Here is a 72,089-nt window from a genome sequence, read left to right as displayed (position 1 = left end):
ATATAAGTACGTGGTCTGATTAAATTGCAGATGGCTGTTTATTCACAGTTTTTTGCCTTCTCATTGCGTAGGTTTTAATCAATTTCGTGCATATTTTGATTTTCGCGACTGATTTCATTTGTATTCTATACATTTTTTCAACTGATAATGGAGCTGCTACTTGAAGTTTTCCTTACCTCTAAATTTTTGGTGTAGTCGAAATTTTATGAAGGCTATGTCAGGATTTGCGTTGCATTTCAAATTATACTTTGTTTAAGGAAGATAATTTTCGTTATGATTCAGCAAAGACCATTTATTGGTTCTCTTTATAATGATAATAAAATAATAGGTTTTGATTCTGATGGTAGAAATTTAAAACATATTTTGGCAACTTTAATTTCAGGTAATTGTAAAAATACTTAAAAATATATTCAATTTTATCGGTTCTTAAAATCATTCGTGAATGTTAGGTAAAACAAGCCATTTCTAAATGACTAGGCAACAAAGAACGAATTTTATAAATAACAAAAGTCAGTTTATTTAATTAATTTTTTATATGAAATGGATTCTTGCATTGAGGGTGTTATGTTTTTTACAATAACTCAAATTATGCGATTCAAAAGTTGTTATCCAATGTTTGCCACTGACTCATCCGCAAAATTATTCCTGAAATTAAGCTAACTGCATTCATTTAATAGTTGAGTCGAAGCCTATGCACTGATTCATAAAAAAAATCTGTAAATGTCCATACTCAACGACCATAATAAATTTTTTGTGGTGAACAGATGCTGATGCAGCATAAAAATCTGAGACAGTGTACCTTGCAAAAACATGCATTTTTCACATTGACGACCGCTGACATTTAAAAATAAAAACTAAATGGAATCAAACTGTCGCTCGCAACAATGATGCTTATAGCAGCAATCGAAGCATTTCACTTGATACAAAAGGCTGAAGAGGTCGCCGCGATGTATTGGAAGCTGTTTGGCGGTTTAGAATGAAAATGTTAATTTCAGCAATACATTTTTTTCGTAAATGAAGAAAATGATTAATTCGTAGTCCTTGCTGTCTCCTAATATCATCATCATGCAATTACATGCGGCCTTTTAAAAAAGTACCGGCTCACTAAATTTTAATCCGTGTGAGAATAATCGAGATTCGCAGAGTGGAAAATCAAAGCCAGCCAGCGACGCCAATCGCAGTCGCTAAACGTAGTTTGGTTGAGAGATAGATCGGTAGAAAGGAATTTTTGGCCTCTTGACATAATTGTCTCTGTAGTAAAATTGAGCCACGAAAACCTGGTAATAACTGCGGTAGTCGTGCTTTTACTGAGAGGTATTCGACCTCAAACTTAAACTTTCCAAGCCCTTAGCGTTAGTATTCACTAATGTTGAGCGAGGGGAGTGTGGCGGTTTCCATAAGCCCACGTTACTGTCTTCACAATAGAAAGACTTAAGAACGTAAATTGTGACGCATTACCTTGTGACACGTTACCTGCCTAGTTAGTCATGTCCAGAAACTTAGCCTTGTATGTCACCTTCAAGTCTTCAAAAACCATGTAAGTCTGAATCTGGAAGGTCATCCTGTTGATAGAATTGTCTAACTATGAAATTTTAATATAAAATATGTTTACATGTATATATAAAAATTATTTTTTTGCGTTGTACGCTCACGCTTGCGTTTTCATTGTTCCAGTTTACAAGTTGAAGTAAAGGGAAGAACTTCAGATGTTCATTTATCAAACTTCGTTAACTGCCCAAAAGAGCGTGAGCAATGATCGGCTCGCACAGAAAAAGATGAATAATATTTTTTTTAGTTTCATAAGGTTTACTGCTGTTATACACAAAGGTATATAAATACATAATAAAAATAGAAAGTAAAAATATCATAATTGAATCATTACCATTGTTCAAAATGCTAATTGTTGTGAGGAAAGAAACCATTTGTAATAATACACAAGTAAAAAATAAATATATAAAGCCAATATAAACATACGGATACCAATAGGCAATATGTGATTATGACAATTACATAGAATACAAGAAACAAATTTTATAATTTATGGTCCCTAAAATGTCTCTGTGCCAAATTTCACGACATCTTTCCTGCTGGCAGGTCCACGAATAGGAGTTTTCATGTATTTGCAACTACCGGCGCATGCCGAGGCGTACTGCCGGGATGAACGGATACTATCTGATTATTATTATCAGATATATAACAGATCAGATAAATTGGATCTGATTATTATTATCAGATCCAATACGGATATTATCCAATCCGATTTTTCTTTGGAAAATGACATTTTCATATATATGGGCACGGCAGGAATAAAACAGCAATGGTGAATGTGAATCAAAATAAATAAATTTGTTCCTACATATCTATTATGCAAGTAACGCGGCAGCTGCAGCTCAGGATCAACTGCTAGTCAGCATCATCGTCAGCCTCATCGCCAGCTTCATCGTCAGTATCAGGAGCAGTTACAGCCCAGAGACCATCATGATCATCATCATCATCATCAGCAGCAGCAGCAGCGGTTTGAAAAGAATACGGAGGCGCAGCTGGAGCTGCTATTGGCACACATGTTCACGCAGGTGTTGTGGGGTCAGTTGCAGGTCAGACGTCCGTGTGACCGGGTCGGGTGACGTACTTTGTGTTCACCACGTCTCCGTGTGCGATTACTTTGTTGCCAGCGTCTACAGTGGAGATCATGCAGTGATTTAATAGAACTTTGCACTGTGGGTGTCAGTGATCTCAGCACTAGGAAAAATAAAGTGCAACAACTTTTCATTTGCATGTTAGCAATATACGATAATTCAATTAAACATTAAATTATTTTTCAATCTTTCTGAAAATCCAATGAAAGACTAAATGATTGTTTTACAGAAGAGGCCAAAAAATGATCTAGTATTGGCAAGAATGAATTAAAATAATGATTGGAATTTCTAGTACGGATAAAGTTGTGCAATTTCCCTGCATCTATTTGCATGACATAAAAATCAAACTCATATTTATACACGATTTTTTATAGGTGGAGAATTCGCTGTCTTTGAGTTTTCCGGTTCCAAAACGCCACAATTGTTTTTGTGGGAAATGTTACAGGAAATTCCTGAAAATATCTTGTGTCTGAACATTCAAAATAATTTTATCCTAGAATTCTTAAATATTTTCCTCTCAACTACTTCAGATGAAAATGTACGGAAATGTAATTTTAATTTATAAAAATTCAATTATCTAAAGAGTACGATGAACCAGATTGGAAACTCTACGGTACACGATACGAAAATTGCGATAACTGAAACAGTAATTTTTAAATTCAGTCTGATTCTGATTGATGTTACATTGAGTCAATATGTTCGACTGCTGTTTTAAATTGTGAGCATCGGGCCATCAATACGATATAGGGACAAATTTCTTCGAAATTTAAAGGAAAAGTATTAATGATTTGGATAAACAAATTTTCATTGCATATGCAACAAAATTTTCTGTCTTAATGAGCTTTGTTGATATTGTATCGCTCACAAAATTATTTATGATGGTTAAGATCTTGAATACTGAACAAAAAACTCTATAAATACGCGGCAACTATAGAATTCAACTAAATTTTTTTGATACTGTGCCAAATCCCCCCAAAAAATGTAGTGGAAGGTGAGCAACGTTGCTTATGTAATTAATTAATTTACGAAGTTTACATTTAATTCGTGTCTTTGGTATTGGATTTGAATGCTTATTTATAACACTTTATTCACTAGCGATTCCAAACAAAAACGTCAGTGCCAGCTGCAAACGCAGTGACCTCACGATGCTGAGCAATATATCTTTTCTAGCAGATCCAGGAGCTGGCGCTGTATAGCACAGCAGCTTATATTGCTATATTTTTATTACGTGTCCACCATATATGGCTTTTTATTTACCTTCGTGGCACAGTTAGCCAGAGCAATTTGTTGGTCATCTGTGTTTGAGCGGTTCCGTATCCACGTAGAGTTCGATAATATGGATCCAAATTCCAGCAATTTCTATTTCTTCTAAGGCGATTGTAAGGGATCACAATAGTATACATGTAATTACTTGTTAGGATTTTAATTCATCTATAACATGACTTCGTTGAGACATGCTCTGTATTTATTCATTGTTTCACGATTAACCGCTGTTTATTTCGAGATACTTAGGTTCAGATTCAGTGGCGGGCTTTATAGATGGTCGTGAAAATTACTATTTGTATTAGTATATTATTTATTCGTGTTATGTTTCGCGAAGAATATGTTTATGTATATTCATCTTTTTTAGTGTTAGATCAATATATGTCTGTGAGTTGTCTGCATTTATGTATTTTGAGAAAGGTTCATAAGTTAGAGCACGCAATTCAGAATGCAAAGTTACCGGTCGAATTAAGCACGGTTACGCAGATACACGGTTAATATTTTTTAATTATTCTATTTGAAGTTTCTTTATTATGATAGTTTTTATTCGTCATTCTTATTCATTATTTCTTCACGATAGTCTAGTATGTGGAGTCATTGGAGGCTTTGTTTTCTTATTTATTTATTTATTGGGCCCCAGTTCTAGCATACTAATTTTGTTTATCGATCATTTTTCCCGATGAAAATATCGGTCACATGCAGTACAATTGTGTACAATCGACGAGAACTGCTGAGTATTGATCGTTGCTATGAGCTGTACCGCCTTCACCCACTTTCTCTGAGCGGTCGATACCTGCACAGTGCGCCACGTGTACAGCTTTTATTTCAATATAAATCTTTGTGTTGGGACACAAATGTTAATCCATAGCACATTTGTGATTGTGATTCTATTTACAACACATGGACTGTCGTTGTCATGTGTTCTGCGAAAAAATCTATATTTTGAGTGAAAATAAAGTTTTTTCCCAAATAATTCATATCACAGGCATATAATTTCTCAACTTTTCTCCGAGAATACATAATTTATGTGCAGGTAGGTTTCTGACCTTTTATCAAAAGGGAATATTCATTCGAGATCATAGTCTTATTACATGTAAATTCAGTCAATCCAGTTTTGATCATATTAAATGTTTCTTTAAAATTTTTCAAATAATTCGTCTTCGGCGATGTTTAAGTCTACTTACGCATTCAATTATTCTCGAAAATAAATTTCAAAATTTTGAAATTCATTCACTAAAATGTATAGGCATGTTTTAACAATCCTGTTTAGCTAAATTAGCTGGAACAAAGAGAGCAAGAATGTTTCCCACACCAAATGTGTGACGAACTCTCTTCCTTGTTCGCCCGGCAGATGTGAGCTAGCAGAACAAGTGCACTCTTGGTGCTTATTATTATTCTTTAAAGCCTTGACCAACTTTAAGTGAAAGCTCTGAGCATTTATGAGTAAATTACAAATTTAGGTACTAGCTTCACTAATATTTGTTCCTGAGAAGCAAAAGTAGACCAACACTTCAAAACCGCACTCGTGACCATTAATTATGAAGAAAGGTTGATTTTCAACTGCTGAACTTTTGCTTCCTTCTTCATATAAAACGAAAAAAATAATTATACATTTCTTTTCTGACTAAAATGATTTTTCATTCAACACTCCATGTGCGTCTCTAGTCTTGGTGGTATTTGAATCAAATATTCATTTCTGATTAATTTTCAGCAATACGATAAGGATATTTGCAGAGATTAAATAGCTAAAGCACAAGAGTTTTTACAAACTTTATGATTGCAAAAAAAAATTATTTTTAAAGTATTTTCCGTTTCCACTATCCTCATATTTCTATTCACATGCCATCATGATGACAAACACTTCACTCGAAAGAGACTTATATGGAAGTTGGATACGTTTTTAGTTCTTATTCAGTTATGCGTGGAGAGTTGCACATACGCACTGCAAGTTGCCCTGAAGCTGATCACCGCCAAATGGTATCGATAGTTACCATCAAAAGTTTGGTAAATATATCGCCTTTCCGCAAGCCGGTCGTCACTTGGCATCATCGAGTGACAAGGCTTCCATCAGGCGTGCACTAAGGGCATCGCTTGGCAGTGCTCACTTCTGACGGTAGATCCCCAGAACTGTCATCATGTGGGGTGGTCGGAAGCGCAAAGAGGACCGTCGGAACAGCGCCAGTGTTGTCGAGCTTCAGCGAGCCGCCAAGCTAGCGCAGTCACGACTGGCCAACTGCGACAAGTCCCCTGGTCTGCGAAGAGCCAACTCCTACAAAGAGAATGAGATGGGCATGCACCGTTCACCATCATACCTTAAGCCTCCATATCCTAATTATTATGAACCGGATAGTCGGAATATTTCTGCAGGATCAAGTGAGACTTCGATAAAGCTGCACGGCAGCAGGGAACGATTCTCCCCATGTGCATCGCCAAAGATGAGCAGACTAGTGGCTAGAAGGTTATCGGGATCACCGCATTCCTCATTAAGTAATATCTCCCATAACGGCAGAGAGCACAGATCTGTCAAAGATCTGAGGCACTGCGAGGCCCTGGCTAGCAACGACGATGGTTATGAAGTTGACAAGAGAAGAAGAGGGAGCGGCAGTCCCCGACACATGAGTCTTACTGGCATACCCGAGGACATGAGGGTTGGTCGACTGAATGAAACTGATTCCCTCTTCAGTGACAACTCTTCGCTGGCGAGCTACCGTACTTGTGACTACTTCTTCAAGGTGAGTAGAATAATTAGAAATGAATGTTTTTATTATTGTTGTTGTATGTTGATTCATCCTTAACAAATTTACGTTATAAAACCTCAAGTTGGCCTGATCTAACCATAGCATTAATTGAGAAATGCAGTGCACTTCTAATACAGGTTTTTTTATTTAATTACTCCTTTAGTTTTAGATATATCTTTATCATGTGTCATCACTGGAAGATTCATAAAGTGGTTGCTGATTCGAAATCTTTTGATGAGTTCATTCCAGACATTATCGCATTATTGCATACTTCAATCAGTAGCTGCTTTCGGCTTACAAAAAAAATTATAGAATTCGGTCGAGAGCATCTTGTCGATTTATCACATTAAATCTACAGCAGTAAAATTAACTTAGAGGGACGTGCCCGATATAATGCATAATAAAGAAAAAATGTTCACTTGCGCCTCTAAATTACTGCATGAAAAACTAATATTCAATCCTTCTGTTTACGGAATGTTTTGCTCATTCGTTATGAATATTTGTGTGACTATGTCAAAACCAAACTGTCTCAGTTTGGGTGCATTTATATGTTATTCGTCAAAATGGCGAGACACGATCTTTTTTGTTCATCGAAACATGGTTCTTTGAAAGGGAATGATTAAATTTGTTATTCTGAATCGTACACACGGCACAAAAATATGTTCCTCAGAAAATTGATAATTATAAAACACAAACGATTTCATCACGACAGACCTCTCCGCACCGAATGTGAGCATAAACGCGTGAACCAAATCATGTAAGGTTCCCATAATAATATGAGTACACAAAATCAGGTACCTGCAGTAATGTTGGCTTAATATTTCATGTACAACTAATAAGAATATTGAAGTATGCTGGGCTCCTGCGTCATTATCATTTCCACGTATAAGGTGCGTACACTATTTAATTGAGGCGCTGTGTCATGCCACTCTCAGGCTGGTGGAATCGCAGGCTTAGATTGTTTTTTTTAATGAAAAGTAATGTTTTCATAAGACGTATACTTTTATAAATTGGAACGCATACTACCTTCTTGGAATGGGTGCATCAAAAAACGCTAATTTCAAATGCACTCTACGGATGAATGCATGAAGAAATTAAAGCTCCACATTTATATTACCAATGATAGAAATAAAACGATTAAAAGATTTTAGTTTTTACAAATAAAAGCCAACGAAGCATTGTTTATTGTTAAGAATGGTTTATAGTTAACAAGTGCATGATTCTTACTTGCTATTTTTTACTTGCTATTTTCTGAGAACACACGCGATAAAATAATATGTGTGAATACAAAAAATACGAGTTAATGTGGAGTAAGCAGGAGCCATAGAAAAAAATGATATCCAGATTTTTTGGAAGCTCTGAATCGTCACTAACATGCAGTATCAAACTTTCCCTCTCATGACGTCAATATGACGAGAGTGGGATTTTGTATTGGAAAAATAATAAAAAAAAGAATTGCAAGCAGCTTCTCCCCTGATTTACCCGCCTCTCCTGCATTGTTAATTTTTATTAAATATTCATCTGGAATTTAGAAGAAGACCTAGGTTATGCTGCAGAAATACACGCACTCATTTATCATTGTGGACAGAAGGTCATAGTCTCCGTCATAAAAGCACACGAGGTAATCTCGAACACCTGTGCAGCACCTGACAAGCCGAGCTGGAGTGAGTAACATGCACAGCTCTTTACTTATGGGAAACTATATTCCAATTATAATAGGAGCTCTCAAGTTGGTCTTTCTGCTTCATTTATTATTATAATTTAATTGCGACTCTTAAAAATTGAATGTAGGATTCATGTGCAGACATTCTTTCCTTAGAACGTTGTAGATGAATAATTTTTCGTTTTTCTTTACCTCGCAATACTGTATTTATTGTTCATTTTACACGAAATGAAATGCTTACATTTTCAATTTATTTGCGATACCTAAAAATATAGGTGTTTCTTCAAAGTAACTCTTACAAGTAAAATTTTTTGCATTATTGCCTCAAGTCTATTTACAGATACAGTATTTGAAATATCAATAATTCTACGCTACAACTCCATATCTGTGAATTTATGCTCCTCAAATCCAAAAAAAATGCAGCTCATGCAACTGCCAGCTTTATCATTATTAACGAAAGCAAAAACATTTGGCCGCCATGCAGGTGATGCTGATCGGCGACTCGGGCGTCGGCAAGACTTGCCTCGTCACCAAATTTCGCGACGGCGTCTTCCTCTCCGGCAGCTTCATCGCCACTGTCGGGCTGGACTACAAAGTGGGTAGCGTGGCAGAATAGGTTTATAAGTGCTGTTTATTTAAAGTATATCACGATTTAGACAGTTATGTTTCGATTAGATTAATGAAAAATAATCCTTGAAGTGAGGTGGACAATCATTTTTAACAACCTCTTTGCAATCTCTGAGCCGGACCAAAGACGGATTTGGTGTCATTTTTATATTGAGCTATGAAAGTTTCTTTCAGCGTACTTTTCAAAAAAATTACATGCTTCAGAATAAACTCTGTGGTTTCAATTGTCACAGCTGAGAAAAACTTGTCTGTTTCCTTGTCACAACCAACAATTGCCGAGTTGTTTCCGAAAATAATTAAACTGTGCCTATTCTCATGTCAGTAGTTGTTTAAGAACAAATCTTTGCCTCTTCAATTGTTAATTTGTCACACACAGCAGTTGTTTCAGAAGAAAACGTTGCCTGTTCAATTGTTCGCTGGTCACAAGCAGCAGTTGTTTCAAAACAAAACTTTGCCTGTTTGGCAGTGCTCACTTCTGACGGTATTGGTCACATTGGTCACAAGCAGCAGTTGTTTCAGAACAAAACATTGCCTGTTCAAATTATTGTTCATTGGTCACAAGCAGCAGTTGTTTCAGAACAAAACTTTGCCTGTTCAATTGTTGACTGGTCACAAGCAGCAGTTGTTTCAGAACAAAACTTTGCCTGTTCAGTTGTTGACTGGTCACAAGCAGCAGTTGTTTCAGAACAAAACTTTGCCTGTTCAGTTGTTGACTGGTCACAAGCAGCAGTTGTTTCAGAACAAAACTCTGAGGGTAGACGGCAGTCTGGTGCGGCTGCAGCTCTGGGACACGGCTGGCCAGGAAAGGTTCCGGAGCCTCACGCGCTCTCACTACAAGGACGTGCAGGGTGAGCGGTGGTCGTCTGTCCTGACGATGGGTAGTGACGCTTTCTCCTCATCTGTATCCTGAATGAAGCGCAGAACTTGAAGTTTTCATCATGAATTTTTTTCATTCATGTTTCCATCATGAAGTTTTCATCATTTCATGAAGTCACTTTATCATATATTCAGTAATACTAATTTAATTTAAGCAGAGTAATGATACAAGTAATTATTTCTTTAGTGATAAAAAGTGTCTGGTTTATAACAAAAGATTCCAATCAAGGACTTCAAAGTGAAATTTTATCGTCTAGTTTTTCTAACTGCGAATTTGCCATCCATAATTTTCACCCATCAGAAAATAATTAGTCTCTCGTGTCACATTGACGGAGGTCAGTCTTTTAACCGAGCGAAGAAGTTGTAGGTTTCTCGTCAATCACGAACTCTGAAAATTACTGTCACCTTGTCGGTTATTCTTGATTATGTGCTCTTTTTTTATTGCCATCGATAGAATGAGCTATATAAATAACAAATAAATCAAATAAATATTTGAGTTAGAGAATTTCACCAACAAAAATGATCAAATTATTGGTCTAATTTATCAGCGTTGATGTTGTTGTATGACGTACACAACCGCCGGAGCTTCAGTAGCGTGCGTAACTGGGTGGTGGAGGCGCGTCGACTTTCCAAGCGCGACGTCGTGATTCTTCTTGTCGGTAAAATAAATAATTCAAAGCTTTCATGTTATATAATACTTGTTGAGGTGTACCATCAATAATAATAATGAATGCTATAACTTTGCCACATTAATAAAAAAATTTGACCATGTAACCTTGTTCCGTAGGAAAAGCTAAAAATTGGTCAAAGCTGTGTACCAGTTGAACAAATTATAAATTTTGATGTTTTAATAATTTTTCAAGTTTAGTTTTAAACCGAGCTATAACACGGTGTTTTAGGCAACAAAAGCGATTACTCGGAGAGTGATCGAGCAGTTACCAAAGACGAAGGCTTGCTGCTTGCGAAGGAACTCGGCCTCAACTTCGTCGAGACTTCGGCGAAAAATGGCGACAACGTCGAGCTCGCCTTCCGAGCAGTCGCTGTGTGAGTGATTTTTCAGCCTTGCAGTTACAAATAGCAGATGAAATAAGGAATTTATTGTGTGATAAAAATTACAGGTCAAATGAGCATGAAAAAATATAGGTTGAGGGTGAAACTGGAATAATTTCCTTAAAAAAAAAAAACAAAGCCAAAAAACTGAGTACGGTGACAGGAGAAACAGAACCCTTAGATACGTATATAAATTTCATTTCGAAAATAATCCTTACAATACCCGAAAAACCGAGTAAAAGAAGATAAAATAAAAATTAGAAATCTCAAATACACTTCCAGGTAATTGTATAAGTGATTGAAAATTTCGCCCGTGAGCAGGAAGCTGAAGTGCCAACACAGCGCTGACCCCGAAGACAAGAGCTTCAGCCTGCAGGACTATCTACTTAGGAACGAGGCGTCCTGGTGGTCATCTTGCTGCTCCTTCTGCCCTTTCTACCGACGATGAGCATCCCTGTCCAGTGGCTGGATGATATCAGATGATACCGACGATATGCTTAACTGCTCAGCATTTTGACGATGTTCTTCACTGCTCGTGGGCTGGATAACATCAGGATATTCTTCCCTGTACGCAGGCTGGATCGTATCGATGATACGCTTCCCTAGTCCGGGTGTTGAATGGTACACATTACTGCTCAAGGGCTTGATGGTATCGAAGATAAGCTTCCCTGCCTGAAATGAATTCGAACTTTCGCAATTACGCAGTCAAGTTTCAGACGATATTGTTGGTTGTCATCATGCATATAAAAATTTTAATGGTATATTTTCAATTTTTTGTTATTGTTTAGTTTGGCAGAAATTGTTCCTTAACGTAGATTTCATTGAAGACCAGAAATTACCTGAGTAATTCTTAATAACAAATGTCCCTGGTAACCTCATATTCAAACTTCGAATCCTACGAAAAGATTTATTTGAAAATGTGAGATGAACAATAAAAAAATATCAGTGAAGAAACTCCTATGTATTCGAGAAATAAATTAGTAACTTAACATTTTTCACACACCCAAATATTACGAAACTTTTCCTGGCATATCACGCTTCTTTAAAAATTTTAATACTGTCGCTGCTCTGTATAAGCGCGGAATTATGAGTGAAGCTCATTGTGAGTAAATAATGGTGAGTAAAGCTCATCACCTATTCATTTGAACTCGTGATCGAGGACGTACAGAACTCATTATAAATTTAACAGAAGTGAATCTTCGTGTACATTTCTTACTTAATATTTATTTACGTCTTTGTATTTGCGCTGGGATGCAATTTATATTTCCAGGTGAAATGAGTTGAAATATTTAATCTTGCTTTTCCAAACAAATAATTGGACATTTTCATTTCTAGAATGCCTATCGTTATTTACAGTTGAATTATGCACAGTTTTCTCCTGTTGTGTTTCCCCATTACCTTTAGTTACGAATTAACAAACATATTACGTCTCACCCACCAGCGATTGTTCCTGGTATTTTACTCATTTTGAATCATATTTTTACACGATTTCAACAATGATTGGCCTATTTTATCTATAAATTGAAGTTAAATCTATGAGCCTCGATCTATCAAATCTGTCATCATCCTAGCAGGAAGGAACTATCGAAATCTGATTCTAGTTTAGGCGAAATAATAGGCTTCCAAAATTAAAACAATTCCTATGTGTTCCATTCTGTTGGAATAAAAAGTTTTTCACACTCAAATTTTTAGTTGATTTGACAACTTGATTTGAAACACGCTTTTGTTTATAATTATCACGTATGTATATTACCAATGATGCGTCATATTCGGGATAATAAATAGTTTTACAGCGATCGAAGTATTATTTGTAGCTCCCTCGCATCGCCTAACTATTCAAATCAAGTTGTAAATTTTCACCTCATATCCTTCCTCTTCGGTCCAAGTTTTTTAATGCAAATGAGATGTTAGATGCTTGTCGACTGTGGCGCCGTTAGGCCCATTATAGGGGCCTCTGGCCCCATAAATATCCCCACACGTCCCTAAATAATTTATGTTCCTTCGTCAAAGTTGTGATTCTTCACAAAATTAATATCGGCTTATTCAATATAATGAGGCACGAGTACAAATTTGAATGAATAGTCGTACAAAAAGTCATTATTGAAATAAATATGATCATAAATTTTACGGGGGGCTAACGAAGTTCTCAAAACCTAAGGGACTCTCTGTATCTGAAACCTACTGAGCCTCTGCTGGTTGGACTGCTATTTGCTCAGGTAATTATTTTCTGTTTATGCACGTGCGTATAATTTGAAATGTCTCCTCTACTGTTTACATGAGTTAATTATCATCTGAACGACTGGTGTTTAATTTGTGTAAGATATATTAAATTAAATGTTCTTCTTGAGATAGTTAATTAGTTTCGATTCATTACTTACCTATAATGGCATAACTGGAGCGATATTACGAGAAGGATGCTCGGTAATGACCGATTTGATATTTACTTTCTTACTAATCTGCTCAAATTGTCATGACGGTTGGAGTGGCAGTGCCTGAAATAACTGATGTTACAAGAACAGCAATAAACATTGCAATGGCTTTACATAACATAACATAGTGATGTCGGCGCTGAAGCGTAGGCCTGGGCCCTGGTGTGGCCTGTCGCCGATTCTTTTCCTTTTCGTGCCTTGTTCACAGAGCTTTGTCATTCCGTTATCTAATATCATTGTGTACTGAGGCAAAATCTTTTATCGTCGTTGAGGGCGTTGATCATATCTATATATATCATAAAAATTAAAAACCATGACCGTCTGGCGTCTAGACTCGTTACTCAGATCGCTGTGACAGCATCATTTATTATAGTATCCTCTCAAAACATTTTCTCGATTTCGTTTTCTGTGATGCCATCAGTTGCGCTTTCATGAGGGACTTATGTAGATAAGATGTCCTCATCAACACTAACAAGTCCAAGTGTCCAACTCATGCTGCTCATAAATATTGTACAAATATACTCTAAGAGAAACTGAATTATATTGAAATATTGATATATTAACACATCCGTTGGCATTCATCTCTTGAAAGCAAATATTGAAGGAGGCGGAGCAATCATGTGAGAAAAAATAGTGAACAGTTTGAGCGAATCACATAGAATATAACGACGAAAACTTGCATTAATTTTCCTTCAAATCACGAAATCTGTCAATAATCAGCATATTCTTATTTTGCCTGGATTCTTGACCTTGATCACGTTCATTTCATTCATGTAGAAATGGTTTTCTTTCACAAAAAAAAATGAAAAAATTCCGACCCATTAAATTCCTTGCAACTAATAATTTTGTGCATCTCTCATCAGGTTTTTAAATCTTTTATTCTATTCTTGCCAGGTAGTTTGATGCAGTTCATGAAAAACTTTCATACAAAGTGATTGAATATCAAATTTATTTCATGCCAATTACTAACTGTACTTCCGTCTGTGTGAATGTTAATTAGTCATTCTCGGCTCCTCAAATATGTCACATGTAGTGCCATTTGCTCCAGATAAAATTAACACATCAAATATGTTAATGCATTAATATTGAAACTCGTTATAAGATCATCACCTGCTCAATTCTTCTTCACAGCCAGCGCGCGCCTTGAAGAAGTAGTCGGTGGAGCGAGCGAGCGTCTCTACACTAAATATTCATGAGTTCTGCGATTACTTGTCAAAGCTCTTCTTCTCCGTGCGATCAGAGGGTTGGGACTACAAATCTTCTCAGGCCAGGACCTTCCTAAAATGAGCAACATTTAGCAGCGCAAAACATGAAGCAACTCGACTGGCAAAATCTCCGGTGAGAACGCGAACTTTTTAGATTTTTTCCCCGGCTTTTCTGCTCCAGGAATGACGTCATATTCTCCTGAACGAAGACTGAAAGAACCTAGAGAGCTTCTGGCGCACGTCTCGTAATAGGCACGAAGGTGTGAGCAATCTTGTCCAGCGAGCAGTTGCTTCAACCGTTCGGAAATTGTTGCCGTTCAATGGAGTCTTACCTCAGCCGATCGCAGTTTTAAATAACAGCCAGCCTGCTGGCTTCTGTTTAGAAATGTGCAGGTTGCGTTTGCAAAGCTGTGAATGTTAGTAAATTTCGATAAATCTTAGAGAAAAAATATAATTTACGCTCTCAAAATTCAAGAAGGAACTATAAAACTACAATTTAGTAGTGAAGCGAAGTTTGCATCAAATTTCTCATAGCTAAATAGAGTTGCAATAAAAATTAATGATAGAAGTAAGAACCAAATAATACTGCTTCACTAGATACGTCAGCATTGCATTCATTTTTCAGGTTACTTAGGCATCAGATAAACACCATAACATATCACGGCTCGGTCAAGGTACAAGGCTAGTGCAATAAACCTAATCTGTTTTTTCTAATCTTTACTTTTTCTGGCCGTGAATGTCACATCACAAAAAAATAGTTCAAGAAATGAATGATTGATCATCCTTCCACTGTCTTTAAATAAAATTGGACTTAGAAATTGTAGGAGTAATCATAGTTGGCCTTTAAAGGATACAAGGATTTTGCCTGGACTCGAACAATGGTCTTCAACATGGCATCGGTGTGCTGACGAGCTTACAATTTTATGATTCACAGCCATACAATAATATTAAGCTAAAAACAATTACGGACTAGTGCGGCACGTGGAATTGATATGGGATCACTTGGAAGTGATTAATAAGCGAACCGCGGATGGAGCATGGAACTTAGGATGAACCAACTTATGAACACGAGAGTATCAAAGGTGGAAGGACTCAAGAAGGAGAGGGAATGGCAGTTTGAGTGTGGAGCAGGTGTGGCGTGCGTGGACTTAATGGATTGCCTGAGAGACGAAGCTTCTTAAATGCAGTTAAATGCCTCCTCTTCCCTCCTTGGTAAGCGGGGCCACGAAGCAGAGCTGCGACCTCCTGCCACTCCCTCTTGATCACATCTTGGCTGCCGGGCGCTGAACTTTCTTCGTGCTTTACAAGGATTGATTCCATGCACACAAGCATGCGTCTCGTATCTGCCTTCTGTCCGTAATACTGGTAAACTTTGTCGGCTGCTCAATTAGTGATCGGTAAAGCAATGGAGCAATGGAGTGTACTTTGTCCAAATTAAAAAAAATCATTCATACGCGTGCCAACAAATGTTCTAAGTTTGAAGAAATAACATAGTCTACCAAATACTTAATTGCAGCTGCATTTTACCTACTCCCTGGAATTAAATAAATTTGAAATCAAGTTTTGTTAAACAAGTTCTTTTTACAGAAAAATTTCTTCATTTCTTTTGAAGCTGTAGGTGAATCCTTGATTCCTAAAATGATTTGTTCTCGTCATGATTTAGAGGAGGTTCTTTGGCTTTGTAATACCTAGATGCTAAAAATATGAGTCACAATTTGTAAAGTTTACCCACCTGGATTATAATTTCAGACACATAAACTATTATTGACCTAACGTTAATTTCTGGAGTGTGAATTATTAATAAGCCGATTGCAAAGATCAAGTTGTCATGAACGCCCAAGATGCGCGTTAATTGGTCATCCGTTCAGCGATCAAAACTTTAACGTCTACACAACCAATGACTGATAGGTAGGCTAAACTCTAACGAATGATAGGCTAAACTCTAATTAATGATAGGCTAAACTTATGATTATGAATGATTATTTATTCGTAATTTGTTGACGGTCAAAAATTTTTCTTCTAACAGGCTGGTACCTTTTAGTATTCTTTCCTTGAAATTAAAAAAAAGTGAATTCGCGTCTATAATACTGCCATTTATAAATAGGGCACAATACAAATTAAGTTAATGATTTTGAGCTCATGTATTCTAGAAATATTTATCTATTTATCGCTTGATCATGTGGATTTGACCGAGATGGAAAGGGCTTGCAACGCACTGATTCCTCAGATTAATTATCATTTATCTACTGCCGGAGCAAATTGAAACGCTGTTCAGGACTTTGATCTTCCATATTTGACTTAGAGATCAGGGTGGCACCCGCTCCAAGTCTTCTATATAGGAACATCAGCAAATGCCATGCATATTATTAATAATATGATCAATGCATAAACGAAGACTTAGAGATACATGTTGTCATTGTAAACTGGCGTTGAGTTGCCGTGGAGTAAGTCATGTTGTCGCGTGGATTAAGAGCGTTGGCCCAATATTATCACGGGGATCAGATCGTCAAGCTGTAAAAAGCCAACCTTGCTATAACTGCAGATGCACCGAATTATTTCATATTGTTCATAATACTCGGCAGAAGAGGGTTAATCACAAAAATAAATGTTACAGTCCACAGTTATCGAAATTTTAAAATTAGTCACAATTTTGCCATCTAACTTCCATGGAATAAGTATTGTTGTATATATTTTGTAGTGGTTCATATGATAAACAAGTTTAGATAAATAATGATTTGCTGCAATAATATAGCAATTCGTATAATGAGCTGATAAACATAAATCAATAAAAATAGTTTTTCATCTATTTGTGCATATTATATTTTTCTGAAGACTTCCTTCATTTTCGTCGAGTTGATTCTCCCAATATACACGAAGGGTGTGCCGGCTGGCTGACCAGAACTCCACGGGATAGCCCCTCCATGCCTCGCGATTGCATTAACTCCTGCCGTCCACTCTTCGTTTGCTCTATTGTATGAGATTATTGGTGCTAACTACACCTCAATGCAGCACCCCGAATAACATGTAAAAAGTCTTAACAAACATTCATGAATGCCACACGATTGACGGCGTACGTGCGTATCATCTCGAGGATTGTTCAATGCCAGCCAGTCTGTATTAAAATGATATTTGTGTGGGTTTTCAGTTGTAAAACTTCATTTTGTCCACTTTTGATTCACCAGAATGTCATGTCAAACAGTAATCATTTAATATTTTTGCAGGTGTAAGCGCTCAAGCGTTGTTTTTTGGATATCGTTTGGTACTTTATTCGAGTCGAAATTTGAGTAAACTAAGAAGTTTACAGAACAAAGCAAAATTGAAATTTCCAACCCATTAATGGCTTTCATACCATATTAGTAATTGCAAATAATCACATAATTTTAGGTGATTAATGAAAAAAATTATAGCTATAGTCTACGGCTAAAAGGAAACTCGCATTAAATTCATATTTGTCAAGGTAAAATACCAGAAAAGTGAATGCAGACTAATTAAAAATATTGCATAATTCTTTCGAAATTCACAAATATCTATCCAAATAATGTTTTTGCCTGTTGTTTCAAAAATATTGCGCTTTTTTATCCGAATGAAAAGCGAGATCATGTCCACTACACTCTTGATATTTACTTGATATGCATTATAAGACTGAATCCAGCGTGGTTACGGCAAGACGCCCGTTACGCCTTTGTATTTAGGTGCGATGTCCATTACACGCAGGGTTTCTTTAGCAGCGGGCGGCTGCAGGACAAAAGCAAACGAAAATTAAAGTTTCTGTAGGGCACAATGCTGAGTGATAACATGTCCTTGCCCCATGCTGCTGGTCCTACTGATGTTGAGGCATGCTGATGCTGGTGGTGTTACTGATGTTGGTGCATTGATGCTGATGCTGGTGGTGTTACTGATGTTGGTGCATTGATGCTGATGCTGGTGGTGTTACTGATGTTGATGCATGCTGATGCTGGTGGTGTTACTGATGTTGGTGCATTAATGTTGATGCATGCTGATGCTTGTGGTGTTACTGATGTTGGTGCACTGACGTTGAGGCATGCTGATGCTGGTGATGTTACTGATGTTGGTGCACTGATGTTGAGGCATGCTGCTGCAGGTGGTGTTACTGATGTTGGCGCACTGACGCTGAGGCATGCTGATGCTGGTGATGTTACTGATGTTGGTGCACTGATGTTGAGGCATGCTGATGCTGGTGGTGTTACTGATGTTAGTGCGCTGGCGTTTAGGCATGCTGCTGCTGGTGGTGTTACTGATGTTGGTGCACTGACGTTTAGGCATAATAGTGCTGCTGGTGTTTCCAAGGTTGCTGCTCTAATGCTGCGGAATGCTGCTGCTGCTGGCATTACTAATTTTGCTGCCGATGTTGAGGCAGGTTCATATATATATATTAAGCAACCGTAGGGGCCGCCTTCTGTTGAAATAAGGTCATTAATATCTTGCATAGTATTTTATACAACTTTATCATTGCAATTGTTTGTTATATGCATTTTATGTTTGAACTGCTGCTGATCAATGTCGACGTTTTTAAGGTTGATATGACCACTGCTGATGATGGTGATGTAGCCACTACTGGTCTGCAAGACAAGAGGTCGCGGCTGACAACGTCGCGTCGGCAACGCTGCGGCGCACTAATGCATCGCGCCAGGAGTTTTCTGAGGTAGAGTGCAAACAAATATTATTCATAACGAGGTGAACGTGGTGAACTTGAGGAGTTCTGAGCTGCTGTGCATCTTGGTCAGCATATGTTATGTTTTCAGGACTTGGAAAGAGTGGGAAAGTAAAATATTTCTAGAATGTTCTGCCGGCAAATGGAAATGATGGTCACTTTGAAAAGATTTACTCCGCATTCGATATCTCTGCTGTCACTCATGATCGTCGAAATAAAAAAGTTATAGGCGAGGTTAAGATTCATTGTTGTTCCATCGCCAAGTATGCTTCAGGTTTTACTAAATTGTCGAAATCAAAACACAATTTGTCCTTTAATTGTTCCTTGTATATACGAATGTATGTGTAAATTTTGGAACTAAGTCCTGAATTTATTTTTCATTCACTAATTCAACGCGAAATTTAACAAGAAAATTACGCGTCTGGTAGAATTTAATAAGTACTAGAAAAGTGGTACAGAACGTTTAACATTTAACTGAGAAACCAACGGAAATTCTCTTTTTTGTCGACACTCAAGTGCCACTAATTATAAAAAATCACTGTGAAAAATTTAAAAATTTAAACAGTTTTTCCTATTACAGCAATTGAAGAACTTTGCTCGAACTTCCAGGAACATTTCCGCAATTGGCAGCTCGCCGAAATAAAATAAAAGCCTTCAATGTCAAGTTTTTAAACGGCCTAGTGAAGGTTCCCTTTGTTTTCCACAGCTTCTTGAGAGGCTCGAGACCGTCAGTGTCGCACATGAAGTGCTGGGCGCGATGTTTCTGTTGCCCTCCCCTCAATCTTCGACAAAATTTGTAACACTGTTTTTCAACTCTCCCTCAACAATTACTGATGAGATATCAATTAATTCTAAATTTTTCAATGCACTACTAAGCAATCTGCACTTTTTCACGTTTCTCGTTATTTACCACTTGTCCTGCAGGCTCGAGCAGCTACTTAAAGAAATGTAGTTTATTGCACGTTCGAAATGAATAAAATAAACTCTCTTTATATTGAAGACTCTTTGATGTTATTCCGGTTTTGATCATACAATTGTTCATGAATCATATGGACTGAAATTGACCATAGATCAGCTGCGATAGCTCGAGTGATGTGTCGATCAATGGACAGACGAACTCATACCAAACGTCCCTTCGAGTGAAATGTGGGAGTGCGGCACGCGAGTTGCGACTTCCCGTTAATCTTTTGCTTGTTCAATTCCTTCACAACGTAACAATAAATATGGGACAAGGTATAAGTAGGGACCGGTTGTTCTGTGTAGAGACGTATTTCTTCTGCCACTTTTGGCTACGTGTATTTTAGAGTGTCATTAAACTTTGTCCTACTTTTGTTAAGCGGATGTTTTATCCCATAATCACTTGTAAATCGGCAAATTATGGTGAAGATTAACTTAATAATAATAGTGAAAGAAATTACAGAGTTGGTGACGGATCATTGAATTAGCCAACTAGCTTCGCTATTTCATGTACATATGTCGTTATTGATTGCACTAACTTCAAGCACTAAATAATGAGTTTTTTCTGCATAATTCAAGCACAAAAATTGCCTTCATTTAAGTTTAAAAAATATAACTCAGTACTCACTGCAGTGAGTGACACAGAGCGCATTTTCTCGTCGACAAAAACTTGAGGTCACGGACGGACGGACAGACGGACGGACAGACGGACGGACAGACGGACGGACAGACAGACGGACATGGCGAGCACAATAGTGCATTTTTTCCATAAATGAGAAAATGCGCTAAAAAATATATCCCTTGCTTCTGAGTAATTCAATCGATTGCAGAAATGGAATGTTCTGAAAGCGTTAAGAATTCCACAATTACTTTCAAATGAAATTTGGAAGCATATTAATTGTAACTACATTTTCTTCGTCTGATTATGAATTTGTAGAGTTCTCAAGGGCAGTGCAAAGTTTAAAAAATCTCCAATTAGTTGGAAGAGCTAGGACGCGGCGCAGGCTGAGACAAGCTCAGGCGGAAGATCATTTGCATGGAGCTGGAAGAGGTGATCTCAGGGTCTCGGCTCATTGTCAACTTCGTTAGATTGGGCGAGTTGACACAGTGCTCGGCTCCCTCTACTGGTAATGAGGTCCCTAATGAGCAAGACTCTTATTATTGCTGCTGCTTGCCGCTGCCTTCTATATCACAATTCACTCTGAAAAGTAGTTATACACATATCCAAATACCCGGCAATTTTGGCAAGTTTTTCTCTAACTGCTGTCTCCTGGATGGACATTGACTCACGTATACATACCACATGCAAACTATAGTTCGTATACTAGAAAACCTGTTGCGAATATCGCTCTGGACTTACAATCAGTGATAAAATCGGAATCTTGATGTTCATCCGTGAAAATTCGCCCGGCGAGAGCTTGGCCGGGCGAGAAATCCATGTCACTATTTGTTCGACCCTCGCCTGGCCTCCTCGATTGACAAAAAGATGGCCAGATTTTTATTGTAATCATAAATTTGTAATCTTATCGAATTAGTCTGATGAGGACCGAGAATTGTATTCAATTATTTCTCATGTAATGAAATTTATTCTTAATTGTCGTATGGGTATGCGCCTTCGAATTTTCAAATTTTTTTGGGTAAAATGTTCTCTAAATAAGGAGTTCATTTTTATCGTTAGTATGAAGGTATAATTCTAGAAACTCGATTCACTCGCATTGTTTATAATAATTTTCTATAGCGTAGAAAGCCTCAAATTTAGAAGCGTAGTAAGAATTCTTGGATGTGCTGGACAAATTTTTTTATTCTTCGGCTCGAGCCAATGAATTTTTTCCACTCATAAAACACATTTAGAAACAAGCTCAACACTCACGAGCTCCTCAATTTGTGATTACAAATTAAATCAATGCAGCCTTTCAACTGTTCAAAAATAGATTATTAAGTGTCACATAATTGAAGTTTATCCTAAAATTTATTTCATTCTTGAAAAATGAATTGTAATGAAACTGTAATTAAATAACGTTATACGTAAATCGTTGCTCAGTGCATATGGAATTTTCCTTGTTTTCATAAATCACTTATTGGTATTGCATTCTAACATTCCATTGTTCTACGGCATTAAGCAATTCAATATTGACTGATCCACTCCAATATCCTTCGGTAATTAAATTGATGTTCCGATCAGCATGCCTTTACGCCATCTCTATTACGGATGTATGAAAAAGTTACTATGTGATTCTCAGTGTTATAAATTCTGCAATTTCGCTTTGAATAGGAACAATGACCCTTGAATTGAAATAACATGGTATTAATCCCATTTGTATGCCTTGAAATGTTCGATACTCCATCATGCTAAATTTCTATTCTCATTTTTCCGGTAAACTATATCTATTTACCATCTGAAGTCCATATGTTAAACGATGGCTTTATATGGACCACGTACACTGTAATTACATCCTTTAAATCTTCCCCGCTCTCTAATACCTGTTGCCTATTTTCGTGACGAATCCCTTATCTCCGAGGCAACACAGTTTAGTTTCTCGTTTCGAAGCATCATCGCCAGTATTGTAGAAGTTGTGCTGCATTTTGAAGCGTAAAGTAGCAATCCAGCGGCGGCAGACCATCTCGACCAGCACTACAACCTACCAGCAATCATGGGCGCATCGTGCGTGGCCAACCAATGGCCACCCAAATGCCACTGCTGATACGCCCAAGAAATTCGACGAGAAAGTGACCGCCGCGGGGCTCGATCGTCGGCCGTGGGATCACATTATTGGTCTGCCAGAAAGGAAGTGGACGGCGCACGTTGAGCTCAGCGAGCGCCGAGCAATCAGCCCTGGACCTGCGACAAACGAGACTGTCAGACGCACGCTGTCGTTTGTCATCGAGACTATCGGGCCAAAACTGAGGCTCCCACAGCTGCTCAGTGCGCGTGCGGGCCTCAAAATCTCCATCTTTACTTACTTTACGTCACTGCTTACACCGACCATTTGTGATCGCGAATTCAGCCGTAGTTTTGATGCAACTGAGAGCAGAATTAGTTTTCCAACGAGTGAGATGTAATAGCCGTATTCGTAACCATGACTTTTAACAATATATGGATAGTGAATACGCAACAAAATTCGTTGATTATAGTAAAATTTAATTGAAATGCGCATGGTTTTTCAAAATTTTCTTGATACTTTAAATGAAGGTTTTCGCGACATAAACGAGTTTCACTATAATAATATGCTCACATGAGGATTTCCGCTATATTATATTTTTGGCATGGGGATTTATTGGCATGAATAATATTATGATATTAATCAATCATTCCAATGCATAATTATCCTTAACATTAACGAAATTCTAGGGTGACAACTTCTGTCGAAGGTTTCCATTCACTTCAATCACTCGTGTGTGAGGAGAAATTAGCCTATTTATGACCAATTTAGGATTGGAGCCAACCTCAACCTACGACACATGAAACAAGTTGTGCCAATTGAGACGGAAACAATAAGATATGTCCATGACCTTGTACCGATTCTTGTCATTCTCGTGGAGAAGTACACAAGAGAAACAAAAAATTACCAAATGAAATTAGCTATTACACAAACGTGAGAATACATTCCAAAATACCTGAGTACTAAAATAAATTAAAATTGAAGTATACTTTAATAAAGAGAACATGTATAGCCCGAAATTATGCGGAACGCCTGTAGTAATGGCAGTTCAAAATAACATTATTGTTACTGAATGGGGAACATTGTCGTTAAACTCGACTTTCTTGAATCTGGATGCATGGCGACACAAAGACAACGACACTCAAGAGGCTCGACAGAATAACAATTTCAGGAATATTTTGGCATGCCTGAATGGCATTGATGGCCTTTAAAAGGCCCTCAACAACACCACAAAGCTCTAAAAAATGAAGGCGCTTAAATCTTGGCCGATTAATGGCGCGATGCTTGGTCATGAACTCAATCGATGTCAAGTAAAGCACCACAAGCTGATTTATTACAGCAGTGACCCGCTCGTTGAAGGTGGGTACATACAGGGATTATTGACCGATAATGGGCAAAACTTTACCTGCATTTCATTGAAACTTTGAATTCGTCCGTAGATTGAAGAACACCTTATATTTGTTTTAGGTGCCTCAATTATTTAAGTGATGAAGCCTAAAAATCTGACCATCTTCTTGCCACAAGTCTAGATTTTTCCTGTTAATCCGAGATTAGTGTAGAAAAAACTGGACATTTATTTCGGCTTCTGCGTTATGTGCTATCACTTAACGGGTCATTATTTCATTAGCATAAAAACCATGATTTTCAAATTTAGGAAAATTATATTATTTACCTGTTTGGATGAAATTTCAGAACGTTCATATTTTCTCTTACGCAGAAGAGGAACTCGCTAGTCGTCTAGTTAGATCGTTGCTGGGCTTGGCATTTTATGCAGAGGTTCAAGCAGCTGGAAACTCAAGAAGGGATGAGGGCGAAGAAGAAAGCTCGTCTTCCAGAGGTAGTCGTTTTATTGAGGCTCTTGAGTAGCAGTGCAGAATTAGGATGCAGCCAGTGGAGATACAGTATGTGAATAAACCGAAACCTACTTAAAGGCTAAATTCAGACTTAGGCTAAATTTAATCTGAAAATTTAAATACTAAAAATACGTTTCCATACTTTCTTGTGTGCATTAATTTTTCGCTTGCTATTACTCTTATTGTGCGACGTGCCCTCGAAATTCGTTTGAACCAGCCGCCACGATAAATGATTCGTAGAATAATAGTTTTAATTATAAATTTTTAATATATTGGACAGGAAATTATTTAGTCTCGAAAGATTCCTTTTTGGCGAAAAATAGAAACATTCAGAGCTTAACTTTAGAATCTTTCATTAAAGTATAGGAAGCACTAATTCTGTGAAGAATTAATAGCTTTTGCCGTAATTCAATAATATAACTGAGGAGCATTGAATGTACATAGATAATTAGAACTTGATGATAACAAATATTAAAGTTTTACGCAGACTTTGAGATGTTAGCACATTTCTTAAGCGATTTTACTAACGACTGATAAAATTGATTTCTTCAGATCTTGAGGTCAATATCTTTTAAATAGGGCGTGTTTAAACCCAATATAAAGCATAAATCATTTCACATGTCCCGTGATAATTTCCATTATTTGGAGAAACTAATTACAGGCTGAACATGAATTAACTCCTAATTTTTACAACACTTCTCATTAACTTCAGTTCTTGTCTGTCTGTCTGTCTGCTACAAATCTTATAATCGATATTTACCACACACCTAACTGTCCAATCGATCTGAAATTTGGCACACTTGCGTAAAGTTGGAGACAATTCATGAATCAATTGACAGAATAAATAATTTTACGAATAAAAATTTTTTTCCCATTATTAAAAAATAAAAAATAATTTCGTCTGCTACAAATCTTATAATCCACATATGACACAATTTGACCTGTCCAATTGATCTGAAATTTTGCACAATAATTATTGCATAAAGTCAGAGACAAAGCATGAATCAATTAAATAATAATTTTGAAAATGTACAAAATTTTGATATCTTAAAAAAATTTTGAAAAATAATTTTTTTTAATATATGAAAATAAAATTAGAAATTCATTGTGCATGTGTAACATCCAAGACACTGGATTGTTCAGCAGTGTTGTCTTTAAAAAGTAATTTATAAACGCATATTATTTATCAACCATTCGTTCATGTGATTTGGAACCAACTTTATATTCCGGACTTAATCTCTCAGTAAAATTGTTGAATTAATTTAATAATTCACTAGAACTTTCATTCAGCCATTTGCTACGTTATCGGCCCCAAATATCACACCAATATCTTCATTAACTTCTTAAAAATCGTTAATCATGCGGCTTTTATTTAAATTACTCCAGTTGACTACGACCTCGCTTTTTCAATAGCAGAGCATTTGAAGCTTAAATTTAGTTCCTTTCTATCAACTCATTTTCCAATGTTCGCTCACTTGCTCTTACTCTAAATTCCGCTCCCCCAGACGCCTTTCTTAACATTTCAATTCATATTCATATAATAAATGTATATAATAAATTTAAATACACTCTCTTGTTAACCCGCCGAGCGCAACACTTGAGGGCCGAAGATTGCCTTAGTTTGCATGCCGGCGCGCACTAAAAAGCCACAAAATTCGCACTTTTTTCGTTTGGACATTGCCGCACATATTGCCTGGATAACCAACTCGACTTCGCCACATACAACTGCAAAAAAGCAAGCTTGAATTTAGCTGCTGGAATTGCGCGAAAGGCCCCTTTTTTAATTGTGCAGCGAGGACTACGAGTGAAACACTAATGATTTTATATTGTGCTGAAAAAGAAATCTTCCAAACAGCATTAGTGTATTATGTAAATTATTAAAATGTCCAAATTCAGTTCTTTTCATTCGAAAGTTATCCACTTTCATTTGAAATTATTATTTGGTGATTTCAGAGCCATGCAAGCTACTATAAAGCGAGGAACGGTGCTCACGGGTATCTACGAAGATTACCACCATGTCGACCAACGCAGAGCGTATATTGTCGTTTTACGGATTTTCTGTAGCATAGAGTGTACTCTCGGTGCACTCTCTTCCTGCACCTCGGTGTTCATAATCATCGCAAAACAAGTGCCTTCACGACTTCTATGCAGAGTAAGCTTGTTGACGAATGTACACGAAATTTTTAGCGCATTTTCTCATTTATAGAAAAAATGCACTTTTGTGCTCGTCATGTCCGTCTGTCTGCCCGTCTGTCCGTCCGTGACTTCATGTTTTCGTCGACGAGAAAATGCGCTTTCTGTAACTCACTGCAGTGAGTACTGAATATTATTTTTCGTATTTACGTGGAACTTTGCTGTTAGCGGGGTGAATAAACGAGATAATTTTCTTATAACAAGGCAGTGGTGAGCACGACGCGAGGATTGGGAGGGCAAGTGTTGACTGAATGGCTGGCGTCTCAAGTAGAGCGTCGTCATCGGCCTGACTTGTTCAGTGGTCCGTGAAATAGCGGCAAGATTGTCATGCAGGAGCTAACCTGCTTCAGAGATTAACACAAGCTCCTTATTTTAGTGACAGTGTTTAGAAAACGTGTTTCAATAAAATGTTTGAAAAAATTATCATGCTTCTCTGATTTTTGAACTTCCAAAAAATCTCAATTAAAGTGGATTAGGTAGGCGACTTGACAAGTGGATTAGGTAGGCGACTTGACATAGGCAAAACAGAACACATGCAAGTGTGCTCGTTAAATCACGTGCATTGAACATATGCTGATACATTAGAACATGAATTCCAAGCTGCTTGATTACGAATTGCACACTCGCAACGAATATAATCATATAGGCGAGCTTAATAATCCCCATTTGTTTTGGTGGATGAAACAAACTAGCCTCGTCAATATTCCGGAAGGTAAACACTAGTGTACAAATATAATACCAGACAGGATAATTTTTCAAATATTACACAATTGCATTGTGTCAGAACAAGCAAACAAATAAATTTTGTATCAACTAGCATTGAACGTTGGATGCACACTAAGCATTCATAACTGTAAACTAGCATGTTAATTGCTCGCGGCCCCAAGCGGTTTTGTCTACAAGATAACCTGGGGCCATACTTTCAAAACTCGCTAAGTGAACGTAAGTACTTAAGTTCTTTTTAGCGCATTTTCTCGTTTATGGAAAAAATGCACTATTGTGCTCGCCATGTCCGTCCGTCCGTCTGTCTGTCTGTCTGTCCGTCTGTCCGTTCGTCTGTCCGTGACCTCAAGTTTTCGTCGACAAGAAAATGCGCTCTCTGTCACTCACTTTAGTGGGTACTGGGTTACATTTTTTCTTGTCTATGATTGGTGGATTTTGAGCGTAAGGCCGTCAATGATTGGCTGATGAACTTACGATATCCTAACTTATTTTGAAAGTATAGGCCCTGGGGCCGTATTATCAAAACTTCGTAAGTACGCAAAACCGACTTACGAGTGGCTTTGCTATGATAACGTAATACTAACGGTGGTATTATAAAAACATTTGCGCGGGAAAAATTTACGCGAGAAAAAATTTAGGCTTTTAGCTAAGACTTGCGTACGAAAGTTTTGATAATGCCAAAATTAGGGTGTATTTACGTATCACAGAACTTTTTTGTCGTAAGTACAAAAAGTTACGAAGTTTTGATAATCTGGCCCCTGGACATTTTTCTGCACACAAGTGTACGCAAGGCCTGGACAATAGTCCAAATTGCCTAGCGCGATCGTGAGGACCCGCATCGATGACGAGGGTCTGCACTAGACTGCTTAATCGAATTCTTATGATTGTTTTTTTTAAGAATGTTAACCGTTCCCAGTCGCGTGTGAATTCTCTAAACAATTAACAGCCCGGAATTGGAATGAAAATTATTATTGGCATGTAATTTTACATAAAGTCTGTTATCTCTGAATTTTCTTGAAGCGTAATTATAACATTACAGCCTATAATAAAAAATAAAATTTTTTTAAATGTCGTAAACGAGGAACTGAATCGATTTTGTGCTGCGTCCCTAGCCGGTGAAATGAAATTCTGTGATTTTGTGAAGATATTATTTGTTTGTCTGTCTGTCTGTCTGTCTGTCTGTCTGTCTGTCTGTCTGTCTGTCTGTCTGTCTGTCCGTCTGTCTGTCTGCTACAAATCTTATGATCGATATTTAACGCACTTCTACCTGTCCAATCGCTCTGAAATTTGGCACACTTGCGTAAAATTGGAGACAATGCATGAATCAATTGACAGAATAAATAATTTTATAAATTAAAATCATTTTTTCATTATTAAAAATATTAAAAAATAATTTCGTCTGCTGCAAACCTTATAATCCATTTATGACACAATTTGACCTGTCCAATTGATCTGAAAGTTTACACAATTGCATGAAGTCAGAGACAATGTATGAATCAATTGACAGAATAAATAATTTTGAAAATTTACAAAATTTTGATATCTTAAAAATTTTTGCTAAATAATTTTTTTTAATATTTGAAAATAAAATTAGAAATTCATTGTACATGTGTAACATCCAAAACACTGGATTTTTCAGAAGTGTTGTCTTTAAAAAGAAATTTTTAAACGCCTGTTATTGAAAAGAATGCTGGAGTGAAGAGTGAGATGAACACAGAGTACTGGAACAAAGAGTTCTTGAATAAAGAGTGCTGATGTTCAGAAATCTGAATTGACGACTGCTCGTAAAAAACACTTAAGAATTCCGAGAACACTCAAGAAGAATACTCGGAATTAAGAATGCTGGGATTTGGAAAACTGAAATGAAGGAGGCTAGAAAGATAATACTGTACTACAATGTGCTTGAATGGAAGTTTTGAGTTCATATTTAGAGAGTGGTGGAATAAAGCGTGCTGATATGATGGTTACCACAATAACTGGAATAAATATTTGTGCACTAGTGTATGAATGAAATCGAAATTGTTTACAATGCAAACAAATCGATGCACCCAGATTGATTAATTTCTTCTAATTGTATTAATAAAATCGTTTGTAAGTTGACAGAACTACTTGGTAAGTATATTAAAAATTGTAACCGATATATAAGGTTACAAAATTGAACTTCGCCCCCAAGAACGTGCATGTATATTACTTAGATTAATGAATTATTTTCGGAACTAATTTTCCCTACTCACAATTATTCAAGAAAGAATCTCAAGGACGTCTACTCTAAATTGATATTGAAATTCAACTTGAATGATATTCATGTAAAATTTTGGGCATGTGGTGTTTGAGGGCATCTCCTTACCGGCTCATTAATATGAGGCAGCTTCTCGACGCAGCATCGGTATTGTTCGAAACTCCCGGGAGACGAAAATTACTTTAAATAACATGCGTTTAAAAATTACTTTTTAAAGACAACACTTCTGAACAATCCAGTGTCTTGAATGTTACACATGCACAATGAATTTCTAATTTTGTTTTCAAATATTGAAAAAAATATATATTTTTCAAAAAATTTTTAAGATATCAAAATTTTGTAAATTTTCAAAATTATTATTCTGTCAGTATTGATTCATGCATTGTCTCTGACTTTATACAATTGTGCACAATTTCAGATCAATTGGACAGGTCAAATTGTGTCATATATGGATTATAAGATTTGTTGCAGACGAAATTATTATTTTATTTTTTTAATAATGGAAAAAAATTTAATTTGTAAAATTATTTATTCTGTCAATTGCTTCATGCATTGTCTTCAACTTTACGCAAGTGTGCCAAATTTCAGATCGATTGGACAGGTAGAAGTGTGTTAAATATCGAATATAAGATTTGTAGCAGACAGACAGAGGCAGAAAGATAGACAGACAGATAGACAAACAAACAAGAAGTGAAGTTAAAGCGAAGTGTTGTAAAAAGAAGTGAAGTTAAAGAGAAGTGTTGTAATAATAATTATTGACCAAAATCAGCCTCCTCTCCTCTGTCGTTTTGTGCAAACTTTTGACGCTAATGATACGAAGAGAAAAAATTTAGTGATTAATCACTTGAGTGTCATTTTGAAATTATTTCACGTTGATATCTCTCTTTTAATAAAAGACAAATGCGCACTGAACACATGACATTAGTGAGCTCCGATTCACGATTGTTTGACATTAAATATAATGAGCAGTGTAGCACCAACATGTGCTTCGGTCCTCGATGGTCTCGAAATAAATGAGTCAACAAGGCTTCCTCATACAAACTTCTGTTTACTGATTGCTGATTGCGATTGAATTCCTGGTCATATTATTTATGCGTGGTTGATCATTTCATGAAAACTGGCAATTAAAAGAAGCTCTCATTTAAGGCGCTTTGAAACAATGTATTTTAATTTATGCTGAGTTTGAATTCAATTAGTTATCATCAATATTAATACACGAGTGATATTATTCGAAAAGTTAATTCGAATTACCTGTAAACAATTTTGTAGCAGCCATTCTTTTCTGGATGTTTTTTTATGATTAATGTCTCCCAATTTTCTTCAACCATAAGACAATAAACTGGACATCAAACATTTCTGCATGTCATTCTTTATCAGACGACGAAGTGACATTTGGGACGATGAGGCCCCAATATTCGCTCAACGACTTATTCATTGGCCAGAAAAGTGAGTGGCATCAACCGAGATAATAATTCTTGAGCCGCCGTCTGGGGCTCAGGATAAAAACCTCTCCCCCAAATGGCGGTCCGGCGTCAGTATTGCTTATGCAGCGGCTGCTGGGGCTGCCTTCGGCACCACGAAACTTCTTTACCTCGAGTCTTCTGCACCGCGAACCTTCTTTACCTCGAGTCTTCTGCACCGCGAACCTTCTTTACCTCGAGTCTTCTGCACCACGAATCTTCTTTACCTCGAGTCTTCTGCACCGCTCTCTTATACACATCTAGATGTGTATAAGAGACAGCGTTACACCTGAACTCAGCACCTGTAAATAGTNTGCACCAGGAACCTTCTTTACCTCGAGTCTTCAGCACCAGGAACCTTCTTTACCTCGAGTCTTCTGTACCAGGAACCTTCTTTACCTCGAGTCTTCTGCCCTGCTAACTTCCTGCAAAATGAACCCTCTGCACCTCGAGCCGTCTGCATCTGAACCTCCTGCAACTCGAGCCTTTTGCAGCACGAACTATATGCACCACTGGCCTTCTGTATCACGCCCTTCACAGCTAACCATCTGCACCATGAGCCTTCTGCACCATGAGCCTTCTGCACCATGAGCCTTCTGCAACACCAACCTTCTGCACCACCAACCTTCTGCCCTTTAAGCCTTCTGCCCAGGCTTCACAACCCATTTTAGTCCTCTACTTCACCAGCGATGTGCAACACTAAATTATTTTCATTGATCGCATCCTTTTCCTTTCTAGAATTTTTCCTTTTCCTTGACTGGATTTATATACGCTGAATTGTCTACTTTACTAAATTATGATGACTTATCTATGGTTATTTATGCCAAAATTCCTGCGTGCCGAATAAATTGGATGTTTTTTTCATATGCAATCGGAGGCTACAAATGGAAAGAATGTTGAATGTAATGGTTATTTTGCTGCCGATTAATAAACCTAATGTTAAATATCACTATGTATTTTATAAGTCTAGCTATCATGACGACGCGAATACGGCAATTCAGTTACAAAAGCATTTCGAAAGACCTAAACAGTATTTTAAACAGAAATAATGTTTCCTTAGAAATGTTTTTGCAGTTTTCAGAAAACTTAAATACCATTTTTAATTGACTATTAATTACATGGTATTAGTGTGAGTTTATTCATTTTGAAAAGAATCTCGGAAAAAATAGCTGCATTTATGGCAGAAAAATGCGTTGAACGTTTAACGATTCACGAATGAAATAAATTACTATAATTTTGTATAATATAGCCCTCTGACGAAGATTTGAAGAAACATTAAGGGAAAATATTTAGATGTAATTCAAACTTCACATACGACACCAAAGGCATGTGCATTTTAAGATGAACATGTAATTGTAAGCCAATCCAGTCTCGGACATATTGTAATTTATTCTGTGTAATATTATCTTTTCACGGTGACAGCCACGAAAAAGAGTCTAAATTGGAAGAAATTACAACTTTTGATTGATTAGAGACCCTTTTGGGAAGCCGCCTTCGGTACGATGTTCCAACGAACGTGCATTTTGATGTCTTCGAGGCTGAAAGATTTGTCGTTTGCTAGCATATTAAATTCCTTTTCATGAACTGCATATAAGCAGAAAAATTTCCCGTCCTGCGTGCAACTTTGCTTTTTGATGAGACTTTTTGTGCTGAAACGCGTGAAAAAGAACATAATTTTTTGTGGTTTTAATATCTGTAAAACATTATGCCCGCTGCAAATAAATCAATTTCAAATTTAAAAACGACTTGACTTAAAATGTCTAAAATTTGAAAATTAATTTCTTTTCATATTAACAATTACTTACAGATTAGAATTCTATTGCCGAATGATTGAATTGAAGTTTATAGGCTCCGCATGGGTGTAGAAGACGGAAAGCCCCACTCGTTCATCTGAGAGAAAATGACTAGAAACAACCCTATCCTTGTAGTATTAAAGAAGAAAAACATTTAAAAATATGTATGGTAATGTAGGCGTAGCTTACTTCTCTAGAAAATCTCCGGGTTCAAAATACTATGCATACAACAATGTGAATATTTTACATGACAGGAGGCGAAGGTAAAACAAATGCCCTGAGAGTAAAGCTGTCAGGGCTTAGTGGTGAGCTCTGAAAGCACGTGTCAGCTTCGCATTTATACCTGAGACTCATTCTCCAAGCCGTGAGTTTTCCTGTTTCTGGTAAAATTTTTGTTTAATTATTTTTTTCACTCATTAATTCAATAAAAATTATATTAGGACGTGAATGGTTGAGAACCACTTTATAGAATTATATCTGGCTCGTCTTTTTGACGGCCATCATTAGTGATTCTTCAGGGAGATATTAAGTGCTTTAAAATTTCAACCATACAATTTAATTATTGTTTAATACTTCTTAGACCATGAATTTAGTTTATAAGAATTTTATTCATCGTGAACTGAGATAAAAAAAAGTCGCTAGTCTGGATAAAAATATTCTTAGTCTCTACCTATTTTCTTGGACAATTAATTAGTTAACAAAATAGTAAAGCTGCAATATATACATGTAAACAAAGGTAAATGTTAACGTAAGGCTAATGCTCATAAAACAGTTACGATTATTTTTAATTATCCTCTGTAGTTGTGAGTAGTCAATAATAGCTGTGGCATTACGAGTGCTACACGAAGGCGCGAGGTGTCGCTAAATTGGCTTCGTTTGGCCTCCCCCCGGCGAGGAGAAAGAACGCAGCTGTATTGCCCTCGATCGCACCAAGAATGATCATTTGTGTCTGCCGTTGTGATGTGTATCTTAACGAAGAATGATCACTTTATCTGCCGTTGTGATGTGTATCTTAAACGAAGAATGATCACTTTATCTGCCGTTGTGATGTGTATCTTAAACGAAGAATGATCATTTTACCTGCCTTTGTGATGTGTATGTTAAAGGAAGAATAATCGTTTTACCTGCCCTTGTGATGAGTATGTTAAAGGAAGAACGATCGTTTTACCTACCGTTGTGATGAGTATGTTAAAGGAAGAATGATCATTTTACCTGCCTTTGTGATGTGTATGTTGAAGGAAGAATAATCGTTTTACCTGCCTTTGTGATGTGTAAGTTAAATGAAGAATGATCATTTCACCTGCCTCTGTGATGTGTATGTTAAAGGAAGAATGATCGTTTTACCTGCCTTTGTGATGTGTATGTTAAATGAAGAATGATCATTTCACCTGCCTCTGTGATGTGTATGTTAAAGGAAGAATGATCGTTTTACCTGCCTTTGTGATGTGTAAGTTAAAGGAAGAATGATCATTTTACCTGCCTCTGTGATGAGTATGCGTTACTCTGTGCACATCCTCCAGAAGTATGAGGTCGCGTTAAAATAAAGGTTTCTGGGAGGCGTGAGAACAACCGGCAGAGAAAGCTCTGTTGGAGCTAACAAAATCTTATCTCATTCTGGTTCCTTCCTATCACTTTTGTGGAGAAGCCACAATTTAAATTTGGATCCGGTAAAAATATTAATTAATAAGTCATTTACATTACACTCTCTCTCAGAATCATGCTCTGTTCTTTACTTCAACATTTCGCCTCTACTTGAAGCTATTGATGTAGATCCAAGTCTCTGAATGTCGAATAGACTTTACGGAACCAAAGGTCTTTTCACCCAAGGCCTGTTCACCCGCGATACTTTTATTTGGCAGCAATTCAGTAAGAGTTTCAGTTCTAAAAGAGGAACCTAAACTCTATCAACTAGATACAGTCCACTAACCCCTAACCGACTCTACACGAGTGAATTACATGCGAGTTTGAATATGACGTGAGGCAGCCGTAGAGGCGCGATCTAGAAATGATCTCCGAGCAAACAGCCGGCGATCGGCTGCCTCTGCTGTTGACTCGCTAACGCCCTAGCAAATGTTCACTCGCGCCTGTTCTTGACATTCCAAACACTGAGAACCTGAAGCAGATTCCAGGTAATGTATTCCTTGAATGTTCTCAGCGCTCACGTCGAAAATTCTGGCCGCTTCGAGATCTCGCGTTCCGTTGGCACTCATTCTTGCATCTGCTGCTCGAGACAAGTCGCCGTGTGTGAGCCAAAAGTCAATTTACTGAAACGTAAGATTTGAAATTTCGAATTCTTGAGACGCAAAAGAATATAGCCTGTTTGGAATACTGAAATTTACAGGAGTTAATCCAAACAATCGTCGTACAGTTGTATACGTTAAAAATGTTTGTGAAGAATAGGATAACATTATCATGCACTCACTAGGTTCGACATTAATGGTAAATTATTATGCATGTTATTCAAATTATCATCTAATTCCAAAGAACTGACCTCTTACATCTTCAAGTGGCAAGTGGATGAAAATAAACACGCTAATATTTCATTGCTCAATGATGTTGAGTCGTTGCTCTGTTATCTTATAGTTATGCGAGATTATTTGCGTATTCCATACACCTAAAGTCATCGATTTAATTGTAACTTTTTTTATTAATATTTCGGATGACGTCTCGTGACAAACAATAATTGGAAAGGCTAGGAGCGAGGAGCTTTGTTGAAATATTCGTCATTCATTGATTATTACCGATTAAAATTTATTATGCATGAACTATTGTTACTCCATGCACAGAAATATATGATCCATTTATTTACTAACTATGTAGGAGTAAAATATTAATTCATAACTGAAGTAAGTTCATCTAATTAGGTGAAGGAAAAGTAAAGTCACGGCTGCACGAATTCCGGTGAATCTGCACGAACTTTTATTCTGTAAAATGACATTCGCAGCTTTTCGATAATCAGCTTTTGCAGCACATTAGTGGTCTGTTGACCGACGGCTTATATGTAAAAGGACTTGCATAGCAAATGCTTGCTCTTGTATTCCATGTGACGCATCATATCTGAGCAAGACAGCGACTCGAAAGCTTTTTCCATTTATGCGACGGAGGACGTGAATCACAGCTGGAGACGATACATGCATGCGCTAATGATGATTTGGTTCTGTCTTGCATTGTTACCGTTACTCGTTTTTTTGGAGAACATTGCTCTGTAATTTGGAGTACATTGCTTCAACCTCATCGGCAAACGCGTGAGTTCAAGGTAAATCATTTAACTCAACTCAAAGGCATCCAGCATATTCAAATCACAAGTTTTGTTCACTTTAAAGTTTGGAAACTGAGCTGAGAACGTAAGAGCAGTAGCGTGGTACTTAATTCTTATACTTGAGCTCGCTATAATGCACATAGGCTGCTATTCACCAACATCTTCTAAGTAAATAAATCGCAAACGAGAAAAAATGTATTTATATACTCATATATGTTTGTCATAATGAGCACTGTACGTGCATATACTATTAAAAATATGTAGCAATAAGATTTGTATAACTTATTATTCAATATTTCATTCCTAATTGTCATTTTTCTAATCCAAAGGTGGTCACACATACTCGCTTTCCATTGCGCAGCCGCTCGTTGTACGCGAAAAGTATTGAAGTTTCACTATTCAAATTTTCGATTATTCTATTCAAAGTTTTTCTAATGGAAGTTTTAACCTAAGCGTCAAAAGTTTGACCTCTATGTGTGCGTGACGTCAAAACAATTCAATTCCTGGTCCTAAACGAAGCGAAAACTTGCGTCCAGATCCCGGGCCTAATTTCCCCAAGGCTTAATCGACAGATATTCTTACTGAAACTTTCTTCTCGCAAGTCCCAGGAGCAAAAACTCTATATTGGTAAATTAAAATTACTATTAGTAACTTTCATGACTTTGACTTGCTATTTTACGTAACTAAAAAGTCTCATTAGTTCTTCAGTTCTAGAATAAAAAATTTTCATATCTTGCGAAACATTTTCCATTTCCATTCAGAGGAAAATTTGTGTTTCTAATGTTTGAAACATATTTCTTATCGTATAATAAAATAAATTTCTTCTAGCATTATTTCTGTATCTATAACGCTCCCAACAAGGTGAAGTTGCGCAGGTCCCCTATTATTATTTTATTAATCATTTTAATACAATAATTTTGTTCAAAGTTTCTGGACAAAAAGCCAATGAGGTTGCGTTGTGCAGTCTGAATTTATGATGACTTACAACTGTTATATTTAATGAAAGCTAAGTTTGAAGGATATTATTCATTAAGTAGGTGCAGGTGTGACGGGATGAACGTGTGTGTTGCGGGGGCGAGCGTCGGTGCAGGTGTGACGGGATGAACGTGTGTGTTGCGGGGGCGTCCGGTGCAGGTGTGACGGGATGAACGTGTGTGTTGCGGGGGCGAGCGCCGGTGCAGGTGTGACGGGATGAACGTGGGTGTGCGTGTTGCGAGGCATGAACCTAATAAATATGAATGTTGCCATTCCTATTTATCAGTGCAACGGTCCTACTCATCCTGCCTTAGTTTATAATCACAATTATAAATATAGCTTTTTATTCCTTCTCTTTTTTAATAGAACAATCACAAAGATGTACTATGAAAAATTTCACCGTCTTATTTCAATGCTCGAATTACTGCCTGCTGATTTCCCTGTTTTTTTTTTCATCATGAGTTTTGAAATTTTAGGATAGTAAAACAATGATTTTGCTGGAGATTCAATTATTCTAATATCTTCAGTTACGCTCACTTTTTTATTTACATGCTTAGAATCAGTGAAGGTACGGAAAAAAACTTGCTGTTTCCTTCTTTTGAAGACTCTCTTTCCATGATTAAAAAATTACGAGAGAAAAGCTATAAAAAAACAACTGAAAAATCTAAAAAAACTCCTGTAATAAAGCAATCATATACGCAACATTTGATTTTCAGGATGTCAGATCGTAAATATAAGCATGAAATGAAATTATTTAATGTCATAACCTTCACATTATTTACACATAAGCTAATTTACATTCTCAATTGAATGAGAAAAAAAATTATAATATTTCAATTCACAATGGGTAACAGCATTTTTACTATTATTAGTACTGAAAACTGTAAATTAAGCAAATTAATCTTGAAAAATTAAATCATAAATTAATCTCTGATATTTTTCATCTGATTTAATGATCGGCTGCACAGAAAATGTATTTCGTTCAGTTAAATGGATGAATTTTCAGAGAAAAATCTTAGGTATATAAATATACCTGAGCAAAAACTCAAAAATACAACATAAGCATGTAGAATAACCTAATTAACAACAAATGTTATGACATTAAAATCAACAAAGCATTTGCAATGGATCCAAAAAAAGCGAGCGCTGGAGCTCTATTATGCATGATTATTTTTGAAGAGCGCCCGACCACCAAGTTATGCATATTGCCGACGCGTAGCTCTGTTTCTTTGACTGTAATGAGATCACAACATTACCACTGTCGCACTGCAGCAGCTACTGCTGTAAGCGAATAAGTAGTTGCTGATGCTGCTGGACCAAACAGCTGCTTTGATCCCAGTGTTCACTGTTGGTCTGCCAAAGTACCGCTATCATATATTACTGCTGCCTTAAATCTACTCGCTTCTGTTGCTTGCTCTTTCCAACAACATTACAACTTCCAGCAGTTGCTGCCACTTCTCTTATCTTTCCTTTTTGCAACAAAAACTGCTCGCCTTGCTAGAACTCGTCACCATCACAGCTGGCTTAGCGGCTGCCCCTCACCACCACAGCTGGCTTTGCTGCTGCTCCACACTATCACTGCTGGCTTTGCTGCTGCTCCACACTATCACTGCTGGCATTGCTGCTGGCTAGCGACTGCAGTAGCACAAATGACCAAATGAAATAAAGTTCAAAAGGTTGTGTACTGAATGATTGCGTGACAAACTCCAACGAAAAATATACTCCCTAATGTGCTCCCTTCAACACATTCTGGGCGTTTATATATCAGTAGAAGCTCTGTCTTAAAGCCGCATTTATTAATAAGTCCGGCTGAGAACTGATGTAAATTACACTTCTCATTTTTTCTTTCAAACTGGAATTGAATGTATTTGTTTTCATAATTAAAATATAATTAAATTTGTATGAAAAATTGTTGTTTCATTAATATTGTACATATGTAGTAAAGAGCCGTTTCTAAATTTGTTGATCACGCCGGCAATTTCAAGGCATATAAAAAGATACATAAAGCTCTCGATTGATATGACTGCTAGAGAGGCATTGATTTCCACTCAATACCTGGAGGCGTATTTTTCACGGCGACTACATTTGAAGCTTGGCAACGATCATTTTCCCAGCGTATAATTTACAGGCAATTTATTAGGCACTGGTAGAGGTAATGGGTTAACAATAATAAAAACATAAATGAGGCAGTTAATCATCATAATAATTATATTTATTTCATTTATGGGCAATGAGCCATAAAATTCAACGGAAAAAGAATTAAGAAAGGAAGAATAGAAAACGATTAGTTCCATAACGTTCAAAATTTAAAGTGAAATTACACGACCGTTTTCTATGATTAAACTACATCAAAGTATCAACTGAACTAATAGATCCAATGCGAGAGTTGAACTCTGCCAAGACCAAATAAAAGCCATAAGTGGCACAATCTTGGCTATTTGACACGTATTAATCATCATTATAGCATGTATTTATTTACTTTGGAAATTGTGCCTATTTACCATTAAATTTCAAGGAAGAAACTTGACTTAGAAACGCATAATTTAAATAAGGAGTCTACCATAATCATACAACGTGGACATGATCTTTCACTTCAAATGTTCTTAGTCTACAACGTTATAACGAATCTCACAAGATTGTCAATCAAAAAATCCTAAAACTAATATTTATTTTCCCGGTTATACAGCAATGGAGTTTTAGCTTCTATACTAAGATCAATAAGTTTGATTTACAGCAGTTTGGGCTCAGCCCTCATGCAGCCGCTGCGAGTGAGAAAAAAATGTCTTCGGCATTAACATCGCAACCAAAATTTTGTCTCGAGACTCACGGTTGAAGCATTTTCTTCTCTTAGAATTTGATGCTTTAGAGCGTAGAGCGAAATTTCTTTAATTCATTTCGTAATATTTTTATTGCTAGTTGATAATTGCACGTGTTTTGTTAATGAAATTAATTATCCATATTAAAACTTGTGATTACAGTGTTACTCGGGTAAAAATATCTCACTTGTCCATTAATGTGATAGGTACACTTTACGTCCATGCTCAGATGGTAGCGCGCTACATGAACCATAAGAGATTAGTGCTAATCCTCGACAGGTATAATCGCAAACACATCAATTGATGCAGAGATTAAAATATTTTTCGTTTAAACAAGATTACAATCAACGCTGCAGCGAACTCATTATTCATAGTTCAAGCTACGGTTAATTTGTACATTTTTTAATTGAATTAATTAATTTGGCACGAAGCATAAGAGTTCACAAGTATGAAACTCTCTTACAGAAAGTGAACGCGATATCCTCCCTAACTATGCTATCTAATCAACGTAATGAGATCAAATAGAGATTTTGACGTGTGAAACGAATAGTTAACATTATCGATGATATTCCGTTGAATTGAAATTATTTGTTGCTTTCGGTAGGTCCTGTTCGTCCTCGCGATGACTAAGATTATGACAAATGTTAGGTGACAATCTTTAATTTAAGTATTCGTTGAACGCGTCTAATGTTTAAATTCTTTTTCCAAAATAATAACCTTGATTGAAATTGACGCATATTCAAGGCTCTCATAGGAGGAAAGATCATGACATGCAAATAAAAACAATGAGGGTATATTTTTTAACTTATTTTTGCAACAACAAAACAAGTCATTGAATAATTACCGAATATTCTGCTGGGAGAAATTCAATTATCTCTTGCAATACTTTTCATTATTTCCAACAGTTTTCTGCAGGCTTCACTAACCATGGTGGCACTTAGAAGCTCTCAATACTCTGTTGAAAATCAAGTCGGATGGTCAGTGTTGCTCAGACTAGATTGGCAGTCTCAAATACACCCTCAAAATTAATTCTCAGCTGATTCTTGATTTTATCAAATTTCGATGTATATGAACAGAGTTCAACGGTTGATCGTCGATTTTTCCATAACAAACTGGTATATATAATTTGTATTGATTTTACTCTAAATCTTAAGGTTATAATGACCATAATATTTTTATTATATTTAAACGCGACAATCCAAAATTATTTTCCAACTATTAGTTTATGAGAAGAATTGATTTATTTCCTTTTTGTTAAAAAAATATGCAGATCTGTTTTGAACATACCTTGCCATGCGAGTGTCGTCCTAGAAGCTTATGACATTTTATCTAACCGGCATATATAAAGTAAACAGATAATATTAGCTACAGAATGGTTTGAAGCGTTCAAGCAAACGTGAGACAATATTTAATTTAAATTAATTAATGTTTTAAACGAGAGTTAAACGAACGTGTTATCAGACAAGGAAGTTGATTCCAAGCTTTAAAATATATTATTTCATTACATCATTTCTTAATTCATCCAAAAACCTTCCCTTTGAATAAACCTTGTCTGGACCATCAAATTAATGATAACTTACATCACTGTAACTATATCAATCGAATAATATGTTTACAACCCATTTACGTCTCTTGTGCCACATATTTATCATTCCGTATATGGACTAGAATATATGTTAATTTCATCGGTTTCAATCAAACTCGAATTCGGCACCAGAGTCGGCAGAGCTTTATTTACAATGTGGTATATACAAGTAGGTTCAAAAAGCAATCGATTAATGAACTTCATGTCCCACACGCTACCATAGACTAGTAATTATATATCATTATGATCGTTGGGAATAATTCTAAATATTTTATATAACAATGTCGATACAATAATAGTTAAGACTACGTTACACATTTTCCCGCTTACATATTTCGGTCGATCAGATCTCCGCTTTACAACAGCAAAATACTAAGTTATTTCGGAAAACTAATAAAATAAGTTTATTCCACTAAAATTTATACGTAATCACTGGACTTCTGTATAAGAGTTTTTAATTCTGGTAAAAAATGTCCAGTTTCAATAAATTAGTCAAGCTCATGTGCCGGCTGCATTTTTAAAATAATAAAATATACAAATTAAATAAATGAAACAAGAGAAAATAAAAATGAATGTAAGTAGGTATTTCATCATTTTTCCTTTCAATATTAAACTAAACGGCTTCCGTGCTTCTTAAATGAGGTGCTTATTTCGATACGAAATCTAGCGAATTTTTCTTTTTGCACCTCATTTTCACGAAAAACCAATCTCCTTTGGTTTCCTCGCGACACTTGAACGTTGTAAAAAATTCAATGTAAGTTTACGGCATTCAATAATTACACCAGTAGACATCTAAGAATCTTTTATAATTTCACGTTGAATTAATACTCCTTGTCCAATGTCAAGAAATTAAAATAATGTACTTCCAACTTCGCAAATCAAGGAGCAGGTTTCATGTTTAGAAAATCCATCCCCAGAACAGCATGTAACAGCCAGGAGTTCAGAAGAACACCACAAGAAGGTTGGCCAAGACGACCGCCAGCGCCATGACAGCCAGGCACCGCGACCCGCGCTCACATGAACTTCCGTTTCTGGCTGTGAAAAAACAAACAAGTAAAAACATTAACGAGTGTAATAAATGCGTCATGAAGATATGTTAATCCTAAATTTCGTACAAACTATTTTTTGCGATAACATTAAACAAGGTTGAAGTTTAGTTTCCGATGCATGAATAACGTTTAAAGGTGAAGGTTGATTCTCGGGAACGTGAAGGTTCACGAGAATCAATCTTTCAGTTGATGTTATCTCACTACGAGCATTCCCCGATCCAATATGCTAATTATTACATAAAATTATAAAATAATATAATTATTCTTTCGAGGGAACCAGTTTGTGAACCGTCCCACTGCGCAACTTACTCCCTAAATTACAACCACTTGAGACCGAATTAAGTGGTTGCTTGTGACTGGTTTGAAATGAAAAATTATCAAATTCAATTATAAATAATGAAAATCAAAATTATGTTTTTTTTCCAAGATTAACTGTTATTAATGCTTTAAATTACAGCCATTGAGAGTGCGGAGAAACATCTAAGTCGCAGCTCACATCACGCCTGCACCATCGAGCAGTCAAGGGATGCCGGCCATCACCACAAAGGGTTTTTGGCGGCACTCTTCTCCCTGTTAATTGGTCTCACTGCCAAACTTCAAGTGCAAAAGTTACAAAGTTTACTCGTCGTTGTTGATCTTGCGGAAGAGTTTTTGTCGGCAGTCACCGAGGTGGGAGGTAAGTTTACAATCTAGCTAAGTGGGAGGCTGCAGCACCGAATATATTGGACAGCGAGTGGCGGCAAAACGACTAGTACAATGGCCTTCTAGAGCGCTTCAATCGTTATCCTGATAAATTCTAATCAATGTTCCACGCTTCGACTAACAGCAATATTCGATCAGCATGATTCTATAAGGGTTAAAAGGAAATATTTTTATTTGTGATAGGAAAATATCAATTACTAAAGGATCAAGTTGCAGTAAAATAACTATTTATCTTAACTGCAAGAATCTTGGTTTAACAGGAATGTAATCGTTCTTCGGCCATCAACTCCGGATGAGTGGCATAGTTTTCTCTGTGCAAGAGATAATCTCCATTCGAATATGACGGATGAAGGAATCTTTTCCATCCAAGAGATTCTCTCTAATAGATTTCCATGGACACGTGTGAGAAGCTCGCTGGGTTCTGCAGTGATGACGTGTTGCTTGTTCCTCAAGCGAGGTCGGCTTTTTTTGTACTAAGCTACTTGTGCGCGATGACATTTTCACCCGTTGTCATTATTCTTAATATTAAGTTAGTAATAAAGCCTTATTTCTTTTCACTTCTACAACTTTAATAATGAATCGTAACCAGTGCAAACGAGCAAAAATTGTATCCACAAGCTCTAACAATTTTGCATTAAACTCAAACGAATTTCAGTAGGAAGTATTTTTTACGTTTTTTTCAGTTGCTGTTGATGCGGCTCCACATTTCGCTTGTAACCGCTGCCTTTCTACTGGTTATAAAGGACCTAATAACTATTCTTATACCTAACAGTATTACGTAGAATTTATGTGACTAATTCCACTCTGATCTTGTTTCTCATGTCTTCTGTCATCACTCTTCGACTTCCTTCTTGCTCTACATCACTCTCCGACTTTTTCTTGCTCCTGCTTCCTTCTTGCTCTTGCTTCGACTTCCTTCTTCTACCTTCTATACTCTACAGCTTCTTGCGTTCTCGAAATTACTACTTGTATACTGATTCAACTCGGAGAGCAAAAATATGGAGCCCTCGACATTTTCAGTACTGCTTTCTTTTTATAAAACTCATTTTTTTGTACCAGAGCTTCAGGCATATCTATTTGAATATATTTACTTACTCCGAGTTGCTGGTAGTATCAGCTGAAATAATTCATTGCAAGACATAGGTGAGACATAATTCATTTTTAGACAATAAAATTTTCATTCACATATTAGTCACCTTGTAGTTCTCTTATTTAACTGCTTCCCAGTGCTGTCAAGTATTAAATTAGAATTTCTTATGCTTGAATTGAAGAAAATTCTCTCTAGTTTGCCACCTTCAGTCGCCGCTGCACCAAGGCTATTATAAAATTCCTGCGTTGGATAAAATCCTTCGACTGAGCCCCTCCCACGTGAGAAAAACTACCGACGGAAACACCCTGTAAGAAGCTCGCCTGAATCCTCTTAGAGCCGTCGCCGTGAGTTGCTCTTCACTTCGCAATCGTATTCTCGACCAGTTTTCCGACCGAGCTTTGTCATCCTCCATAATACTTGCCGGGATTCGTAGCAGAATCGATCGCAGTTTTAACGCGTCATTGACAGCGGTGAGAAAAACGAAACCGAGGAAGCCAAAAAACGAGCTTATTTTCACAGCACCAGCGTCTACATTTCTTCAAGTTCGTAATGTTTACTGTGATTCTGACTAAATGAATATTACGCCACCGCATCCACAGAAGTAAATCAAAATTTCTCGCGCAACTCCTAAACAACAGTTCGAGGAGGTCGCCTTTACCTAAGGTTATATATTTAAAGTTATGTACGTTTTTTATGTAATTGACAGAGATGAAGGGATTTTATTCAATTTTTAAGTGAGAGGAAATGCAAGAGTTCGAGCTGTAATTGTGACCAGGAATTACGCTCGAGTTCAGTTGAAGTCTGAACACGCGATGCAAGTCAGGTGCTAGGCTCGATCGATACTCAAATGGTTCTTAGTGCATTTCCGTCTTTCGTTACAAGCTTCATTCTCAAATGAATTGCTTGACAAATTGTATTTGCTTTCATCACAAAAGCGGAGAAGTTTCTCTCGCAAATCGGAGCCAGAATCGTTTTTGTCGGCGTCCGTTTAGCATAACAATACTGAGGACTGGTGAGCGACCCTGGTTGGCGCTGTAGCCTTGTTCGGGCCTACGGCTTTACCGGTGTTCGCACAGCTCCTGGAAATCTAGGACGAAAAGCGAATCTTCTTAAATTAAATACGCGTAGTGACGAAAGCACACTATAATAGAAATTAGTTCATCGACACGTGAACATCTTTCCATTGACTTCGTTTTTTATGACTCCGTTTGAATAAAATACTGCGTTGATTATTTGCGACATTTTGATATACACTTGCGACCGACAATTTGTTGATCATGTCGAGCATCGATGTTGTGTCTGACTTGAAATTTTATGCATACGGCCTCGCCACATCATTATTCCTTATGTCATTTAGAATCTTCTTTACTTCCACAAATCTTTATGCATTAAAAAATAATCTATGTAGTACCCGTCATTTTAAAAATTTGAATCTGTTCACTTTTGCTGATTCGGATAAAGAGCAATGCGAACGCTGAGGGGTTGACTATATCTTTTTGTACAATATATTTTAATTTTTTGGCAAGATCCCCCCTTCCCAATAGCTTTGATGTGGATTTTATATGAGTATAAACCCTATTAAACATTCTCGTATAATAACCACGCAATTATTGACAAAATTAGTTTTCGTCAATCCTTGTCCAAATCATCTATCTAAATAGACCAAAAGAAAAAAGATTTATTCGTTTGGAAATGGACATAATCCTCTACCCAGTAACGTTTTTTACGAACACAACTTTAAATAATTCAGTTTCTACAATTTCTTTATAATAAAGCCATATGGTGATCGTTCATAAAGATGCGGGCTGCACTCGGCGCCAATTGACTGGCTTTGGAGAGCATCATTAGCGTGATTATTCTCGTAATTACCAGAAGAAATAATGCATAAATCCATGGCGCTCTACAGATTATGTCGAGGCCAGATAAAGCGAGAGCTAATGCATCTTATCAAGCAACACAAACGTTCCCGGCTTCATTTAAACGTCTATTTTATGACGAATTTAAACATCTTCCAACGAAGAGAACTATTCTCAGTTCTGTCACACTGAAACTTTGGACCAGGGCGCCACTGACAACGAGATTGATTCTAATAACTAAATTCATTTATTCATTCGGTGAAAGCAGGAGATTTGACGTGAAAATTATTACCTAGTTTTTGTTTTTTAATTGTGCTGTTGGGTTGCTGTAGTAATGTTAATTATTCATCAATAGTAGTAATAGCTGTTATTGTAGTAATATTAATTATTTATCAATAGTAATAATAGGTTAATGTAGTAATGTTAATTATTTTCAATATTAAAGGCATCAATATAATGCAATTCTGGGGCCAATGCTTGAAAAATTGTTTCGTATCTCCTGGAATGGCAAGTTGCAAACCCTCCTTTGGGCAATTAAATGCTGTTACCGTTGTTCTTAAAATAAATTAGGGGAACAATTTAACATTTAATTTTTTGCTACTAGAAAATGAGTTGCTTTTAGAGGAAAAAAAGGCAATTTTCTCGTATTTCAATCAAAACTTGAGTCAATGTACCTATAACCTCAAAAATTAATAGGCATTACAGATAAATAGATATAAAAATGAGCCTCTGTTTATTACATTTATATTAAGACTAATAGTTACATTTATAATACAATTGCAGCCCCCCCTACCTCTGATGAGACCCTCCCTGTGTTCGAGCACGACAGGCATGGCCTCAGGGGCGCCGCCCTCCCGGTACACCGCCGACACCGTCGCCCGACACCGTACCTCCAGCTCGCCGTTAGCATCGAAGTGCTCGTCCTGTACCTGCACTCAGAGAAACAAGTGAGACTTTGTCAAGATAGTGTTCGTCCTGTACCTGCACTCAGAGAAACAAGTGGGACTTTGTCAAGATAGTGTTCGTCCTGTACCTGCACTCAGAGAAACAAGTGAGACTTTGTCAAGATAGCTATGCACTTTCTGCCTGTGTCCACAATATTGACACAGTTGGACCTGGAAAAAAGAAGCAGCTGTGCTACATGCAAGAAATTTGAATTCTTCTCAATTTGAATAATACGTATAACCAATTAATACTTCTGAGTATGACTGGCCCGATACTTCAAGCCGTAGTTCAGGAACAGAGACATTAATTCCGCGTGCCACAAACTCCTGCAACGTTTTTAAACGTTGCAGGTGTTTTGCATACGAGTGTAAATACCTCGGATGCTTTAAAGAAATATTGAGGCCAATGATTTTTAGGAAATACTTGTCATTAAATTATTAGCCGATATAGGGAGGGGATTTATGTCCTACAATTTTCCGATATAGCCGCTTCCGTTTCGTCAGTATTACAATTCCAGGCGTTTTATGCCTTCGACACGCAACCAATTAGGCAACAGTGTGTTTAACAAAAAATTGTAGCATATCAGCGGAAGTTCAATAGCCCTCATATTATTTGCTCTCAACGTCATCCACTTCATTAGTGATTGAGACCGCTAGTAAAAAAATGATTGAGACCGCAAGTGTAAAGAGATTGAGATTGAGACAGACCGCAAGTGTAAATAAATCCAATTCACAAGCTTCCCCTAAAATAGAAATTAAAATCTTGCATGTCATTATAAACACTAGTCAAGAAGTCATTCTGTTGAACGATAAGATAAATTTAAATTTAAATTTTCAAGACAAAAATTCTGATAATTTGCTCACCTGGAAGGTGAGGCCGAGTCTCTTGCTCTCGAGCTGGTCCCGGTGCACCCAGGGGTAGTATTGCTCCAACTGGTGAGGTGCCGCCTGGGCCCCCAAATATTGCACATTATTATTTATTATAATTTATTGCGCATGCAACGACAAAAACTGGAATAATTAATAATATCTCACACTTAAATAAAATGTAACTTAGCAGTACCACATTCATTTTACTACTGCAGCCCCGGGATCAGTTAGAGTGTTGAACAAAAACAAGTTTATGCGAAGTTCTCACTTAATTCCTTCAGGAGCTATTTCAGCTCGAGGCCTGTGAAGTTCTTGTACAAAATTGGCTTGCACATTATTACGTACGATTCCCATTTAAAAATTATGAAATTATTCGCAAATCGGATTTGAAGCTTAAATTTTGCTCGTATCTCCCATATAATTGCTCGGTGCGATAAAATAGTGTATGTTATAACCTCACACTTCGAAATGAAAATATATTTATTTGTGTCCGCTTAATTTTGCTCTGGCAAGATTAAATTCAGCGAAGAATATGTCGAAAATAACTTCACAATTTCATCAATTCAAACTCTTCGATCTCTCCAAACTTTGCGAATAATCAAAATTATCAAACATAGTTTGATACTTCGATCAACCTAACCCAATTTATCACATAATAAGTCTTTTAAACTTGAACGCAATTAGATCTTCTTAAATTGAAGGAATTTTGTTCTGAAATCATGCATTGGGATTCTGAATAGTGCATAACAATAGTGTCATGATTCTGAATAGTGCATAACAATAGTGTCATGATTCTGAATAGTGCATAACAGGATACACAAATTGTAGGAATTATCGATCCTGGAACATGCCGCGGGTGTGCGTGCTGAAATGATATAATTATTATTTTGTATCAATAAGTGTAATGCAAACGAAGCATATGAATTTTTATTTATATGCTTATCCATATCTCATGAATTTTGTGCCAAACGATCTACCTCATGGAACTTTTTTTAACCATGAAAGGAACCTTTCTCAACACAGGAAAGTTCAACTTAGTGCAAAGTTGAAAGTTGAATTGAAAACTAATATTAAAGAAAATGAGAAGTAAAGCAAAAATAAAAAATTATTTACAAATAAAAGCTTAGGAGCAAATGAGGCATGAAGCTCGACCTCGACGCCGTTGATGAACCACGTGAGTGTGGGCGCAGGCTTGCTGCGCGCGGAGGTGCAGTTGAGGTGAGCCGTGTCGCCCACCTTGTAGTGGCTCCTGCCTCCTGTGATGGTGGGGGGCTGCGACGGCAGCTCTGAACAACATGTATGCAGTCAACATTATTATTTGCCATATTAGATATTATATATCATATATATTGTATTATGCAATAAACCTTATTATTTGCCATATTCGATATTATATATCATTTTATATTGTGTTATGATATATCTTTTGTAGTAAGATTAGGAAAACTGACTGTAATTGAATGTATGATGTTGTTTCAGTGATGGCTTTGGTTAGAGATGGAATAACGGAGAAATCGCCTTTATCTCCATGAAATTATTAGCATATTAGATTAATGGGTTGACGGAAATAATAACATTTTTTGGCTCACTTACACTAACTAAGGAATTTGAATCATTATCATCAATTATTGATTGTAAGAAATTCAATATATTAAAGAAAAACCATTCATGTCTTGCATAATTTTAAGTCTTGCAGATATAACATCTTCACTGAAGCAGACTTTGAGGCAATATTTAATATTATAAGAAACTTTATGAGCTACTGACTGTATCTCACGAGTTTAACTGGCGACGAGCTGAAGAAGTCTTGTCCACTCCATTAATTTCAATTGTTGTTAACAAGGTTAAGTTTAACATTATTTTGGTGAACAATATTTTTTACTCATTTCAGAGTGAATGTTCAAGAATGCAGGACGCACCGACGACGACCATGACGGACTGGTTGGTGTAGGTGCGGAAGTGGGGCGAGTCTGCCGACACCTCGCAGCGGTAGATGCCCGTAGACGCGAACGACAGCTTCTGCAGCAGCACGCGCTTCTCGTTAGAACGCGTGATCTGACAGACCAAGAAAAAATATCATTATAAAAGTATTCTTCATTATATGGAATCATGAAACATTGTCTCATGGAAGTTTTATATATGTTGCAACTATAAAAACATAATGAAAACGATTACTTGATTGGCAATGACTTTAATGAAAAAGATTAATTACACATCAATAAAGAGAAGAATCTCACCAAAGTTTTATTTTAGTTTAATAAAAAATTGTAACATTAAACAGACACGTGAAGAAATTGCTCATGTTGTTTGTTCGATCGGTTAATTTGAGCAACAAATAAAATGGAAAAAATTTGAAAATTTATGCTAGATGTTCAATTACAGTCTGTGTCAAAACGAGTAGAATGCTAATCTCCTCTTTGAAGGCAATATAAAATGACTTTATTTGTTATTAGTCCTGTTGATGTGTTGCGAGCAAGGTAATCAAATTATTTATTATAAAATCCATAATAAATCGTGAATAAAAATTTCCGTTATTAATACTGAAATTCATAAAGAACTAATGTTCGACCTATATATATATTTAACTTTTATACTAAAACTTTATATAATATACATTTTAAATAATCGTCCTCTAGAGATATGAGTGAATAATATTTTGATACCTGCATTTACATCGACCAAGACACCGCATCAGTCTAAATATACGATTACAAATTCAGTTCATTCACAATCTTGTAGAAAGAAAGTTCTTCTTCATTAACGTTTACACAAAGTTGCATTGCCAGCTCCAACGTTATTTCAACATTAATTACAGGTTATTCAAATGAATTTCTCTATAATAAGTCCCATACACTCTTTTTCTAATTACACCTTATTCAAATGACTTTCTCTGTAATAAGCTGGAAGACACAAGGGTCAGCTTGCCGTCCGACATCGTTCTGTGCCCATCACATACACTCTATTATTAATTACACATTATTCAAATGAAATTCTCTGTAATAAGTCATATACACTCTATCATTAATTACGCATTATTCTAATGGCTATCTCCGTAATAAGTCACATACACTCTATTACTAATTACATGTTATTCTAATGACTTTCTCTGTAATAAGTCACATACACTTTATTATTAATTACACATTATTCAAATGACTTTCTCTGTAATAATCACATACGCACTATAATTGATACTTGAATAGATCACTACGCACGACATCGGTTCGCTGTCGAGTGTTGACCAGGAGGGAGCATGTCTCTGGGAACAGGCCTTCATTCATTGCAGAACACGGCGATAAAGCACGCAGCTCTGTACACAGCATCATAAATTGAAAAGAACTGAGTCAACATAACAATTTTATTGCCTCTGTTCTCGTTTGCCCATAAAAATTTGTTATAAATGGCAATCGGCACGGTAATGTTATCGTTTATGTGTGAACGACGCTTGAGTTCAATTATCCTTATATCGTAAAATTTCACACTTTTTTAGTGTCAACTGCTGAATTTAAACTTAATTTCATCCAATGGTAAATGAAAATAATCCGGTAAGTCTAAGCCTATTTATAAATACGTCTTAAAATGAGTCAGAAATAAGGGTTTAGTTTAGCTCCAATATGAGTTATTATTCAGAAACAATCAGATTCAATTTGTCATGAGTATAAGATTTTGAATTTTTCAAATATATCAGTCATTAAGCTAACCCAAATGCAGCTAACGTACAAGCTCTGACAAGAACGCACTACTCGACGCTCTATATAGGTTAAAATTAATAATGGTACGTTGCTCGGCATCTATAGACACTGAATACTTCAATGAAAATATGCTTTTCATTTGTCATTTTCAAGTCCCTTACTGTCGTTTTCCAATTAATAAAATTAGATAACATTTTGACCGCTGTGGACTCATCATTCTAGAGACCATCCAACTTCTGGTTGGTTCCGTGCATAACTCAATATTTTGGTCTGTATACAGAGATCCAGTAGGTAATAATTATTTTAATATGATATCTTGAGCCATAGGTCTGCAAAAAAAAATTCTCAAAATTCGTTTAAATCATCACGCTCCACTTTCAAGCGCGCTGTAGAAAACAGTTACGCGGCCATCAAAATGTAAAGCTGGGCAGCTCCATAAGTCATCATATGGAGATGCCGCGCTGAAGGCCATCTCATCTCGGAGGTGCGATATTGCGCCTCGTCGCCTCCATTAGCAGCTTCCATTAAAAGCCATCGCAACACCGTCGGTGGCTAGGCATCGACCATTGTATCAGTCCTGGTATTATGCCTAATATTTTCAATCGGGGACAGAACGTTGGGAATGGGACTCCTCTACATTGGTCGCTTGACCGATGGAGGAACTGTAGACCTCACTTTCAAAGACAGAGTTTTAGGCACGCAATAGGAAATAGTTCAAGCCTCAAGGCAATAGTGTTTAATAGTGTCTTTGTTGTTCAAGTCTCAGAGATATCGCTCCAATTAGTATGCTTTACTCGGAGGTGTGGTTTATCATAAGTGATTTTTTCCAAAAGAGGCAGAACAGATTATTCTAACCTTCATAATTTATTTATTTGTATTAAATGTCTGTGTGATACTCTATAGCGTCACCAAATATTAACGTGAGTTGGAAAATGGCCTTTTTAATGTTTCTAAGACGGCAACGCGTCGCACCACGCATACGTTTGGTGTTGGTGCCTCCACATACATCGTCGTAAGGGATGACGCATTCCGGACCAAATTACAGGATTACTGCGAGGTTTTTGCGCCCACACCTCAGAACCGTCCTTTGTTGCAATTACACTTCAAAGGCGCCGACTTTTGCTCCTACTCATCAAAAACGTCGTATGTTGCACACACACAAACGTCGTTTGTTTCACCTAGACCTGAATTAAAGACACCGTTTACTGCACCCTACTCCTCAAAAACGTTGTTTGTTGCACCTACGCCTCAATTGATGACATTCATTGTTGCAGCCAATCCTCAGAGACTTCGTTTGATGCACCTAAACCTCAATTAAAAACGTCGTTTGCAGGCCTCACTGTCGATTAAAGTCACTGTCGCACCATTGCAAACAAGCTCCTAAAAATCTATAAAACTCCGTCCAACGTTTTGACGACCGTGTATTCATATTACATGTCTGTCAATTTCAGAATTAAAGTAGCAAATGTTCATGAGTTACCTGTTGAATGACAGGAATCATGAGAATTCCTAAATACCTGGATTCATGCATTAAGATGCATTACCAGGGTAAGTTCATAATGAGTAGTTTCGTGCGAACGCAATCTAGGTAGTTAAACAAGATCAGAGCATTAAATAAGCAGCCCGTATTAATATTTTGCACTTTAGTTTACAGTAAAAAGTATACTATTTTATATTTTTTAACTTTGTCTGACATGAATATTTTTAAAACGAAACAAGGTCACTGGTGAATTATGTTTTTTGCCACAGATTGTGACCACTTTGATGTATTTATACCATTTATATGGTCCAAATTTGTATATTTTAGTTGATGCATATGTTGATGTGTAAATTGGCTCTGTCCTTGAGCGTTCACTCCTGACGTACACAATTTGATGTTATGCTTCAAGCAGCGGAGGGCTGATGCTCCGGGGTTTAGGTGGATGATGGATGAAGCTTTCATGTAAAGTGCCAATGAGGCTAAGATGGCGCGAGACAAGGAATACTTCAAGCCTACGCAAAGTTTAAAAAAACTACAAAAGTTTTGCTAGAGAAAATCGGCTGATGCTAATGACATGCAACGGTGCAAGCTTAGCCTATTCTGCTGCAGCTCTCGACGGTCAGAGTCATCCTGTTGCCGATGCTTGAGAGCAGCGTTGATTTAATTTATGAAAGTCCGTTAATTTTAATAATTAAAAGTTATAGCCTGTTGCGTTAGTTTATGATGTATTCCGAATACCGTGCATCGTATTTGCATGTAAGCATGACTGAGTTCTAAAATCAAGATTTATAAAGGACGCAAAATTTTTCAAATCATTTATTGACTGATTTTTTAATTAAATCATTCTTTTTGCTATTGATCTCACTTTCGAATCATATCATATCATAATGATGTCAGCGCTGAAGAATAGGCCCGATGTGGCCTGTCGCCTATTCTTGTACTTTTCGCGCCTTGTCCACAGGAGATCTAAAAGCAGGTCCTTAATTGACTGGATCTTTTCAGGACTGACGATAGTTTTAAATAGCTACTAGACTTCCACCGGGTTCGACATGGTGCTAGGCATTTCAAGTCTGAACATATATTTTTCCATAGCTTTATCTAGTCTTTTCTTGAACGCGTTCATGCTCGGAGCGTCAACGATGCAAACAGGGAGGCTGTTCACGTGTGGGAGATTCGAAGCGAGAAGAAATGTTGGCGCGTGGATAAGTTGAAAATGCAGTTTTTTTAGTATATAGCCGTGGCCCCTGTGGTGGTTCTTGTTTCAAATTCTAGTAATCCTTCTGGGACCTTGTATAAACCATGAGTATAATTGTGTACGTCAATGAGGTCACCACGTAGACGTCGGTAAAAGAGGCTTGGAAGCTTAATTATATCTTTAATCGATCTTCGTAAGACTTGAGTATTCTGGATTCCTCCTGCCCGGCATCATCAATCAGGTACCCGTGTCTGGTTTGTATTGAATTCATTAATACAGAGGGCAATTATTCCTTTATCGTAGTAGTTCCTTCTTGCTCGACTATGTCATTTTAATTATAAAAGATGTCATCAGATCGAATAGAAAATCATTTAAAATGTTAAATATATAATTGAGAGCTTAATTTTATTTCTTTCTTCATTTCTGTGAGTTTCGACATTCATGTTCGGAGCATTCATGATTACCGTTAACATGATCTGTCCTCGGCACAAGTTCTTCTTAAAGGAAGCAGAGTGGGATAATATATAGGACCAAAATATTCTTTCAGAAAAATATGAAATACGTAAATTGCCAGACGTAATCTTAAAGACGTAAATTGCCAGCCACACGTACATTGCTTCTAAGGTGCGCAAGCCATGTAACAATCAAATATATACGCAGGCAAGTCGTCAATACTGTATCTATGAAACACAAGCCCAGCGTTGATTGTATCTAAGATACGCATAAACAGAAGTAAGCCTCTCACGACGATGAGAAAATCCTCTCGCAATTTTGTTCGCTGTTGTAAATGGATGCTCAATTATGAGCCTCTGATTATCAGGCTCTGGGGGAAGGTTTTGGACCCGACGTTATTTGTCACTTCACGCTTCGCTTTCGCCAAATGTCACTCAGCCATGAGTTATACGGTATGAACTATTTGAGAATTGGTGAGGCATAATGACCTGAGAATAATTGAATATTAAGTGAAACATTAACAATAACGTAAAGTGGGCAAAGAAATAGGCGCATGAAATAGGCACATGAAAAATTGCAAACTTTAACATTATATGCTACAAACTGAAATATACTTGCAAACTTAAAAAATAGTTGTAACCATATTTACAGCAAACTATAAGAATAGTTAATGCCGACGTTAATAATTATCTGTGTAAAATGGGATCATAATGCACTGCAAACCGTGATAATTTTTACTGCCAACTGTTATAATATTTGCAGCGGAATGTTGTAATATTTAGTATACGCACTAATAACCTTTACGCTAATATTTTTTCGACAGGTAAATCGGTCATACACTTCAATTTATAGTTTCTCATTATGAATGTCATTTTACATTAAGAGAAAAAACCCTTTTCTTCAGTTGATACGAAAATTATGTCCATTCATCATTTGTCCAAATACCCAAAAACTTTAATGACAGTAAAATTATTTGGGTTAAATTCTAAATGCACGCATTGTTTCTGAGCCTCGTGATCTTATATATTACGCCGCTCACCAGACACACAAAATAACCAACCCAACCATCAATGACGGCGGTCTCAATAACGCGTGACGAACGAAAGTTCCCGCGGGGCTTCTCTATAAATCTTCGTTAGGCGTGAACGATCAACCGGTGCTGAACATCGCGTCGAGAACTTGTTTGCGGGGAGTTGTTGCTGAGTTGCTTAAAGACGTTGCCAAATAATAAATATTGGTGTCATCATTATTTCTTATGATGCGATGGACCCAGGGACACTTTTTCTGCCATGCTGAAATGCTTCCTCGATGATCAGATTTTGGAGGACGGTGCTTGTTGTTGCCGTACCTTGAAGTGCCTCGAAGCAATCGCTGGATTTGAAGATAAAACCAAAAATGGTTCTTATATTCACGTAGCATACAAAGTGAGGAGAGCAAAATTTGTGCGTTGGTCTTCATCAATGGATAATCACACTTGTACGTCTTCTAATTAGAAGATACATTGCGCGTTTAAAAAATATTATCGTAGCCACAATTAAAACAACAAATTATTATTCTTTGTGCCTTCACAATAATATTATCCGACATTTACTCACATCCGCAATGAAAACCGACATTGTCTTTTTCCCAATACTGGCGGTTGGATTTGCCGCCCGTTTTCATTGACAATTTTTTCTTATCAGGAAGGGGAGCCGCGATCCCAGGGCGCGGCTCTCATTCTCTAATGTCGCACGAGCATTTTTGACAGGCCGCTGGGGCTTTTTTCTGAAGTTTTTGAGCGAGCACCGATGGAGGAGTAAAATATGAAGACATGAGCACCACCTGAGATCCCAGCCTCTCCCGGGGGGGCGTCGAGGCTCACCTAGCTAACGCTATTAGAAATGGACGGCATAACTTGGACGGCCAACCGTCGGCCATCCGACGGTGAAAGATACTCAGAAAATTTTATGGGCGATATTGCTCAAATAAGGATACAGCTTATATATCCACAGCACGAGCCGAGAGCAAACGTAACACTGATACATGTTTTTGTCCGCCCAAATTGGGTCAAGATGGACCAGACAAGGGCACAGAGTGCTTCTCTTTATGGACAAAGTTTCACTCATTTTCATGAGTGAATCATATGAACAAGAAGTTCGACAGTCAAGCTTCGTGTCCCGTGGTCTCAAGTCGGAAATATTTCGACCACACAACACCGGCCGTCTGCAGACTGTCTGGTAGTCCTTACCCTCCAGTCAAATGACGTTGAAGCAACGCTGATCACGTTTAAACAACGTTTAAAAAACGTTCTTTCAACGTTATATATCTGGTGGGTTATAGTAGGCCTACCGTGTATGTGTGCTTGCACCCACCGTGTGCTTGCCGTGTGTGGGAGTCGTGTTTGCAGTTTCAATACTTGTGTCTTTCTTTCATCTATAATTAATAAGATACGAACGTCTCAGAAAGTTCGTTTTGCTTAGTGCACTTGTTATTTTCTTAATTACAACGTTGGAAATTTTCAGATTTACTAATCATTCACCGCAAGTTCGTTTTGCTGAGTGCACTTGTTATTTTTTAATTACAACGTTGGAAATTTTCAGATTTACTAATCATTTACCACATCAAATTGCGATTGACTTTTATTTGTTTTCAAATGTCTTGTCATTGATGAATTGAAAAATTGCGTTGAAAAGATTGACATTTTTTGCCCTTGATTGATTCAGAAGAAATTATGGTGAAAACCTGTCGTATCGCGTCACCTATGATTTTAGTAAAAAATTATGCTGAAAATCTGTAATAACGTGTTACTGATGAATTCAGTAAACATTGCGGCGAAAACACACCACGAGTCGGCTCTTTAACTGCAACTAATCCATGTGTCCAGCAAATATAGTACGATTATTATCAGGCACGCGGCGCAATTATTATTTCCACGTACGTTCAATGTCACGGAAATTAAAATATTTCTGATCATCGTGATTTAACGAGGATAGCTGTTATTGGAAAACTAAGAAATTTGAACTGCCGAGTTTTCCAGCATTAATTAGTTTCCGTCCATTTATTTAAGGTAAAAGACTAGGTTAGCTAACTTTTTTACAATATCAAGGTTAAACAAGGTTCTGCGCTTCAGTGAAACCTCTATTGATGAGCTCTGAATGGTTCTTATTATCAAACAGGACTGCATTTAATGACATATAATCAAAGCCACCTGAAGTGATTAGCGAGACACAATGACGAGTCTAGACCTGGCCTAATCACACTCATTACGAGAACGCGCAGCCTTTTGATGATCTACAGCATCAAACATCACAATGTTCCTTCGAATTATCTATAATGAAAAGTTATATGGATATTCCAGCGGATTTTCAGACTGTGTTTCGACACGACCAATTTAGGAACAATTCACGTTTATTTAACGTTTTATTCTTACCAGCATTGTAAAGTTACTACATAAACAGCAGTGGCTTAAGAGGTTAAAAAATTTAATGCATAAAAAGATGCATTAATTTAATACATGTGTAAAATTTTATCGACATTTCAGACGGAAAATCTCGTTTCTGTGGCCAAGAGCAAACGACGACTGAATTCATGCATGTTGAAGTTCACCTCACCGCGTATCGTCTTCGCTGCAAAGATGCTAGCCCAGGCGCGCCATGAACCTCATGGTGGTCCACCACCACGTACTTCCTAAATAAAAGTTATTGGTGGAGCATCGATGATTATCGGTGGCTATAGGTGTACATTATAGGTGAAGCACCGATAGCGCATTAATCCGGCCTTTGTACCACCGAAAACCTGCCGATGGCCACCCTAACCGAAAAGCTCTTCTTCCACTAATAACTATACATTGGCACCGGTGGTGCATCGATGAGCCACCGATGGCGACTTTAAGAATGAAATCGATAAAAAATTTATTAGTTTCAAACCCGATGCATTTGCATTTGCTGATATTGCGTCAGACGATCACACTTTCCGAGGACTACGTACGCTCATCCACCATGGTAGTACAAGTAACAATGTCCGACATGAAGCACGAACAAATTATTACAGTACCATACACGTACCTCGTGAAAAATGGCCTCGAAGTAATGTCCCTGCCCGCAGGATTCGAACTCCGATCTGCCGTTCGCGAAGCCAAGCCTCTACCATTGAGCCATCGGAGCGGAGTTGGTATTTGAGTCATTTTAAGATACTTAATTGGAGCATTGCAATCAATTTCATCAAATGACAGAAGTTAATGCCCCCGTGATGATTATATAGTTCCATTAACGATTTTATTTGAACATGCTGTTATATTCGAGTAAACAGCCGCTGAAAGAAACTTCTTTTATCCATAAAGACAATGTTCCAGCTTAGAGCAATGGCCACGGGAAATTGCTTGATAAGTATCGAAGTTTCATAACGTGAACATTACGCCAATTTTAACATAGGTTCGATTCGAAATAGTTTCGCCAAGAATATTCTTGTGTGAAATAAGGAATTGATATCGCAGGATGATTTTAAAATTTTAGCCGTAAAATACCTTCACCACTCTGTGTCAATTTTTTTAGCCTAATCTATAATTTTTGCGTAGGAAAGATACCGAGACCACTTCATAAAAATTTAGTTTTTAAACTCGAAATAATTATCTGACAGTATAAGCAAATTTCCAATAAATAAATACACTTCACTTTCTAAGTTTATCGGCGTAGATTATCGAATTCTCACTCGTTTCTCTTTGCGTATAAATGCTACTTTTAAGTCAGGCAAATTACAAGTGTAGCATATATTTCAAGGATGACATGATGAAGAATAATAAGAAAGAAGCTCAACTCCGACGTGCGTCAACAAACGGGTATGAACGTTCAACATGTACTTCTCGCTCGCTGCGAGAGGTGCCGAGCCACTGCCGACTACGTCAGCGTGGCTTTAGATAAATGATAACTTGGCAATATTATAAATATTATGAAACACACTTAATCGATCCTTACAATGTATACTTAATGATACAATGAATAAGTCTCAATGGATCGCAATATTAAAAAACAGCACGTTGGTACATACGTAAAATTCTCAACACATTTACGAAATATTTCGGGTGAACATGAAAAATTGGATTTGCCATCATCTTTTGGGAAACTGTATTATTTGCAGCAAAATTTTTCAATTTCCATTGTTCCTTCGACAATTTATATAAGGAGCATTCTGATGGTAGCTTCTGCTCAGTGGCTTCACAATTACATGAAATAATTGTGAACAAATTGCTTTTGTCACTCAATTAAACTCGTACTTACCGAATTCGTACTAAAGTTTCGCTAAATATACTTAAATCAAAATTTTACTAGCCAATCACTCAAAACGAAGTCATTGTTTCTTCTTGATCTCGGATGACCCGCAACTCAAAGGTACCTTACTGCGTAGGATAAATTATATAGTGGCAAATTCCTTCGTGATCTTCGCAGTTGGGCAAACGGTTATTGGTGGCTTATAAGAGGTTTGCCTGCAATGTGCCATCGATGGTTCATCGATGACCGCCACCTAAACTCGCCATCCTCTCGATTTATTATTGTTTTGTTGATGATTTTCGGTAGATGTGACCCCTCATCGTTACACCACCCATATTCTACAATCGTCACCAATAATCATCGACGCACCACTCTTAATTTTTATTTGGATTTGAATCTCTGATCATATATCGTTTCTTAATATATTGTTCTTTCCCAAAAGATTGCAGTACAGCAAGAAAAGTCAAACGCTCCGATTCATAACGACATATTTCATTGGAATGTTTTTGTCAACCCATTGTTTTTACAAGCAGAATATTTCATATTGCACTTACAGAAGACTCTCTTAATACGGGACAGAAAAAATGTATAATAATTTTTTCGTCATAAGTATGAATCGGCACTCGAGGCCTCTATGAACTGTTCATTCGCTAAGTGCTGTCACCTCAAGACACGTCTTCTCCGTTTAGAATCCCTGAGGCCATCTTACACAGAAATACTGCCAAGGTCACATATGGTACTTCACTTTTACGCCGCAGTTCTCGCACGGGAAGTTGCGACTTTCATACAAAGTCAAAATACGTTTTATGAGACGCCGCTGTGCTACATCAAAAGTCTCCCTACCCCTCATCGGTACAGACGGGCCCTCCAAATCTCAACTGTCGGGATCATAGCAATGAAGGAGCCATCGTGATTGCGTTGACGCTTAATAAGAGAAGAGCTCTGTAGAGTCAACTGAATACAGAAGTTCGACTTACTGAAGGAATAGAAATCAATTGAATTTCGTCCTGAAAAATCTCCTGTGTATATATTGATAAGAGTTATCATTTAGAGACTCATATAGAGAGAGAGACTCAAATCATTTCATATTAATTCGCGTTTAGTTACAATTATGTGTCTTTGATTTCGTCAATACAGAATGCGTCAGCAAAACTGTACAATCGATTCATTATATCTAATAAGGTCTGAAATATATTTATTTTCGATCCATCTCGACTTTTTTTCGTCGCACAATTCTGCGTTAGTGAATTTTCAGTGTTTATTGTATTCACGAGTCGTCCCACTAAATTTCTTAGCAGCCTTCACTACCAAACTATGTTACTGACAACAATTTACCAGAAGCATCTTAAAAAATTCATGACCATGAATAATCTTATTATGAAATGTTTAGTACAAAAACTGTCACATTATCCATTTCAACTTTATGAAATATGCTGGATGTGCGCGAATTGTGGGAATAAGTTCTTTAAATTGACTCAGGCGCATCTTACGTGCCTGCTAATGCACTCGCTGCAGACAATTTGTTCCAGAGAACTCAATTGTGGGCAGCGGTGCTGAGGCCGCAGGTATCCAATAGAGAGGACGTCGTTATCCTTCCATTTGTCGACACCCAAGTTGTGGGATGCGCCGCAGTATCGCTGCTCAAGTGTCCGAACTCCGCAATGCTATTATCAGAAATCGTCTCCGCTCTTCTTTCCTCATCAACGTTCAGGACTCTTTGTTTCAAACGCTGCAAGGGAGATGAAACTCTAAGGGAACGTTCATGTTGGAATGAGGTAGAGACTCTTTATTCCGAATATTGCAAGCAAGAAGAAACGGTTTAGGAACTTTCATGGTGGCATGAGAGCAAGACTCTTTGTTCCAAGTTTTCAGTTATAATAGTGCACCGCAAGAGAACTGCGGTTGTGCCAGGAAGTTTTCACATAAATAAATATTTCCAGATATATTTCTAGATTACCGAACTTATTAATATTTTCTTATAGCTTCGCAACCGCTATATGTAATTTTTTACCACTCATTTTCGAGTGGCAGAAAAGAGAGCAGCTGGAACGGCCTATCAAGACGGCCTATGAACGGCCTCAAGAGCAGCTGGAACGGCCTATCAGTCAACAGTCGCAGGAGCAGCTGAAATGGCCTATCATTCAACAGTTGCAGAGCAGCTGAAATAGCCTATCATTCAACAGTCGCAGGTGAAGATAAAATAGCCTATCATTCAACAGTCGCAGAGCAGTTGAAACAGCCTATCATTCAACAGTCGCAGGCAGCTGAAATAGCCTATCATTCAACAGTCGCAGGTGAAGATAAAATAGCCTATCATTCAACAGTCGCAGAGCAGTTGAAACAGCCTATCATTCAACAGTCGCAGGTGAAGATAAAATAGCCTATCATTCAACAGTCGCAGAGCAGCTGAAAAATCCTATCATTCAACAGTCGCAGAGCATTTGAAACAGCCTATCATTTAACAGTCGCAGGTGAAGATAAAACAGCCTATCATTCAACAGTCGCAGGTGAAGATAAAACAGCCTATCATTCAACAGTCGCAGGTGAAGATAAAATAGCCTATCATTCAACAGTCGCAAAAAACAGCGATAGTGAAACAACAGCAAAAGCTGCATCAACAGCGCAGCAACAGCAGCAACATCAAGACGGCACGACTGCCACGGTTGGGTGGTCGCTTCGAGGGCGATCGGCTCATCGATTGTCTGGCGTTCTTGTGTTATTCTTATTGTACGGCGTGCGTGGAGCTCCTCAAAGTACCGGCGCCCCATTTGTTTGTCGAGAGGCCATTAGATCACACTTTAAAGTGGAGCTGTTTTCCACCCAAACACGATCAAGGCCTGCCAACGTAGCGCGCAATTGAGACGTCGCTTCATCCAACACGCGTGTAGTCTTGCAACTAGAAGGGCTTCTTTAACAAAACACGTTTAATTTATTGAAACAAGAATAATTTCGTTCTTTAATATATAGAATGGTTCAACTTTGATCTCTACGTTCTACGCATTTTCAGACAAAATTTATTGAGATAGAAAATATTTCACATTAGACAGATTTAAGATGAAGACACAGTAGGATAAAAATTATCGTTCATCAAGCGAGAGAAAAAATCAATTACTTGGATAATTCGGTGTTTATTTTTGCATATATGTAGCTTCCCCCGCCCATATAGCGTGAGATTGTTTCAAGCTTACTAGAGCCCGTTCATATTTTTCAATTGGCTTACTAGCTGCGTCATCCATTGCAATATGGCGTTTATTTGTCGACGTAGGCCGAGATTAAAAAAAATCTGCTTACAACCTTCGTATTGTCTAGACGAGGTTCATCGTAGCAGAGGTTGTCGTGTTAAATTCACTGAACGACTTACGTAGCTGGTGCTGATGCCCTCAGTTTTGTACATCGACAATAAACATTTCGATGGATACACGTACCGCAGATGTTACTTTCAAGAAATGCGCTTGCCGGATGAAGATTCGTCCTTTTACTCAATAGAATTTACTCAATTGAGTATATTCAATTGAGACGAATTTAAGGACGAATTTACCCAATTTACGACGAATTCAAATGACGAATTTACACAATTCGTCCTTTTACACAATTTTACTCAATTGAACCCACATTTCAATGGGTGTACGGAATGTGTGCCCTGGTCGGTGTACATGCATCAAGAATAAGCTTGCCTCTTTCTTCTATCTCTATTTTCTCGGAGAGACTACTATATACCATATACCATATACCATATAACCATATACCATATACCGTATACCATTTAACCATATTCCTTGAGATGAATATATAGATTTGATTGACACGATTGGAGGATTCTCCCTAGATGATCATGTGTTGTTCTGAAGAAGCCAATAATCAAGTTGTTCGACTGTCGTGAATACTGGGTAATTTGTATTAGTTTCAGCGAAGTCGCGATTCTCTTTTAGGTCTTGAAACACATATGGATAATATTGGTTCGATAAAATTACCAGCGTAATTTTCTCGGGCACGAGCCATTGCGGTCGATTTTAACGTAAAATCAATAGTTTGTATACTTTTTTGGAATCGCTGCCATTTTAGAGCAAATTATTTATTTATTATTATATAGAGGAAATATCTAAATATTATTTAGAATAAAAGTAGAAACGGACTTCGGCTCCCTTTTTAGCCTCTCTTCTCTTACTTCTTACAAATTTTCATTAAAAAACTATTAACTAACCTTATGTTGATAATGAATCGGTTATTACATTGTTCCTCAGTCATTCAATTATTGAATCAAACTAATGTCATTTATTATTTCACTGGGTGAATCAACCTCCATAGCGATATTTAATTTGCTCGACCATTTTATACTAATTATCGGTGTAAACAACATTTCATTTTTTCACATCCTATGTGTTAGTCTCCTTTTTACTCATTCATAGTTGCACATATTTAAGCAAAATATTCTATCATACAAAATTGATGACAAATGGTGGGAAACCTTCTCTCGTGTTAAACACGATATTTCCAATACACCCATTGCACATTTTAGCTCTATATAATAACTCTAGGCATTGCATAACGTAGCATCAATTCAAATTTAGAATTTAACTCAAAACTAGCCAAATCCACCGTTTATTGGTACATTTTGACGTATAAAATAAAATAGCGTCATTCGTTAACTTGAATCAGCTTCTTCATGAGAAAGAGAAATAAACTACAACATATTATGAAATTCTAATTAGTTTACCGTTTCTTGAAGACATAAAGTACATCATGTGGAGCAATGATGCAAGACTGCATAATTCGTCTCATTCGACGATCCTGCAATAAATCTCAGCTATGCAAGGTGTCTTTCTCAAGGCACCTCGTCACACGGCAGGTCTTTATTAGCCGCTGCTAATTGACGCCAAGTCTACTGCCTTACAATAATTGGGGCTAAAGCGCTTAATTCCACCTTGTCTTGACTGTCTGCAGGGCGCAAGTCCCCCGGCTTGTCCCTCCTTTCTTTCACTTTCTCACTATTTCTCTCCCTCAGGTTGAGAGAATGAAAGTTTGCTCGATATTAAGCTCTAAATTTTTCATGCTTAAAATTGGATTCAAATTTCATGGAACATTTTTTTGCGTTTTCTGACTCTAAATCATTTTTGGATACTCGTTTTCGGCTCTAAAATATGTGTTATGAAAACTCAAATAAAAAGCATTGCCAAATCAGCACACGAATGTATTTTCTTTAAAGAAATATTGAATAAAACAAAGTGCAGTGATCTTAACATGCAGTATTTCAGTTCATTTAAAGCCCTCTGAGACTCGTTGGGCGCTGGGAAAGCTTAAGCTCAGCGTTCATTTGCGTCGATTTCCAAGAAGGTGAAGTGAAGAGGCTTGACAGCAGCATGAGTAGCTTTAGCCATAATAATAAGTGATGCTGCTTGAAAATTTCACGCCTAATAATGAAATTTGCATAAACAGACAGCAGGGCAGTTTTGCAGCCATAGTGCGTTCCCTAAGGACACAAATTCTGCCTTCAGTCGACAGCAGAACGTGGGCGCCAGGCTGCAACATACGGCCGAGCTCCTGTGGGCATTATGTTTATAACTGTACTCCGTATATCTATTGCTGTAAATTTAAATCAAACTTGCTTCCAGATGTTAAACTTTTGCTTGGATTTTTCTGTTATAACAAGAATTTATCCAACTCTAAGCATTCAAGTCTATCATACTAGTGATATTAATTACGTCACTGAATGTCAAATGTAACCTTGGTCATGAAAAAGTTTTTCGAACTATATTCATCTGATGAGTATCACTGTTAAATATTTATTTAATACGTTCTTTAAAATCTAACTATTGACTGTGAATTTTGGGAAGATTTATGTACTGCTCCACAACAACTGATGATACTCAGGACCCAGGACGATAATATTGAAGAGCTTTCTCAGTAAATTGGTCCCCAGCATCAGCTGTGGTGGTCGCTTCAAGCATCCTTGAACTCATCTCCCAAACTCTGTCCTCAGAGCAAACTAAGCCCGCAACGATTTGAAATCAGCCTCTACGGCTCAAACCCGATAGATGATACATTTAAGTTCAAGATTGTTCTCTAAATAGATGGTCTAATGTCTAAATGTCACTCGATTGCTTGAGCTGCCTTTTCAATGAAAATTTAAAGGCAACAAATATTCCATAAGAAGTTGGTGTCTTTATAGGAAACGTTTTGGAGTCTAGCTTCACTATCCGCTCAAAAATTCTACAATAAAGATACAGAAAGTATTTCTTTAAAGTCTAAATTTAGTCTCTAAAATCAAGTCTGGTAAGATTTTTCGACATTATCGCTACTTGAATTATTAATGTATATTGAACGGCCTATTGTCAGCCTCGAAGTTCCATCAGATGAAGCATTTTCATCGAGTAAAGCATCATTGAGATGGAATTTAACCGACGCAGATGACGTGGTTTTGTTCCGTCTCATCAAGGGGCCCGTGTTGCTGCTGAGTGACCACTACGGCAGCGGCTCGTCCTGCTCGCCTGCTATTCAAGACCACAGCGCAAGGCTCTAAAATTTAGCATCAAAAACTAATAATTTTTTAGACTTCAAAATTTCAAGATTTTTCTCGAAATGAATAATGAATTTCCAATCTTTTGAAGGAATATTCTTTACGTTGTTTCAGGAACATTTAATTTAGAAAAAATTCGAACATATTTTTTTAATATGATGAATAAATCCCAAGAATCACCTAAATGACTCATACGAGGCTCATTGCAATTCATATCTGAGTTTACTATGAAGTACCTCACTGGTCAGTGCAGCGAGATTCGTTTAGTTCCGTAATGCATAAGTCATCATGCGCATAGCTCCTCATCAAGTGCTTCCGATTACATCAATAATTTTCTGTTGTCAATGCTTCGACTTTAATCCTTCAAATCAGCACTTCTATACACCATCGATAGATATATATCGCTTACAGCAATTTGATGTATTTCTTATTTTAAGTTTCAAGTGAAATGCTTTGCATTAACACCAAGAGCTCCTCAGAATTACTTAATGCAACAATCTCCGAAAACGTCACAAATAAAATTTTGGTTTTCTGTCCTATATAGGTGTATCACGACAATCATATATTCAATAATTTACACGAGCGATTTTATCGTAAAGTTCGCTAACTATGCTTCCAATCAAAAGCTTATTACGGGCAAAGTAAATTACTCACTAGACTCATTATAATAATTGATTTCGGACTGTGATAATTTCAACTCGTCAGTGTTTAAAGTGAAATTAAATAGGTAGATATTGTTTAAAGTCATATATTAAGTAAGATTCCTGTTTAGAAGTAGAAATTCATTTGGAACATAGAATTTTAGAAAAGTATCGATAAAATTCAGTCGATATTCCACAGATTCCATATTGAATGTTGATTAAGTTTGGAGTCAAATCTAGAACCTGTTAGAGAACCCGATATACTCATGCCCTCAACGTCATAGGTTAGCTACAGACGCTAAGTGTGTTGTAGGTGTGTTGCTTCTTCTACCGCTACCGGCCTGGAGCCATACTTTCAAAACTCGCTAAGTGAACGTAAGTACTTACGCTCTATTTTCTTGTCTATGATTAGTGGATTTTGCTTGAAAGGCCGTCAATGATTGGCTGATGAACTTACGATCTCTTAACTTTTTTTTGAAAGTATAGGCCCTGATCTGAGGGATGGCACAATATTTCTTTCTAGTAAAGTGCACAAAAGTTAGCCTGGTGATCTCAGAGTGGATGTTTGCACAATTGGTCATCAGGTATTAAAATATTTAAAACGGAAACTGCAGTGATTGTTAAATGACATCTCGTGCAGATCACACATTCCTCATACGAATTGCTCACAGATTCCCTCAGTTGATCAAGCCGCTTGATCAAGCATGATTGACTGCGTAGGAACCAGATTGAGGCTTGAAGCGTGGCTTGACTGCGATTGGTAGAAAGTTTGATTCATGTAAGTGATTGATGGAAAGATGCGCATATTTTAGGAAGAAAAAGGCCAAATCAGTTATTTAAACCTTTGCTTTTCATCATAAGCAACACATCACCTCAAAAACAACAGCTATCGAACGAACAACAAGACTGAACTGATCCCATTTCTTATAAGATTCAGGTTTTGATAAAAGGATTGAAGGCCTGATTGAGGTTGATTGCAGCGCGCGTCAACTGTTTGCCTTAAAGGTGCTTGATCAAGCCGATTCAAGTAGGTGATAGGTAAGTATAATCACGTTGGTAACAGTTAAGTATACTCGCGTAGGTAATAGGTAGGTATACTCAAGTAGGTAATAGGTAAGTATGTAATAGGTAGGTATACATCAGAGGTGGGCAGTAGCGCGCTACATGTAGCGGCCGCTACTAGCGGCCGCTACATTTTCAGTAGCGGTAGCGGTAGCGGCTCTACATTTAAGGCAATGTAGCGGTAGCGGTAGCGCCCGCTACATATTTAAGTAGCGATTTACTCACGTAGGTAATAGGTAAGTATACTCACGTAGGTAATAGGTAAGTATACTCACGTAAGTAATAAGTAAGTATACTCACGTAGGTAATAGGTGATAGGTATGTATACTCACGTCTACGATGACTCCGGGCACATCGAACACTTGCTTTGGTCGCTCCTGGCCATACAAATATCTGTACACAAACCAAACATGTATTAATGTGAGAAGAATGTAGTGTAAATTACAGGTAAGTTGATTAACCGCTTCTGAGTTAAATAATCTATGAAAAAATTAACATAAAATCCCATCAAATCGATCGTTATCGCTTCCCATTTTTTTATATTGTAGGCTGACTTATTGCATTCTTAATATTTTTAAAATGTTATTATGTTTTTTAAAGAAAGTATCGCTCACTCTTCAATGAATTCTCATTCATCTGATTTCTTGCTGCAAATAATTCTAAAAGATGACCTCCGTAACAGATGGTCCCAGTAACGCCTGCTACAAGAAATATTTTAGACGAAATCTATTTCAGTATATTCCATTCCCACTTATTTCAGTATATTCCATTCCCACTTCAATCTAGCTAGTTCATCCTTCTCCTTCCCTTGACGTTACCCTGCACATCTCAGCGCCCCGCATCTCACCTGAAGAACTCATCGTCGTCTTTGTACCACTTGACGGAGTAGAGCGGATCTGTGCCTTCGTCGTACTGACACTCAAGCTGCGCGTCTTCCTCCCGGAATTTATAGACAGGCACCGCGACTCCGTGCAGACGAAGGGGCTTTTCCTCCCCAGCCTCGCCGGAATGGACCTTCTTCCTGTCACTTTTAAGTCGAGAAGCGCGATCAGTTTTGCCGTACTGATGCGACGACCGCGATGAGGCGGGATTGTGGTGGCTGGAAGTCGATGGATTGTCATGGCCCACTGATATACGAGTACTCACTTCACTGTAGCGTGTGTTGTACGCTCCTTCCCCTGTACTATGACGAGAGTTGTACGTACTGTCGCCTGAACTTGGGCGGGATTTGTATGGAACCGTATTGTACCTGGAGTTGGATATTGTATCTGCCAGATATTTATTAGAGTCGCGGGATTTATCTGCAGGGTTGTATCTTGAATCACGCGTTGTCTCGTCAGAGTTGTATTTGGAGATGAAGCTTTCGTCAGCAACGTTGTATTGTTTTTTGAACGAGGTTTCCTCTTCATGGTCGTGTGAATTAGAAGAACCGTCAACTGTTCTGTATCGGGAGCTGTATAAATAACTCGGCGTATTGTATTTGAATTCGTGAACATCAACACCATTTGTGACTGGGTTGTTTGCCTTCCTGAAGTCGCCAGAGAGGTCAAGCTGATCACTATATGAAGTGTCTTGAGGCTCATTGTGTGAAGAGGCATGTGGTTCACTGTATGAAGTGGCATGTGGTTCACTGTATGAAGTGGCATGTGGTTCACTGTATGAAGTGACGTGTGTTTCTCTGTATGAAGTGTCGAGCTGCTTGTTCTCGTAAGGGATGTCGTAGCTGTCGCTGCCGCCAGCCGTCCAGCAACAGCCGCTTACTGCCCAACGACACAGGAACATCATCCAAACGTACAGTGCAATAGATAAATGTATTTTATAGTGTATTTTAATATTGTATTTTAGTAGTTTATTAGTGTACATTGCTGCATATGTATGATAATAAAGTGAATATTAGAAAATTAGTTTTCTGATAATGAGACTGAAATGCGAACAATATGATTTTCCAACAATAGTTTTCTGAAATAAACTATTGTTAGTTCTTGATATTAAATTTAAATATTGAAATAGATGAAATGTTGAAGAGAATGCTATAAAAGAATTTAATTTGAATATATTTTATGAGGAGAAATTTATATCGTTGAATCAGTATAATTGAATGATTAGTAATCAATTCAATTAGTTTTTATATACTATAGAGATTTTTCACTAGAAGCTAATCATTTCAGAGCACAATGCAGAGAAATCTTACAGTGTAGATACTGACTTGGCAACCAATGATTGCTAATATCATAACTAGCAAAAACTTTCAAGGTTACAGTTCAGAGATTGCCTCTAAGCTATAAAGTAGAGAGTTTATCATAATTATAATGCATTTCAGAGTAGACAACATAGCATGAAGTAAATTTTATAATTGTTTCTATATAATTATTTATTTATTACATATATGTATCGACGCCATGTAATGTATTCATTGTAACACTGAACTGAATAACAATGAAGATTTTCTTCAGTAAATAAATCATCCAAATCGTTTATCAGGTCAAATAGCTTGCTTTCATAAGCTAATAAAATACGGCCGAGTTATCCAATTTTTTTAATTCACACGAGGCCACTAGGAAGTATATTCAGTTTCCTCCAGTTAGTACGAAAGCCAACGAGAACGAAAATATTGTAGGGAAGATTTTTGCGATTGAGCCGAGAACAAGCTGGCAAGCAAGGCATTCTCTCACTCCCTGGCATTGGTCATGTAAAGGCATTTCTTTTTAGGTGTTCCCTTCGGTATAACTCGCACCTCATTTACATTTCAATCTTGGTGGGCGTACGTGTTGGCGCTAGCTACTCCTCTTATGCGAGCCTATAACTTGCCGCTCTTTGCTCTAACTCCACGGATGATCGCCGCCAAACTCCAACAACCTAACAAGTGTTACTAAGCTCACACGTATTTTACGAGCCTGCATTCCTTTCTTGCTAAATTTCCGACGCTGGAAATAAAATATAACTTATTACGGGAGGTGATGCAAAACTATAAATAATTTCCATCCCCATAAATAGCCTGTATCTTTGAACATTTTTTGTCTATGCATAATACGACTTGTAAATTGTTGAATACTACTGGGTGATTCAAGAAAACTTCCTGATTTGAGAGCTCAATAAAAAATAAATAATAGAGATATCATCAAAAAACATGTTTTATTGAAAAGACATTATCGAAATTTTTTCATCACTTAGTTGTAAAGATGATATCGGACAAGTGACTGTTCCATTCAACTCGCTGAAGCATATTGATTTGTATGTTGGCGATGGCTTGGCGTATGTTTCTCTTTAGAGTAGGTATACTGTCTTTGGACAGTCATTGTAAACAATAAAAAAAACATAAAAAATCACAGAGAGCCACATCGAGGGACCGAGAAGGCCAAAAAAGTTCATCTCTCAAGGAGATGAGAAGCTCTGCAAAATGTTGTCTCAGACGGAGACAACTCTGTAAAAACAGCAATTACAAAAGTACGCCTCGACAGCAAACGCACGCTGCTCACTTGTCCAATGCATTGTGTTAACTGACTAAACGGGACACAAAACTTCATGATCTCAATAGCCTTTCATATAAAATACTCCTCGCCCTTTTCCTACAACATCTGTCTGTTTGGCGAGAAATATAAAACAGAAAGTTTTCATTGATCTCCCTG

The 72,089-nt window shown here is 37.2% G+C and overlaps 2 protein-coding genes across 3 annotated transcripts; one reads left to right on the top strand and one right to left on the bottom strand.

The window, feature by feature from the left end:
* Positions 1-5,599: 5,599 nt before the first annotated feature.
* On the top strand, positions 5,600-12,650 carry LOC108673709 (ras-related protein Rab-37). 2 transcript variants are annotated; one of them, XM_018161578.2, is made up of 6 exons: positions 5,600-6,631; positions 8,785-8,895; positions 9,667-9,775; positions 10,352-10,462; positions 10,703-10,847; positions 11,175-12,650. In XM_018161578.2, exons 1-6 carry the CDS (start codon positions 6,035-6,037, stop codon positions 11,299-11,301), a joined length of 1,200 nt encoding a protein of 399 aa, XP_018017067.1. In that variant the 5' UTR covers positions 5,600-6,034; the 3' UTR covers positions 11,302-12,650. The 2 variants fall into 2 exon arrangements, with proteins under 2 accessions (XP_018017067.1, XP_018017065.1); XM_018161576.2 differs by having other exon boundaries at positions 9,658-9,775.
* A 29,962-nt stretch (positions 12,651-42,612) lies between these two features.
* LOC125177607 lies at positions 42,613-70,245 on the bottom strand. The gene is made up of 8 exons (XM_047879637.1): positions 69,311-70,245; positions 68,796-68,856; positions 50,103-50,238; positions 49,336-49,469; positions 48,178-48,261; positions 47,376-47,402; positions 47,163-47,298; positions 42,613-42,707 (listed from the first exon to the last, which is right to left on the bottom strand). Exons 1-8 carry the CDS (start codon positions 70,243-70,245, stop codon positions 42,613-42,615), a joined length of 1,608 nt encoding a protein of 535 aa, XP_047735593.1.
* Positions 70,246-72,089: the final 1,844 nt, after the last annotated feature.

Source organism: Hyalella azteca, unplaced genomic scaffold, assembly GCF_000764305.2.
Source record: "Hyalella azteca isolate HAZT.00-mixed unplaced genomic scaffold, Hazt_2.0.2 contig385, whole genome shotgun sequence".
Classification (NCBI taxonomy): Eukaryota; Metazoa; Arthropoda; class Malacostraca; order Amphipoda; family Hyalellidae; genus Hyalella; species Hyalella azteca.
This window is presented reverse-complemented; position numbering and strand designations above follow the sequence as displayed.

Excerpts from the sequence above, each read along its gene's own strand:
- LOC108673709 (XM_018161576.2), top strand. The coding sequence starts at position 6,035 with ATGTGGGGTGGTCGGAAGCGCAAAGAGGACCGTCGGAACAGCGCCAGT. Across the intron at positions 6,632-8,784 it reads CTTGTGACTACTTCTTCAAG|GTGATGCTGATCGGCGACTC; the intron begins GTGAGTAGAATA and ends GCCGCCATGCAG. Across the intron at positions 10,848-11,174 it reads GCCTTCCGAGCAGTCGCTGT|GAAGCTGAAGTGCCAACACA; the intron begins GTGAGTGATTTT and ends GCCCGTGAGCAG.
- LOC125177607 (XM_047879637.1), bottom strand. The coding sequence starts at position 70,245 with ATGTTCCTGTGTCGTTGGGCAGTAAGCGGCTGTTGCTGGACGGCTGGC. Across the intron at positions 68,857-69,310 it reads GACGACGATGAGTTCTTCAG|ATATTTGTATGGCCAGGAGC; the intron begins GTGAGATGCGGG and ends GTTTGTGTACAG. Across the intron at positions 50,239-68,795 it reads TGCCCGGAGTCATCGTAGAC|ATCACGCGTTCTAACGAGAA; the intron begins GTGAGTATACAT and ends TTGGTCTGTCAG.